The sequence below is a fragment of the Salmo trutta genome, chromosome 27, assembly GCF_901001165.1.
Source record: "Salmo trutta chromosome 27, fSalTru1.1, whole genome shotgun sequence".
In the NCBI taxonomy this organism is placed as follows: domain Eukaryota; kingdom Metazoa; phylum Chordata; class Actinopteri; order Salmoniformes; family Salmonidae; genus Salmo; species Salmo trutta.
The window spans coordinates 10,948,476-11,020,564 of record NC_042983.1 but is presented as its reverse complement, the minus strand read 5'-3'; the positions used below and the strand labels follow the sequence as shown (position 1 = coordinate 11,020,564).

Here is a 72,089-nt window from a genome sequence, read left to right as displayed (position 1 = left end):
GCATACCTTTAATATGTCATAGAATAAAGCAAAGAAGCTGTGAAAAGAGATTAATTATTGCCTATTCAACAAAGATATTCTTAAAGGGCCTGGACACATTTGTTGGTACCCCTTAGAAAATATATTAAATAATTGGATTATAGTAATATTTCCAGCTAATTAGTTTATTTAATTAGTATCACACATGTCTCCAATCTTGTAAATCAGTCATTCAGCCTGTTTAAATGGAGAAAAGTAGTCACTGTGCTGTTTGGTATCATTGTGTGCATCACACTGAACATGGACCAGAGAAAGCAAAGGAGACATTTGTCTGAGGAGATCAGAAAGGAAATAATAGACAAGCATGGTAAAGGTAAAGGCTACAAGACCATCTCCAAGCAGCTTGATGTTCCTGTGACAACAGTTGCAAATATTATTAGGAGGTTTAAGGTTCATGGAACTGTAGCCAACCTCCCTGGGCGCGGCCGCAAGAGGAAAATCGACCCCAGATTGAACAGAAGGAGAGTGTGAATGGTAGAAAAATAACCAATAATAACTGCCAAAGAGATACAAGCTGAACTCCAATGTGAAGGTACGTCAGTTTCTGATCGTACCATCCGTCACTTTTTGAGCGAAAGTGGGCTCCATGGAAGAAGACCCAGGAGGACTCCACGTCGGGTCCAGGAGCCGCTACAGGCTCTCATCCCTGAGACAGATCGCTCCCCTGCTTCCTCCGGCTCGTCAGGCTCTCATGCCTCAGCCGGATCGCCAGGCTCCTCTGCTTCTTCCGGCTCGTCAGGCTCTCATGCCTCAGCCGGATCGCCAGGCTCCTCTGCTTCTTCCGGCTCGTCAGGCTCTCATGCCTCAGCCAGATCGCCAGGCTCCCCTGCATCAGCCGGTCTGTCAGGTTCCCGCGCCCCAGCCGGCGACATGTTCCCGCGCATCAGCAGGGGTGACCAGTCCTCTCCTGATCCCCGGGTTCATCCCTTTGGTTGGCGTCCTGCGGCTGGAGCCGAACGCGCCGTGGAGGGGGTACCATCATCTATGCTCTCTCTCCGGCGCTCAAGGTTGCCATGCGCCCGCGTCTCAGCCGGACTGACAGGTTTCCCGCGCCTCTGCAGAGGTGACCGGTCCGTTCCTGATCCCCGGGATCGTCATTTTGGTTGGCGTCCTCCGGCTGGAGCCGCGCGCTGGGAAGGGGGTACTGTTACATGTGTTCCCTCTAGGTCACCAGGCTGCTCGTTATGGCGCACACCTGTCACCATCGTTACACTCACCTGGACTCTATCACTTCCCTGATTACCTTCCCTATATATGTCACTCCCTTTGGTTCCTTCCCCAGGCGTTTCAGTTTCATGTCTGTGTGCTGTTAGTGTTTCATGTTTTGTATTATGTTCCGTTTTATTTTATTAAAACACTCTCCCTGAACTCTGAGCGCACATCGTTACACTCTCAGTTGCAGGTCATGGGTCCTCCAACAGGATAATGACCCAAAACACACAGCTAAAAGCACCCGAGAATGGATAAGAACAAAACATTGGACTATTCTGAAGTGGCCTTCTATGAGTCATGATCTGAATCCTATCGAACATCTATGGAAAGAGCTGAAACTTGGCACCCGTCAAACCTCAGACAGCTGTAGCAGTTTGCTCAGGAAGAGTGGGCCAAACTACCTGTTAACAGGTGCATAAGTCTCAGTGATTGCCTCTAAAGGTTGTGCAACAAAATATTAGGTTAAGGGTCTCATCATTTTTGACCATGCCATTTTCATTTGTTGTTATTATTTACAATATTATGTTGAATAAAAAATCAAAAGCAAAGTCTGATTTCTATTAAATATGGAATAAACAATGGTGGATGCCAATTACTTTTGTCAGTTTCAAGTTATTTCAGAGAAAATTGTGCATTCTTAGTTTTTTTGTGGAGGGGTACCAACATATTTGAGCACATCTGTATATAATATTGATGGTGATTTTCTCATAGAAACAGACCATTGCACCCTGGTAACAGTGTGATTGGAGAGATCAGAGTTATAGATGACATGTGACTAATAATGTCTTGTCTGTCTGAACCTGACAATCCCCTCACAGGGAAAGAGGGTGGGTGATTGTATGTACGTACATGTATGTGTACATGTGTGTTTGTGTACATGTGTATTTGTATACATATGTGTTTAAGCATTAGACTATAAGGCCATGACATAACACAAACTACACTGAACAAAAATATAAACGCAACATGCAACAATTTCAAAGGTTTTACTTAGTTACAGTTCATATGAGGAAATCAGTCGATTGAAATAAATTCATTAGGCCTTAATCTGTGGATTTCACGACTGGGAATACAGATATGAATCTGTTGGTCACAGATACCATAAAAAAAGGTAGGGGGCGTGGATCAGAAAACCAGGCAGTATCTGGTGTGACCACCATTTGCCTCATGCAGCGTGAGACATCTCCTTCGCATAGAGTTGATTAGGCTGTTGATTGTGGCCTGTGGAATGTGGTCCTAGTCCTCTTCAATGACTATGCGAAGTAGCTGGATATTGACGGGAAGTGGGACACGCTGTCGTACACGTCGATCCAGAGCATCCCAAACATGCTCAATGGGTGACATGTCTGGTGAGTATGCAGTCCATGGAAGAACTGGGACATTTCCAGCTTCCAGGAATTGTGTACAGATCCTTGCGACACAGACCTGTGCGTTATCATGCTGAAACATGTGATGGTGGTGGATGAATGTAACGACAATGGCCTCAGGATCTCGTCACAGTATCTCTGTTGATTTAAATTGCCATTGATAAAATGCAATTGTGTTTTGTCATGACGTTGGCCTGTGGGTAAGGTTTATGACCACCAACCCCCCATAAATACCGTTCTCCCTTCCCCTCTCTGACCCTACTGAAGGACTGCTGTCCTGAAGGACTGCTGTCCTGTTAAATATAGAGAGTCTGGGAACATCAAACAAATGGGGAAAGGAACCATATTTTGGTAATAAAACCAGTTGGAAATATGCTTTGGAACGTAATGAGTATGTAGGTCAGTTCAGTTGTCATCTGAGACATTATGACTGATGACAGGACGACATAAACTGTACCTGGGAAAGTATACACCCTCTAGTTATCAGAGTCACATGGAATTGTTATGCAATTGAAATGTTTGATATTGAAATTGTTTGTTAGGAGATTAAATGTAATTTTAGCTTCCAAATGAGAGAATTGGGTTTTCATAAGGAAAGTGCCCTGCTTGATCAGTGGCCCAACCCTGTGAAGAGACAGGGGTTATAAACGATGAAACACCTCCTTCCCCCTCTCCACTATATAAGCCTTTGATGAAAAGATAACCAGGTTGTTCCAGTACGGGAGGTCTGCAGCCTCTACGTTAGAAGGACACACATGTCAACAAAACCATATCAAGTACAGAACTAAGCCAACCTCGGCGTGAGCTTTGATAGCGAATGGTATGAACTTTGAGCTTATTCACTACAGAAGTGATACTTCCTAGCCGTTGAGTTAGCAGCGGCCGCTGTAGACGTGGGCTAGGAAAGGACGGACGATGGATCCAGTCTAACAGACGGACGAAGATACCACCACGTATCCAATTTACCACCAGAGACATTCTTAAGAGTTTACAGGAAGATCTGTTGGCCAACCCGGCCAGCATCTACGACCAATCTACCGAAGCGCAGCTCAGAGTAAATATTTATTGCATTTTCCTTTTCCAAATGGGCGGTAATTTAGAATGCATAAGATAATGTATTTACGATAGCCTAGCTGCTGTTTCTCTGTTCCTAAATCTTCCCGCTCTTTCATTCAAGCCCAACCCCCTTTCCTTTGTGTAACCAGCTTTCATACAGGTTCCGTCCACCAGGACGTTTTCTGTATGACATCATTTGTATTCTGTGTATATGTAATTCTGTGTGATTAGTTTAGGTATTTAGTAAATAAATAATTAAACCCAATTTTGTATTGCTGATTCAACTTGTTAGCCAGGGTTCGTGAAGATAGCCAAGAATTTACAACTTTCATTATGAGACTGAAAATAAGATAAGGGTTAATATTGACTGCTATCGATGTAAAATATTACTAAGTATTTTAAGAGTTTATTCGGAAGATAACGGCTCTATAAACGTTCTTCCGTGGTGCCCCGACTTTCTAGTTAATTACATTTACATGATTAGCTTAATCAGGTAATATTAATTACAGAGAAATCATTTTATAAGTTAGCATGTCATATCACTTAATCCGGCATAGCCAAAGACACAACAGTTTGTTGTTCGTAGCTTATGCCTGCCCATACCATAACCCCACCACCACCATGGGGCCCTCTGTTCACAACGTTGACATCAGCAAACCGCTCGCCCACATGAAGCCATACACGCTGTCTGCCATCGGTAAAGTTGAAACCGGGATTCATCCGTAAAGAGCACACTTCTCCAGTGAGCCAGTGGCCATCGAAGGTGAGCATTTGCCCACTGAAGTCAGTTTCGACATCGAACTGCAGTCAGGTCAAGATCCTGGTGAGGATGACGAGCACGCAGATGAGCTTCCCTGAGATGGTTTCTCACGGTCTGTGCAGAAATTCTTCGGTTGTGCAAACCTATAGTTTCATCAGCTGTCCGGGTGTCTGGTCTTAGACAATCCTGCACGTTAAGAAGCCCGATGTGGAGGTCCCTGTCTGGCGAGGTTACACGTGGTCTGCGGTTCTGAGACTGGTTAGACGTACTACCAAATTCCTTAAAATGACGTTGGAGGCGGCTTATGGTAGAGAAATGAACATTCAATTATCTGACAACAGCTCTGGTGGACATTCCTGCAGTCAGCATGCCAATTGCACGCTCCCTCAAAACTTGAGACATCTGTGGCATTGTGTTGTGTGTCAAAACTGCATATTTTAGAGTGGCCTTTTATTGTCCCCAGCACAAAGTGCACCTGTGTAATGATGATGCTGTTTAATCAGCTTCTTGATATGCCACACCTGTCAGGTGGATGGATTATCTTGGTAAAGAAGAAATGCTCATGAATAGGCATGTAAACAAATTTGTGCACAACATTTTAGAGAAATAAGCTTTTTGTGCGCATGGACAATTTGTGAGATCTTTTATTTCAGCTCATGAAACATGGGACGAACACTTTACATGATGTGTTTATATTTCTGTTCAGTATATACAGTTGAAGTCGGAAGTTTACATACACTTAGGTTGGAGTCATTAAACCTCGTTTTTCAACCACTCCACAAATTTCTTGTTAACTAACTAGTTTTGGCAAGTCGGTTAGGACATCTAATTTGTGCATGAGACAAGTAATTTTTCCAACAATTGTTTACAGACAGATTATTTCACTTATAATTCACTGTATCCCAATTCCAGTGGGTCAGAAGTTTACATACAATAAGTTGACTGTGCCTTTAAACAGCTTGGAAAATTCCAGAAAATTATGTCATGGCTTTAGAAGCTTCTGATAGGCTAATTGACATAATTTGAGTCAATTGTAGGTGTACCTTTGGATGTATTTCAAGGCCTACCTTCAAACTCAGTGCCTCTTTGCTTGACATCATGGGAAAATCAAAAGAAATCAGCCAAAGAATTGGAGACCTCCACAAGTCTGTTTCATCCTTGGGAGAAATTTCCAAACGCTTGAAGGTACCACGTTCATCTGTACAAACAATAGTACGCAAGTATAAACGCCATGGGACCACACAGCCGTCATACCACTCAGGAAGGAGACACGTTCTGTCTCCTAGAGATTAACTTACTTTGGTGCGAAAAGTGCAAATCAATCCCAGAATAACAGCAAAGGACCTTGTGAAGATGTTGGAGGAAACAGTTACAAAAGTATCTGTATCCAAGGTAAAACGAGTCCTATATCGACATAACCTGAAAGGCCGAACAGCAAGGAAGAAGCCACTGCTCCAAAACTGCCATAAAAATGCCAGACAACGGTTTGCAACTGCACATGGGGACAAAGATTATACTTTTTGGAGAAATGTCCTCTGGTCTGATGAAACAAAAATAGAACTGTTTGGCCATAATGACCATCGTTATGTTTGGAGGAAAAATGTTGATGCTTGCAAGCCGAAGAACACCATCCAACGATGAAGCACAGGGGTGGCAGCATCATGTTGTGGGGGTGCTTTGCTGCAGGAGGGTCTGGTGCACTTCACAAAATAGATGGCATCATGAGATAGGAAAAATATGTGGATATATTGAAGCAACATCTCAAGACATCAGTCAGGAAGTTAAAGCTTGGTCGCAAATGGGTCTTCCAAATGGACAATGACCACAAGCATACTTGCAAAGTTGTGGCAAAATGGCTTAAGGACAACAAAGTCAAGGTATTGGAGTGGCCGTCACAAAGCCCTGACCTCAGTCCCATAAACATTTTCTTGGCAGAACTGAAAAAGCGTGTGCGAGCAAGGAGGCCTACAAACCTGACTCAGTTACACCAGCTCTGTCAGGACAAATGAGCCAAAATTCACCCAACTTATTGTGGGAAGCTTGTGGAAGGCTACCCGAAACGTTTGACCCAAGTTAAACAATTTAAAGGCAATGCTACCGAATACTAATTGAGTGTATGTAAACTTCTGACCCACTGGGAATGTGATGAAATAAACAAAAGCTGAAATAAATAATTCTCTCTACTATTATTGTCACGCCCTGACCTTAGATTGCCATTTATTTTTCCTTTTTTGGGTTAGGTCAGGGTGTGATGGGGTGGGCATTCTATGCCAGTCTATGTTTTCTATTTCTTTGTGTTGAGCCGAGTATGGTTCCTAATCAGAGGCAGCTGTCTATCGTTGTCTCTGATTAGGAATCATACTTAGGCAGCCCTTTTCCCTCCTTCTGTGTGGGATCTTGTTTTTGTATTGCTCAGTGAAGCCTGCAGAACATGATGTTCGTGTTTCTTTGTTTATTGTTTTTGTATAGTGTTCTGAGTTAATAATAAATATTTATCATGAGCACGCTGCACCTTGGTCTACTCCTTATGAAGAGAGTTACAGAAGATCCTACCTCAATATGACCGAGCAGCGTGGGGCGGACCAGTGAACTTTTGAGGAAATTAGGAGGAATATATCGTGGACTTTGGAAGGAATAGTGGCAGGAGAAAAGAGCCAGCCAGGGAAGCTGGCGGAAGCAGTGAAGGACAGCTACGAAGTTGGGAAGGAAGGCTACAGAAACCCCAAGAAATGTTTTTTTGGGGGGGGGGGGGGACATGAAGCAGTCGGCGGAGCCGAGGAGTGAACCAGAGCCAATCCGGGAGAAGAGGGAGAATTTGGAGAAGAGAGAAATGGGAGAGTTGTTGAGTTGGTGGAGGATGCACAAGTTTTTCCCAAATGAACGTGTCGTCAGTTTGGTGCCACCTGAGTCAGCTCCCCGTACTCGTCCTGAGAAGTGTGTGGAAGTTCCAAAACAATTGATACCGGCTATACACACCAGGTCTCCAGAACGTCTCAACAGCCCGGTACGTCCTGTGCCTACTCCTCGCATTCGCCCTGAAATGCGTGTCACCAGTCTGGTGCCACCTGTCCCGGCTCCACGCACTAGGCCTTCAGTGCGCCTGCCCAGTCCAGTGCTTTCGGCGACAGTTCCCAGTCCAGAGCTTTCGGCGACAGTCCCCAGTCCAGAGCTTCCGGCGACAGTTCCCAGTCCGGAACTTCCAGCGACGGTCTGCAGTCCGGAGTCTTCAGCGGCGGTCTGCAGTCCAGAGTCTTCAGCGGCGGTCTGCAGCCCAGAGTCTTCAGCGGCGGTCTGCAGTCCAGAGTCTTCAGCGGCGGTCTGCAGTCCAGAGTCTTCAGCGGCGGTCTGCAGTCCAGAGTCTTCAGCGGCGGTCTGCAGTCCAGAGTCTTCAGCGGCGGTCTGCAGTCCAGAGTCTTCAGCGGCGGTCTGCAGTCCAGAGTCTTCAGCGGCGGTCTGCAGTCCAGTGTCTTCAGCGGCGGTCTGCAGTCCAGAGTCTTCAGCGGCGGTCTGCAGTCCAGAGTCTTCAGCGGCGGTCTGCAGTCCAGAGTCTTCAGCGGCGGTCTGCAGTCCAGAGTCTTCAGCGGCGGTCTGCAGTCCAGAGTCTTCAGCGACGGTCTGCAGTCCAGAACCTCCAGCGGGGGTTTCCAGTTCTGAGCCTCCGGCGAGGATCCACGGTCTGGTTCCTCCGGAGACACAAGAGCGGAGGGATCAGCGGGCGGATTGGGGGCTACGCCCCAAACCAGAGCCGCTGCCAAGAGTAGATGCCCACCTGGACCCTCCCCTATAGGTTCAGGTTTGCGGCCGGGAGTCCGCACCTTTGGGGGGGTACTGTCACGCCCTGACCTTAGCTTGCCGTTTATTTTTCCTTTTTCTGTGTTAGGTCAGGGTGTGATGTGGGGTGGGCATTCTATGCCAGTCTATGTTTTCTATTTCTTTGTGTTGAGCCGAGTATGGTTCCTAATCAGAGGCAGCTGTCTATCGTTGTCTCTGATTAGGAATCATACTTAGGCAGCCCTTTTCCCTCCTTCTGTGTGGGATCTTGTTTTTGTATTGCTCAGTGAAGCCTGCAGAACATGATGTTCGTGTTTCTTTGTTTATTGTTTTTGTATAGTGTTCTGAGTTAATAATAAATATTTATCATGAGCACGCTGCACCTTGGTCTACTCCTTATGAAGAGAGTTACAGAAGATCCTACCTCAATATGACCGAGCAGCGTGGGGCGGACCAGTGAACTTTTGAGGAAATTAGGAGGAATATATCGTGGACTTTGGAAGGAATAGTGGCAGGAGAAAAGAGCCAGCCAGGGAAGCTGGCGGAAGCAGTGAAGGACAGCTACGAAGTTGGGAAGGAAGGCTACAGAAACCCCAAGAAATGTTTTTTTTTTGGGGGGGGGGACATGAAGCAGTCGGCGGAGCCGAGGAGTGAACCAGAGCCAATCCGGGAGAAGAGGGAGAATTTGGAGAAGAGAGAAATGGGAGAGTTGTTGAGTTGGTGGAGGATGCACAAGTTTTTCCCAAAGGAACGTGTCGTCAGTGTGGTGCCACCTGAGTCAGCTCCCCGTACTCGTCCTGAGAAGTGTGTGGAAGTTCCAAAACAATTGATACCGGCTATACACACCAGGTCTCCAGAACGTCTCAACAGCCCGGTACGTCCTGTGCCTACTCCTCGCATTCGCCCTGAAATGCGTGTCACCAGTCTGGTGCCACCTGTCCCGGCTTCACGCACTAGGCCTTCAGTGCGCCTGCCCAGTCCAGTGCTTTCGGCGACAGTTCCCAGTCCAGAGCTTTCGGCGACAGTCCCCAGTCCAGAGCTTCCGGCGACAGTTCCCAGTCCGGAACTTCCAGCGACGGTCTGCAGTCCGGAGTCTTCAGCGGCGGTCTGCAGTCCAGAGTCTTCAGCGGCGGTCTGCAGTCCAGAGTCTTCAGCGGCGGTCTGCAGTCCAGAGTCTTCAGCGGCGGTCTGCAGTCCAGAGTCTTCAGCGGCGGGCTGCAGTCCAGAGTCTTCAGCGGCGGCTGCAGTCCAGAGTCTTCAGCGGCGGTCTGCAGTCCAGAGTCTTCAGCGGCGGTCTGCAGTCCAGAGTCTTCAGCGGCGGTCTGCAGTCCAGAGTCTTCAGCGGCGGTCTGCAGTCCAGAGTCTTCAGCGGCGGTCTGCAGTCCAGAACCTCCAGCGGGGGTTTCCAGTTCTGAGCCTCCGGCGAGGATCCACGGTCTGGTTCCTCCGGAGACACAAGAGCGGAGGGATCAGCGGGCGGATTGGGGGCTACGCCCCAAACCAGAGCCGCTGCCAAGAGTAGATGCCCACCTGGACCCTCCCCTATAGGTTCAGGTTTGCGGCCGGGAGTCCGCACCTTTGGGGGGGTACTGTCACGCCCTGACCTTAGCTTGCCGTTTATTTTTCCTTTTTCTGTGTTAGGTCAGGGTGTGATGTGGGGTGGGCATTCTAAGCCAGTCTATGTTTTCTATTTCTTTGTGTTGAGCCGAGTATGGTTCCTAATCAGAGGCAGCTGTCTATCGTTGTCTCTGATTAGGAATCATACTTAGGCAGCCCTTTTCCCTCCTTCTGTGTGGGATCTTGTTTTTGTAATGCTCAGTGAAGCCTGCAGAACGTGACGTTCGTGTTTCTTTGTTTATTGTTTTTTGTATAGTGTTCTGAGTTAATAATAAATATTTATCATGAGCACGCTGCACCTTGGTCTACTCCTTATGAAGAGAGTTACAGAAGATCCTACCTCAATATGACCGAGCAGCGTGGGGCGGACCAGTGAACTTTTGAGGAAATTAGGAGGAATATATCGTGGACTTTGGAAGGAATAGTGGCAGGAGAAAAGAGCCAGCCAGGGAAGCAGGCGGAAGGGGTGACAGCTACGAAGTCGGGTAGGAAGGCTACAGAAACCCCAAGAAAAGTTTTTTTTTGGGGGGGGGGGCACATGAAGCAGTCGGCGGAGCCTTGGAGTGAACCAGAGCCAATCCGGGAGAAGAGGGAGAATTTGGAGAAGAGAGAAATGGGAGAGTTGTTGAGTTGGTGGAGGATGCACAAGTTTTTCCCAAAGGAACGTGTCGTCAGTTTGGTGCCACCTGAGTCAGCCCTCCGTACTCGTCCTGAGAAGTGTGTGGAAGTTCCAAAACAATTGATACCGGCTATACACACCAGGTCTCCAGAACGTCTCAACAGCCCGGTACGTCCTGTGCCTACTCCTCGCATTCGCCCTGAAATGCGTGTCACCAGTCTGGTGCCACATGTCCCGGCTCCACGCACTAGGCCTTCAGTGCGCCTGCCCAGTCCAGTGCTTTCGGCGACAGTTCCCAGTCCAGAGCTTTCGGCGACAGTCCCCAGTCCAGAGCTTCCGGCTACAGTTCCCAGTCCGGAACTTCCAGCGACGGTCTGCAGTCCGGAGTCTTCAGCGGCGGTCTGCAGTCCAGAGTCTTCAGCGGCGGTCTGCAGTCCAGAGTCTTCAGCGGCGGTCTGCAGTCCAGAGTCTTCAGCGGCGGTCTGCAGTCCAGAGTCTTCAGCGGCGGTCTGCAGTCCAGAGTCTTCAGCGGCGGTCTGCAGTCCAGAGTCTTCAGCGGCGGTCTGCAGTCCAGAACCTCCAGCGGGGGTTCCAGTTCTGAGCCTCTGGCGAGGATCCACGCTCTGGTTCCTCCGGAGACACAAGAGCGGAGGGATCAGCGGGCGGATTGGGGGCTACGCCCCAAACCAGAGCCGCTGCCAAGAGTAGATGCCCACCCGGACCCTCCCCTATAGGTTCAGGTTTGCGGCCGGGAGTCCGCACCTTTGGGGGGGTACTGTCACGCCCTGACCTTAGCTTGCCGTTTATTTTTCCTTTTTCTGTGTTAGGTCAGGGTGTGATGTGGGGTGGGCATTCTATGCCAGTCTATGTTTTCTATTTCTTTGTGTTGAGCCGAGTATGGTTCCTAATCAGAGGCAGCTGTCTATCGTTGTCTCTGATTAAGAATCATACTTAGGCAGCCCTTTTCCCTCCTTCTGTGTGAGATCTTGTTTTTGTATTGCTCAGTGAAGCCTGCAGAACATGATGTTCGTGTTCCGTTGTTTATAGTTTTTTGTATAGTGTTCTGAGTTAATAATAAATATTTATCATGAGCACTCAACACGCTGCACCTTGGTCTACTCCTTACGACAAGCGTTACAATTATTCTGACATTTCACATTCTTAAAATAAAGTGGTGATCCTAACTGACCTAAGACAGGGAATTGTTACTAGGATTAAATGTCAGGAATTGTGAAAAACTGAGTATAAATGTATTTGGATAAGGTGTATGTAAACTTCCGACTTTAACTCTATTTACAGTGTAAGATTGTAATGGTTAGGCCAGCAGTGAGTAGGATAGACAGAGAGAGGAAGCTGTAGCTGTGCTCTTTAGGTGAACTATATTGAGCAGAGGTTGAACATCTCTCTCTCCTCACATCCCCCTCTCCTCTTCTGTCTTCTCTGGCCCCTGTGTGGGTCCACCAACTGTGTCCCCATTGCCTTGGCAACCACATCCCATCATCTCCGTCCATTATTCTCCTCTCCAGACACGAGGTCTGGCCACACATCTCGTGGTGTTTACACCTCTATTGTCTTAGGCATAGGAGGCCAGGCTTATCATTTGGAAGGACGGCCACGCAAGACTAGTATAGCCTATGTACATTACTCTGTCTTTAAAGATGCATATGGTGTTTATATGTCTACTGCCACTTTTGTTTATCCCAAGGCTAAATAACCCAGGTAGGTCATTTAGATAGGACAGGAGGAGAGAACAGGACAAGGACATCACAGGAGAGTAGAGGACAGGAGGGGAGAAGGACAGAACAGGAGAGGACGGAGGGGAGAAGGACAGGAGAGGAGAGGACGGAGGGGAGAAGGACAGGACAGGAGAGTAGAGGACAGGAGGGGAGAAGGACAGGACAGGAGAGTAGAGGACAGGAGGGGAGAAGGACAGGACAGGAGAGTAGAGGACAGGAGAGTAGAGGACAGGAGGGGAGAAGGACAGGACAGGAGAGTAGAGGACAGGAGGGGAGAAGGACAGGACAGGAGAGTAGAGGACAGGAGAGTAGAGGACAGGAGGGGAGAAGGACAGGACAGGAGAGTAGAGGACAGGAGAGTAGAGGACAGGAGGGGAGAAGGACAGGAGAGTAGAGGACAGGACAGGAGAGTAGAGGACAGGAGGGGAGAAGGACAGGACAGTAGAGGACAGGAGGGGAGAAGGACAGGACAGAAGAGGACAGAGGGGACGGGGGTGGGAAGTCAGAGTGTTAGTTAATTAATACTGTTAATAGTGTTGTAATTACAGCCGGCCACCTCTTTCCACTCCTCCCCATACCCTCCTCACTATGAGTTGCTGATTTTTACAACTCATTGTTAAAGGGATTGTAATGAGTCTCCCTCCCCCTGATTCTTGTCCTAATCTAGAGGGGTGTGGGAGTGGGAGTGGGTTGTCACAGGTCTGGGTGAGTGAGGAGAATATTGGAGGGTTGCCGGGTTGGTAGCCCTGGTTACACCAGACTGAACACCACTCATTCTTGCTTCACTTGTTCAGTTTGTTGTAACCAAAGTTGGTAGGGAGGATGATGACGTCCTGGTTACCAGACAATAATCTGTCATTTGTGGGGGTGAGGGAGACTGACATGCAGAGTATGTGGGAATTAGCTGAGATTGAGTTGGGGGGGGGGGGGGTTATTTATACAACAGGATTACAGTAATGTCATTGAGCAGATGGTGTGAGTGAGTGAGTGAGTGAGTGAGTGTGTGTGTGTGTGTGTGTGTGTGTGTGTGTGTGTGTGTGTGTGTGTGTGTGTGTGTGTGTGTGTGTGTGTGTGTGTGTGTGTGTGAGAAAATGGGGAGGGCTGTCTGGGGAGGCCAGGTGCAGCGTAATCAGATCAGTCAGTGCTGAGTATTGAGATGAGTTGGAGATATAGACTACACTACGTAAGGCAGAGTGGTCCACAAACCTCCGGCGTTAGAGTCGCGTGTCCTGAGTCGAGGCTAACGGACTTCATTACAGATATTTGTATCACTCATGTTGGAGGGATAATTTAAGCGTGCCACACAACGGGACCACGGCACTCCGGCAGATACAGGACGTTGCTCGGTCGCCACCCATAACACAAACACGCTGCACAGCTGCTCTTGCTGTACCGCTTACTACAAACACTCCACACACACACACACACACACACACACACACACACACACACTCTGAGTGACGTCAGAGCAGGGAATTTCCACGCCAGCCATATAAGAGGCTGAGGCTCAGACAGGCATCACAAACGCTGTGTCACTGACTGGCTGCTTGTTTTACTACCACTCTCTCAGTCGTTCTCTCTCTCTCTGTCGTTCTCTCTCTCTCTGTCGTTCTCTCTCTCTGTCGTTCTCTCTCTCTCGTTCTCTCTCTGTCGTTCTCTCTCTCTCTGTCGTTCTCTCTCTCTCTGTCGTTCTCTCTCTCTGTCGTTCTCTCTCTCTCTGTCGTTCTCTCTCTCTGTCGTTCTCTCTCTCTCTGTCGTTCTCTCTCTCTCTGTCGTTCTCTCTCTCTGTCGTTCTCTCTCTCTGTCGTTCTCTCTCTCTCTGTCGTTCTCTCTCTCTCTCTGTTGTTCTCTCTCTCTGTCGTTCTCTCTCTCTCTGTCTTCAACATGAACTCGTTCTCTTTATTTTTGTGATTTGTGCTTTTTTCTTTTGACTAAATGGCTGTTTATAATGTTTCTACACTTCTCTCAAAAGAGATTGCCAGTAAACCTGTGTAACTAACAACAATGAATCCAGGTAAGCCCATATACACCGTCGCTACAGTTGCCTGGCACTCTGTGAAGCTTGGAAATTATAACGGCCACTTGTCCCTCTTCACCTAGACTTGAAAGTAGAAGATACTGGTAAACCCCAGATACAAATTTGTTCAGTAGTTGGCTGGCATTGAGGCACATTACTAGAGTCAGTGAAAACTAAACCGAGAGCATATTTTACCTGCGTCTGAGACGGTACTAGCAGATCTCTCTCCCTTTAAACCAACATAAACAAAACACTCCCCCCCAGACCTCCTAAATATGATCGGTATGTTCATCTCGTAGGGTCAGTTTCCTAAAAGAGAACAACTCAGAATGGAGGGGATGTTATTTTATTGTACAACCTTGGGGGGTTATTTAGTCTATCAGAATGATACTCATTAGGCAGTGTGTTTTCTTTCATTTCATTTCAACTTTTGTCAATGACCTGTGCAACGCAGTGTTCACACGGTACAAAAATACGTTTCATATTCTACCTTGTGTTACGTTTTTACAAATGTCCATACATTTGCACAATTCAGAAATGTTTGCTACATTATGTCAGCGTGTGTGAATCTTGAGTCAGCATGTTTAAATGGCTGTGGTGCTGTGTAAGTGTCTGTTCCCCGGTACACAGAGAGAGAGTGTGTGTGTGTGTGTGTGTGAGTGTCCGTGAGTGTGTGTGTGCACTAGTCCAGTCCAGTTATTGCAGGCAACCCTGACACAGATGGTCCTCAGCGATACCACATACCAGAGGCATTGTTTAGGGAAGCCGAGCTCAAGGAGATAATTGACAGCCATAGAGAGGTCCCATCCCCCAGTCCACCTTCCGTCTATCTCTCTCATTCTCTCTCTTTCTCTGTGTTATTCTCACTAACTCGATATAGGACTGCATGTGCAAGCAAGCATACACAGCCACCCCCCCTCCCTCCCTCTCTCCCGCTCTCTCTCTCACTCTCTCTCTCTTTCACCCTAGCAGCAGAGCTCAGGCCGGCTGCTGATTGGTTGCTTGACTCTCTTTGTGTGCGGTGTGTAGCGTGACGTTTGCGCCGGCCGTGTGTGTGCGTGTTCATGCGAGTGTATTGTTGAAGAGCGGGTGGGGGGGTGTATTCACATCACGAGTGCAGTTAGTTTTACTCGATGGAAAGACTGAGAAAGAGAGGAGGGGGGTTTAAAGAAAGGAGAAGGAACGGGGGGAGGTAGTGTGTAGAGCAGCAGTGAAAACGATCACAGAGGCTGGGTTTGAAAAAAAATCCTCACTCGTGCGTGCGTGTGCGGTAGACCTATTAGCATAGGGGAACGAGGGAGGGAGGGAGGGAGGAAGGGAGAGAGAGAGGGAGGGAGGGAGGGAGGGAGGGAGAGAATGTGTGTGTACTAGGGCTAATGTAAAACAGGATTAAAAACACAAGATGGCTTCCTGAATGGGTTGGAGCACAGACTAGAGAGAGCGAGAGAGAGAGAGTGTGATAGTAGAGGTTAGACGAGAGGGAGCTTGAGTCTTCTGATGGGGATACGGCCATCCGACGGAGAGAGAGAGCAGCACACCAAGACAGATTGGCACACTGGGTAAATATGAATTACCAGGCAGAATGCCGGACAGGGACACAGAGAGCCGGGAGAGAGAGAGGGGAGTCTGTGGGGTTTATTTGAGATAGAGGAGAGGGGGGTGGAGAGACCAGGAGGGTTAGCTGGAGACAAAACACTGCCGGCACTCTAAACAGCTAGAAGTGGTTAGAGGGGCATATCCAATGTACACTGCTGCTATTCTGTGTTCATTGTTTCAGGACTTCCATTATTACTGCTGTTACTGTTACAACCCCTTTGTAGTGTATTGGAGTTGATACTTTAAACGTGTTATTATCATCGTATTGACAGTAATCTATACATGAATAATGTATATGAATTATAAAGCCGTTATAATGCATGACCATTTACAGAAATATGGTATATGTATATGTTGTCATGGTGATATTCAAAGGCACATTGCTACAATCGTGAATAGAGGCTATCCTCCTCGTTCATGATGCATTACATAATTCTATCATTAAAATAGAATCCTTGCTCTCTCACTGTCTCTCACACTCGCTCAGAGCAGTGGGGAAGCGCCGGCTTGGCTTGCCATTTGAAGGCAAATAGAAGTGATATGTGTTAGGTTCCTTTCCTGTCAGGAGGAGAGAATATGAGAAGGGGATTATATAGACGGGGTATTCTTTAGGCGCTCATGTTGTCTGGATTGACACGTCTCGTTGGAAAGCTCTTGTCGCATTGTTCGATTGATTGTTATTCTCCCCCCATTTCTCTCTCTCCCTCTCTCCCTCTCTCTCCTTCTCCCTTTCTCACTCTCCTGAATGGCTGGAAAGGTGGGACATATTGAGGACTACAGTAAAGCCTGGTCGGTAAAGCCCAGTCTGGCAACAGAGGTAAGAGGAAGACTCCACCTGGAGCAGATACCGTGGAGACAGAGCTAGTCTGTCAGATGGCGTATTATGTGCTGTATTTCTGGGTTATTAGTGGGATTGGAGGGCTTCAGTCCTTGTGTTACTGCAATGGGGGGGGGGGGGCACTTACAGATACACTGACTGGGCTGTCATCTGTCTGCGATTTCCCCGTGTGTCTGTTCTGTTTGTAGGAGGCTTGCAGACGTTAGAAGGGAGGAAGGGCATATAGTGCTGCAGAAACCGGTGTTTGTGTGTGTGTGTGTGTGTGTGCGCATGCGTGCACTTATATCAGGGAGCTTTAACTAGCCCTTGATCAACAAACAGACAGACCGTAAATAGACATCCACATGTCATCTGTATGTTGGCCACTCACGCCGGTGACCACGTGTGGTTTGTGTTCAGAGTTGTCTGAGCTCCGTCTCACAGGAGAGGAGAGGCCTTTAAAGGCAGGCGTGTGAACAGACTTATACTGTGGCGCGGTGCAGTGTGTAGTTAGTTATCTTCCCCCTGTAGCTGGCTGCATGGCTGCTAGCTCCGAGCGCAGGCTTTATCTGGCGGCTGCGTTTTGTGCTAGGTCGCTGTGATTAAGTGGCAGGCGGCGAGGCTGGGCCGGGTTTAAAGCGTCCCGGGCTGGGCGGAGATTGGCGGCAGAGCCAGGCATGTGATGAGAGAGGCGGCCAGCGAGAGGAGGAGGAGGATGAGGGAAGGAGGAGAGAAGGAGGAGAAGAGGAGGAACCGTACCCACAGGTTCAGGAGCCAGGGAGCGGGCCCTCCTCTCAGAGTTCAGAAGTCAACCGAGGGAGTAAAAGTTAGTGAGTCAGACAGACACGCATGCGCACATGATTATCTGGCAGAGTGTGTTTGTGTGTGTGTGTGTGTGTGTGTGTGTGTGTGTGTGTGTACTATAGTAACCTCTAGCACGTGGCTTCTAAGTGCTGGCGCGCTGCTGTTCTCTGGTCTGCCAAGTCGTGGCACGCTTGTGTGTTTATATACGAGGTAAATCTCTGAGCTATGGGTTCAGACGGAGGATTGCGTCCATGCTGTCGCTGAACTGGCAATCTGTTTATAGAGACTGGCATAGCTAATCAATGTCCAGTATTCTGACGCATGTCTTGTTTTTGAATGGATTCTTTCATTGTAAGATCGGTTGTCAAAGTTGAGTTTTGGCATGTTGATGATCAGTTGAATATGAGGAAGGAGATTCAAATTTAGCCGTAGGCTTTTCTTGTTGTGCTAATGATCTTCGGTTTCAGTTATACATGTTCAGACAGTCAGGGAATTGGTTTTCATGCTACTTTTGAACTCAGTGAACTTCTTAAAGTCCAAGTGCTGACACATACTTCTCATCAGCTAAGGCTGTTGGTCACCATCTGTTGTTGTCATGATTCAAGGATCATTCTGGAAAATAGTCAAGACTGGCTCATACATCCACACAAACAACGCCCTGTTGAAGAAGCACTCTATAAAAATCAAGTTTTCACTCTTTAATTCTCCAGTGTACACATACAATATACAAATATATATGTATATATATACATAGTTGAAGTCAGAAGTTTACATACACTTATGTTGGAGTCATTAAAAATATTTTTTTCAACCATTCCACAAATTTCTTGTTAACAAACTATAGTTTTGGCAAGTCGGTTAGGACATCTTCTTTGTGCATGACACAAATAATTTTTCCAACAATTGTTTACAGATTATTTGACTTATAATTCACTGTATCACAATTCCAGTGGGTCAGAAGTTTACATACACTAAGTTGACTGTGCCTATATCGACATAACCTGAAAGGCCGCTCAGCAAGGAAGAAGCCACTGCTCCAAAACCGCCATAATAAAGCCAGACTTCGGTTTGCAACTGCACATGGGGACAAAGATCGTACTTCTTGGAGAAATGTCCTCTGGTCTGATGAAACAAAAATAAAACTGTTTGGCCATAATGACCATCATTATGTTTGGAGGAAAAATGTTGATGCTTGCAAGCCGAAGAACACCATCCCAACCGTGAAGCACGGGGGTGGCAGCATCATGTTGTAGGGGTGCTTTGCTGCAGGAGGGTCTGGTGCACTTCACAAAATAGATGGCATCATGAGATAGGAAAAATATGTGGATATATTGAAGCAACATCTCAAGACATCAGTCAGGAAATTAAAGCTTGGTCGCAAATGGGTCTTCCAAATGGACATTGACTGCAAGCATACCTCCAAAGTTGTGGCAAAATGGCTTAAGGACAACAAAGTCAAGGTATTGGAATGACCATCACAAAGCCCTGACTTCAATCCCATAGAACATTTGTGGGCAGAACTGAAAAAGCGTGTGCGAGCATGGAGGCCTACAAACCTGACTCAGTTACACCAGCTCTGTCGGGAGGAATGGGCCAAAATTCACCCAACTTATTGTGGGAAGCTTGTGGAAGGCTACCCGAAACGTTTGACCCAAGTTAAACAATTTAAAGGCAATGCTACCAAATACTAATTGAGTGTATGTAAACTTCTGACCTACTGTGAATGTGATGAAAGAAATAAAAGCTGAAATAAGTCATTCTCTCTACTATTATTGTCACGCCCTGACATTTCACATTCTTAAAATAAAGTGGTGATCCCAACTGAGCTAAGACAGGGAATTTTTACTAGGATTAAATGTCAGGAATTGTGAAAAACTGAGTATAAATGTATTTGGCTCAGGTGTATGTAAACTTCCGACTTCAACTGTACATATAATGTATACATTTGAAGTATACACTGCTATTTTCTAACATTTAGTTTCAGCACTAGAAGGGTTACTGGTCTCTGTAGTAGCTCTTCAGGAAACACTAGAGCAACGTGAGAGGTTACAACAGACTGTGCTGGCGTGATTTCTCTTCATATGCACTTATTTCCTTTTCAATCATCAAACGTGCACTTGCACCATGCGCAAATACACGTAGACTGTTTACCGGAAAGGTAGATGGAGCAAAGACATGAATTAGTCATTGTGTTTCTGATTACAAATGGAAAGTACAGCGCTCGCAGGTTTGGTTGAACCGTGCTGTGTCCCAAATGACAACCTGCTCCTATGGGCCCTAGTCAAACACTAGCTATATAAGGAATAAGGTGCCATTTGGAACACAGCCATGTTGTGGAATCCCCACCCTCGATTAGATTAGAAAGGGTTAACCGTGACCTAGTTTATGTGGTAACAGTGAGTGGCAGATGACATCACTGTAATTTGAACTGTGATGAGATGGGTTGTGTGTGTGTGTGTGTGGGGGGGGGGGGGGGGTAGCAGTATCTGTAGGTGTAGTATTTACAGAAAGCTTGTGGTGTTCCAGGTTAGTTACATTCAGCGTCTTTTTTGTTGTTGTTGACCTGTCACTGAATACGGTTGCATGCACACAATAATGCGATTACTGTGGATAGTCAGATTAATATAATAGTTCAATTAAAACATTTACATGCTTTGCAAAAAAATTCAAAATCAATTTCCCCAATAATCCTGTTTACATGGACATATCTGAAATCGGGCTACCCAATGGGACTGCAGAAAATTGCTCGATCGCTCGATCAAAATAAACGTTCCACCTCAGCGACCATGTTGTTTTTGGGAAGCGTATTTGATTCTGAGTTCGGACATATAAAGTTTGTATGTGAAAACTACTTCTAAGACGCATACATTCAGTTGTTCTGAACTCACTTCATACATTCAGTTGTTCTGAACTCACTTCATACATTCAGTTGTTCTGAACTCACTTCATACATTCAGTTGTTCTGAACTCACTTCATACATTCAGTTGTTCTGAACTCACTTCATTCGCGCAAAAGAGGGAGGCTCGCTCGGGCTGGTGCTAACACATAGGCAGATCAAATACACCCCTGGAACACCGATTTAAGTTGTTTACATGTCCTAATAATTCAAAAGATTGCTCAGAAAAGCAGGTGACTATTGCGTTATCTGCCCACTGCCATGCACAGTTTAATGTTGAATTATTACTGTGCATGGAAACGTAGTCATGGTCCTGATGCCTGTTGCCAAATATCTACCTACAGTTTGTTGGATTGAGGAGGTGGGGTTTTCTAGTGCCCACGTGTAGAGGAATTGGACAGAAATGGAGCCGATTGTTTGAATGTGATTGACCGAGTGTCAGTGCTTTCCGTTATGAGTCTCAATGCACTTGGGTCCTATAGATGACAGCTCGCATGCGTCTTAAGAACGAAACTTGTCGAGCACAACGAACAATCATTCCTCATGGTTACGTTTCCATTGGTTACGTCAGATATTCTCTAATTATTACTCAGAAATCATCAAACCGTTATGCAAACCACTTCAAATCAAGTGTCTGTCTCCCCGTATTACTCACCGACCAAGATGTGCAGGAAACATACTGAGCCCCAGTGGGATCCTGAATGACATTTTGATTCATGTTCTGTATTCACCCACTAATTCACCTCCCCTGATGCAGACTCCAGGGACCACTCAAATGTCAAGAAGGGATTGACTGTCATCAACAGCTCTCTTGTAATGTGTCTTTTCTAATTAATGCTCTATAACAGACGCTCGTCCCAGTTCCCAGTCATGTTTCTTCCCCCTCACGGGTCCTGTCTGTGGGGCTGACTGAGTGCCCGTGGCTTGGCTTAAGTCCTGGCATGGATCACTGGCGGTGCCCTGTGTGGTTGAAGTGTTGTGGCTCTCGTCCGTGCCGGATGGCGTCTGGTTTCTCCTGGAGGACAGAATGGCTGAGCGGCCCGAGCACCGCTGCCTGCCACGGTTAATGAAAAATGAATGGAGGGAGGAGTAGGAGGCTGTTGTCTCATGTCTTAAATTCTCACCTCTCTCGGAGACTGGGAACCAGCTCTGTGTGTATAGTACTGTAATGAATCCAGCCAATCCACAGCCTTTCTCCGCCAAACCATGACTGCATGTCAGGATTTACAAGTTATCCCTGTAGCTCTGTTTTGAGTTTTCATGATACAGTATTGGAGTCTGGTGTGAAAACACATGGATCCTATCGGCTAAACACTTAGGGGGAAAAAAGCTTCCAAAAGGGTTCTTCAACTGTCCCCATAGAAGTACCTTTTTTGGTTCCAGGTGGAACACGTCTGGGTTTCAGGTAGAAATCTTTTGGGTTCCATGTTGAACCCTCTGTTGAAAGGGTTATACATGGAACTAAAAAAGGTTCTTCAAAAGGTTCTCTAATGGAGACAGCCGAAGAACCCTTTTAGGTTCTAGATAGCACCTTTTGTTTCTACGAGTGTAGACTACAAACTTATAGGCGATATAGTATGGCCTCAAGTGGCTTGAAAATGTTTGTTTACAACAAACGTCATGGTTATTGGATATGTAGGGTACGTAGTAGGTGATGTAAAGCACGACACAGAGCAAGGCGATTGGTGCTCTAGGTTCTCTGCAGCGCTACAGGCAAGGAGATCGCTGGACCTTATAAAACGGGCTGCACTTGGCTTGAACATATGGGGAGCTAATGTTAGCAACACGCCGCCGTGCAGGGGCTGGGGAAGGTTCTCTCCCTATGCTTTCCCTTTAACCCCCTTTCTAGATATTTCTCTCTCTAGCTCCCTCTCCCTCTCTAGCCCTCTCTCTCTCTCTCGCCTTCTCTTTATCTCTCCCCCCCTCTCTCGCTCTCTCTCTATTTCGCTCACAGTGTAACCCTCCTCCTAGGTGTTATGTTGTTGCACCGTAGTTGTTTCATTCGCTAATATTTTCCCTCCCTGTACTGCTGTACTGTTTGTTGTCTGTCTGTCTGTCTGTCTGTCTGTCTGTCTGTCTGTCTGTCTGTCTGTCTGTCTGTCTGTCTGTCTGTCTGTCTGTCTGTCTGTCTTTGATGGATGGGTCGCAAGTCAGACTCCTCCCCAAAGTGTTCCAACTGAATGTTAGTACTGATTTAAACAGTATAACCTCATCGCACTAGTGACATCATCTGCTATCAATTCTACTGTCTTGTCAACTACAGTATGTAAGGGTATTATTTTCACTACTACTTTAAACCCTTTCACCCATTCCCCCCCTCTCTCCACCCTCTTCCCTCCACCCATTCCCCCCCTCTCTCTCCACCCTCTTCCCTCACCCATTCCCCCCCTCTCTCCACCCTCTTCCCCTCACCCATTCCCCCCCCTCTCTCCACCCTCTTCCCTCCACCCATTCCCCCCCTCTCTCCACCCTCTTCCCCTCACCCATTCCACCCCTCTCTCCACCCTCTTCCCTCCACCCATTCCCCCCCCTCTCTCCACCCATTCCCCCCCTCTCTCCACCCTCTTCCCTCCACCCATTCCCCCCCTCTCTCCACCCATTCCCCCCCCCTCTCTCCACCCTCTTCCCTCCACCCATTCCCCCCCTCTCTCCACCCCTCTTCCCTCCACCCATTCCCCCCCCTCTCTCCACCCATTCCCCCCCTCTCTCCACCCTCTTCCCTCCACCCATTCCCCCCCCCTCTCTCTCCACCCTCTTCCCTCCACCCATTCCCCCCCCTCTCTCCACCCATTCCCCCCCTCTCTCCACCCTCTTCCCTCCACCCATTCCCCCCCTCTCTCCACCCATTCCCCCCCCCTCTCTCCACCCTCTTCCCTCCACCCATTCCCCCCCTCTCTCCACCCATTCCCCCCCCCTCTCTCCACCCTCTTCCCTCCACCCATTCCCCCCCTCTCTCCACCCTCTTCCCCTCACCCATTCCCCCCCCCTCTCTCCACCCTCTTCCCCTCACCCATTCCCCCCCTCTCTCCACCCTCTTCCCTCCACCCATTCCCCCCCCCTCTCTCCACCCTCTTCCCTCCACCCATTCCCCCCCTCTCTCCACCCTCTTCCCCTCACCCATTCCCCCCCCTCTCTCCACCCTCTTCCCTCCACCCATTCCCCCCCCTCTCTCCACCCTCTTCCCCTCACCCATTCCCCCCCTCTCTCCACCCTCTTCCCCCCCCCTCTCTCCACCCATTCCCCCCCTCTCTCCACCCTCTTCCCTCCACCCATTCCCCCCCTCTCTCCACCCATTCCCCCCCTCTCTCCACCCTCTTCCCTCCACCCATTCCCCCCCTCTCTCCACCCTCTTCCCTCCACCCATTCCCCCCCTCTCTCCACCCATTCCCCCCCCTCTCTCCACCCTCTTCCCTCCACCCATTCCCCCCCTCTCTCCACCCATTCCCCCCCCCTCTCTCCACCCTCTTCCCTCCACCATTCCCCCCCCTCTCTCTCCACCCTCTTCCCTCCACCCATTCCCCCCCCTCTCTCCACCCATTCCCCCCCTCTCTCCACCCTCTTCCCTCCACCCATTCCCCCCCTCTCTCCACCCATTCCCCCCCCTCTCTCCACCCTCTTCCCTCCACCCATTCCTTGCCTCCTCATATTTCCCTCTATTTTTCATTCAGTCCAAAGTCTTTCCCACAAAGACCAGTCTTTCAAAAACACTATTCCTCCTTCACTTTCCTCCCCCTCTGCTGGTGCTGGAGTGTTTTTGGTGGCTCCGCCCTGGCCTCCCCCTCCCTTTTCCTCCCTCCTCTCCTCCTTTCTCCCCTTCTCTTTGTGAGGAGTGGTGGAGTGGGGCAGGCAGGCAGACCTCTCCCTCCCAGCTGGGCTGGGTGTGTGTGCGTGCTGACTTGCACGTGCCATGTGTCAGGAAGGGCAGTCAGGAGCTATGACACGGTGGATACCCTACACTGCCACCCTACACTTCCCTGTTCCTCTCTGTCCCTCTCTGTCTATCTGTCTGTACCTCTCAGTCCCCCCTGTCTGTCCATATCTCTGTCCCTCTCTCTCTCTCTGTCCACCTGTCTGTCCCTGCCCAGAGCAGAGGAGGAGCTCACAGGTCAGGGACAACACAGAGGAGAGGACAGGGACAGAGTTAAAGAAAAAAAGAGAGAGAGAAAGAAGAAACGGATGGAGAAAGACAGAGAAATAGTAAAAACTTCGGGTTTCCGTTAACCGGTATTAGCTGGCTTTTGGGCAATTTTTTGTTTGTTTTGAAAAGCAGATAAATAAAATTGCCGCTGGCCAATTGTCAGGGAGAAGAAGAAAAAAAAATCGAATTGCGAAATAATATAGTTTTTTTTCCCTACTCATTGATGGACATACCAGTCGATGGAAATACATTTGACTGGTCATGCTTATCGGTCTATAGGTTAATTTTGCATAATCTGATGGAATTGAATTCGTGGCGTGTAAAGTGTATTTTATTTATCACACGTGTACGGCATACAGATACAGAGCCTTTGAGCAAAACATCTGTCAGACACCGCGAGAGCCACTGCTACAGCATCTCAAACAGCAAATACATAGTCAGCGGAAGGCAGGCTTCATCAGCGCGGCACACAACACTTTGCAATGAGCTGGAAGCAGTATGCATTTTGAAAACATATACTTAATTGTTTGAAACCTGAACATTTTTAGACATATTATGAGGCATGTCTTACCTTGCTACAAAGTAGCCTGGCCAAAATCAGATCATATTTGTGGAGGCAATTATTTTTTATATCAACTTTCTTTCATTGTCCAGTAGCCCAAGGCACAATCCAAGTCATATTAGCAACCCATGCTACTTTTTGCCTATTAGATCTCACCTCTTTCTAAATTTCAAATTGATATTTACCTCTCTGTCACATGAAACCGCTCGCATGTGCCGTGCCCTTTTGACAACTGTGTTTTCCTGCTAATTGCATTATGGAACGAACATTCCCGCGTAGACTGCTGCCTTGTGTGCATTGTTGCGCTTATAATGCGAAGAAATAATAGTCTATCAACATTTTAAGCTAAAAGTTCTGATCTGTTGCCTCTGACTCATTCCTTTTAACGTTTTTTGAAAATGTAGCCTAGTTGTATGAATTTGGGATCTATCGTCCCACAACTGTCCCAGAGTCGGTTTGGAATAGGCTTTTTCTTGACAAGCTGACCAATACAATAGGTACACTTTTCTGCCATGGGTGATAGTAGATTGACATAGGCTAGTGATTCTGCTGTTCGTTACTCATCTTGTTGGTTGAGGAAAAGTAAATGTGGACAGTTATTCTAACATGTTCAAAGTGCCCATCAGAATTCGGTAAGAAGGGCGGCACATCCTTTCATCCTCAATTTGCATGTTCTGTTAATATGAATTACCATCATCAAAATGTGATTCCTGTCATTCTGAGCAACGTGGGTGGACGTCCTAATCAGGTTACGCACCCAATGCATGTGGGTCCGGTAAATTTCTCAAATGTCCGGTAAATTAAAATGCTGCCTGTCAAATGTCTGGCGCCACACAACTGAAACCCTGTTAAAAAAACGTAACTGTTTTTTCTAAGAGTGTAGAGTGAGAGATAAAATAAGACAAAGGAAGGAAAAACAGAGAGAAAGAGTGAGCAGAAAGATGAGGATAGATTCTCAGATATTTGTATTCTATGCTACACTTTCAGTTCCACTCACCATACCCAATGACCCTTGTTTACATTTGAGTCATTTAGCAGAAGCTCCTATCCAGAGCATACATTTTCATACTTTTTTTTCTTTCTTCATACTGGTCCACCGTGGGAATTGGACCCACAACCCTGGCGTTGCAGGCACCATTCTCCACTAACTGAGCCACTTGGGACCACCTTCAGTCATTTTATGCGTGTGAGTGAGAGCACAATCAATCAATCAAATATATTTATAAAGCCCTTCTTACATCAGCTGATGTCACAAAGGGCTGTACAGAAACCCAGCCTAAAACCCCAAACTGCAAGCAATGCAGGTGTAGCAGCACAGTGGCTAGGAAAAACTCCCTAGAAAGGCCAGAACCTAGGAAGGATCCTAGAGAGGAACAAGGCTATGAGGGGTGGCCAGTCCTCTTCTGGCTGTGCCGGGTTGGAGATTATAACAGAACATGGCCAAGATGTTCAAATGTTCATAGATGACCAGCAGGGTCAAATAATAATAATCACAGTAGTTGTAGAGGGTGCAACAGTGTGTTACACAAGCCAGCCAGCCTGTACTCCGCAGAGAGCCTTTGCGTGTGCTCCCCAGTTTGCGTGTGCTCCCCAGTTTGCGTGTTCTCCCCAGTTTGCGTGTGCTCCCCAGTATGCGTGTGCTCCCCAGTTTGCGTGTGCTCCCCAGTTTGCGTGTGCTCCCCAGTTTGCGTGTGCTCCCCAGTATGCGTGTTCTCCCCAGTTTGCGTGTTCTCCCCGGTTTGCGTGTTCTCTCTCTCTCTCTCTCTCTCTCTCTCTCTCTCTCTCTCTCTCTCTCTCTCTCTCTCTCTCTCTCTCTCTCTCTCTCTCTGTGTGTGTCACATGAAGTGTGTATCAGAACAGATGACCTTGATGGCATGAGGCTGGAAGGGAGTAGGGTGTGTAACGTGGGTCGGGGGATGGAGGGATGGGGTCAGGGGACTGACAGGAAAACATTAGGTTGGGGGTTGGTCTCTGCTCTGTCAGGAACCTAGAGCAATGATCTAATTTGGGTGGCTGGACCGTCTAATCTATTGATGGTATTTGGCCTAGGCTATGTTACTCCTTAGAAGACTTGTACTGTACACTCCCTAGACCTCTCTGTTGTTTTAGAAGATGTGACATATGGTATGTTCTGACACAAGCCTCCCTACAAATAAGGTGAGATCAGGTTGAGCGTATAAGGCTGAGCGTGGTTGCATCAGCCACTAGACTTACATGCTGTCTTATATTTGCTGTTTCCTCAACACTGAGAGCTGGTTTCCTCTGTACCCTGTAGAAATAAATGATACATTCTGTTTGTCATGTATAATCTTTTTCATCTTCGAGTTTCACCCACCACCTGTGCCTTCTTGATACAGTAAACGCGTACATGTGTTGATTTGTGTGTGAGGGGGTGTGTGTTTTCTTTGTCAGTGTGTGTGGGTGATTGTTTGAAGGAAAAGATGAGTCAGTCCGTCTTAGTCATGGTAGAAAGAGGTGAACACAACACACGGCCCCAGCTGCACTCACACTATTCTGTCATCACTCCTACAAGGCCAATACAATGCTTTGTGAGAGAGAGAGAGAGAAAGAGAGAGGACTTGAGATGTGGAATCACATCTACTGATAAATCTGAGAACTAGTCAGATAATTATTTCATTTCTGTTACCACATACCACGCACCTCATGCTCAAATAGAGTACTCCTACTTGAATTGCCCTTCTGTTTTTTTTAAATCATCACATTCTCCTTCTTTAGGCCCCCTCATTAAACCAGCACTGTCTTGTTATTATTCACTAGTACATCAGCTGACCACTTGTTGCTATGGAGCGACCCACTGACCACAGACGTCAGTTCAACGACTAGTTTTGATTTACATTTGGTTGAGTTGTCAACTAATGTGAATTCAACGTAAAATCAACAAAACATTTCACCATGTCATTGGATTTAGCTAAAGTTGGGTGAAAGAAAAGACTAAATTCCCTTACGCTGATGACTTTCCATATCCAATTATTTTTCCACGTTAATTCAACATCATCACATTATATTTTATGGTTGAAATGACGTGGAAACAATGTTTATTCGACCAGTTTTTGCAGAGTGGGTACCCTGCAGTGTTTCGAGTGCAGAGTGCTCACTTTGCTAATTTCCACTCTTAAAGGGAGTGTTCCTAATCTCAGTTTGTTACCTGTATAAAAGACACCTGTCCACAGAAGCAATCAATCAATCAGATTCCAAACTCTCCACCATGGCCAAGCCCAAAGAGCTCTCCAAGGATGTCAGGGACAAGATTGTAGACCTACACAAGGCTGGAATGGGCTACAAGACCATCGCCAAGCAGCTTGGTGAGAAGGTGACAACAGTTGGTGCGATTATTCGCAAATGGAAGAAACACAAAAGAACTGTCAATCTCCCTCAGCCTGGGGCTCCATGCAAGATCTCACCTCGTGGAGTTGCAATGATCATGAGAACGGTGAGGAATCAGCCCAGAACTACACGGGAGGATCTTGTCAATGATCTCAAGGCAGCTGGGACCATAGTCACCAAGAAAACAATTGGTAACACACTATGCCGTGAAGGACTGAAATCCTGCAGCGCCCGCAAGGTCCCCCTGCTCAAGAATACATATACATGCCCATCTGAAGTTTGTCAATGAACATCTGAATGATTCAGAGGACAACTGGGTGAAAGTGTTGTGGTCAGATGAAACCAAAATGGAGCTCTTTGGCATCAACTCAACTCGCCGTGTTTGGAGGAGGAGGAATGCTGCCTATGACCCCAAGAACACCATCCCCACCGTCAAACATAGAGGTGGAAACATTATGCTTTGGGTGTGTTTTTCTGCTAAGGGGACAGGACAACTTCACCGCATCAAAGGGACGCTGGACGGGGCCATGTACAGTCAAATCTTGGGTGAGAACCTCCTTCCCTCAGCCAGGGCATTGAAAATGGGTCATGGATTGGTATTCTAGCACGACAATGACCCAAAACACACGGCCAAGGCAACAAAGGAGTGGCTCAAGAAGAAGCACATTAAGGTCCTGGAGTGGCCTAGCCAGTCTCCAGACCTTAATCCCATAGAAAATCTGTGGAGGGAGCTGAAGGTTCGAGTTGCCAAACGTCAGCCTCGAAACCTTAATGACTTGGAGAAGATCTGCAAAGAGGAGTGGGACAAAATCCCTCCTGAGATGTGTGCAAACCTGGTGGCCAACTATAAGAAACGTCTGACCTCTGTGATTGCCAACAAAGGTTTTGCCACCAAGTACTAAGTCATGTTTTGCAGAGGGGTCAAATACTTATTTCCCTCATTACAATGCAAATCATTTTATAACATTTTTGACATGCGATTTTCTGGATTTCTTTGTTGTTATTCTGTCTCTCACTGTTCAAGTAAACCTACCGTTAAAATTATAGACTGATCATTTCTTTGTAAGTGGGCAAACGTACAAAATCAGCAGGGGATCAAATACTTTTTTCCCTCACTGTATGTCTGTCAGGGCTTTGGCAGTACTTCAATTGTTGTGACTGTCTGTGGCGGTTTGGGTCTAGGGAACACAAGGTAGTCAGGGGTTTGCCTGAAGGAGTTCAAAGTACACATGACAGTTGTGTCTGCAGGTGGTTGAGACATAGGGAACGTTCTCTCTGGTGTATTGTTGAGGAGATCACAGAACAATAGTTTCTGCCATTTGGGAGTAAAATAGACTCCTTTTGTTTTGATGAGTCTGATGGAACATATGGTTAAAATAAATGGCTAATGTGTGTATAGATTTATATCATCGTGGGTAGATTTAAGTTAAAATCATTTTTCACTTTTAACTTTGACAAGAGTGGTTGTTAGTTTATCCCGTCCTATACATAAAAGGCCAGTTTACTGGGCACAGATTAAGCCTAGTCCTGGACTAGAAACAAACTCAATGGGAGATTTTATATAAAATTATTTTAGTGTCCAGGACTAGGCTTAATCTGTGTCCGGTAAACTGGCCCTTTATGAGTCCACACATGGACAGGCCCGTCAACTTTGGTGTGGCTCTGACGTACTGAGGTGAAGACTACAAGGGTTTATAGGGCTCGTTAGGGAGGTGGTGGTCTTGACACACTAGATAAGTGAGTCTGTTGTCTGAGCTGTGATGGCTGCTGGTCTGCTCATCCCAGGTGGTGTATCACATAACCGTAGCACTAACCTAAAACTCCCCCAGTGTTAACATAATATAGCTTTTTTCTGGGAAGATATTATTTGTGTGAAAATTGACTATTTTAGCTTCAAAAAATGTGAGAGAAAATGTATAAAGAAAAAAACAGTATAGTTCTGACAAGAGTATTGAAGTGTAGTCTACTGCTAGCAGAATGCATCTATATATTGGCCAGTGGAGGCTGCTGAGGGGAGGACGGCTCATAATAATGGCTGGAACGGAGTAAATGAAATGGCATCAAACACATGGAATCAATGTGTTTGATGTATTTGATACCATTCCACTTCTACTGCTCCAGCCGTTACCACCAGCCCGTCTTCCCCAATTAAGGTGCCGCCAACCTCCTGTGATTGGCCCGCTAGTTGCTTAAAAGCATTTGGATTATCCTACGCTGTTTGAACTGTCTATATGACAAGGCCAGAACAGCCTTTTAGAAATCGGTTGGGGCTAATCCAATTCATATCGGGAATTCATATTCATGTCGTATTCAGGTTCTTAAAACAGGGGTGGGGGTTTGCGTCTTTCTTTGTTGTACATGCACTCTCTTGTTGGCGTTGAGCAGATGAGTGTGTTACGCTGAACGGAGACGGTTAAGTTTGCTCTAAGAGCGAGAAATGCTGTGTCACTGCACTGCGGGAGAGAGCGAGCGCTAGTCAGGAGGGTGAATGAATGAGAGTGTGTGTGTGTATTGGGGTAAGGGGGGGGGGTCTACACACGGTGTCATATGAGACTTAAGTCCAGCCTGTGCGAGGCGGGGCAGCCGGGCGGGTTCTGATGATGTAACAGTTATGTCATAACTACATGCTTTCACTAGCTCTCTCGCTCACCCCTCTCGCTCTCTCTCTCTCTCTCTCTCTCTCTCTCTCTCTCTCTCTCTCTCTCTCATTGGTGCTTCCTGGACATGTGACACAACACACTTCCCTTTACTACTAGGCAGCAGCTTGGGTTGTGCCGTGTTTGTCTTTGGGTTACGCCTGCGCACGTGCGGTGTGTGTGAATGCCAGGCAGCGCTGGTGGAGGACTGTGTGAGTCACAGGGCCAGACAACGAAAGCCTCCGACAGGGTTGGAGTGACACTGTCTGCCATGAACCTGGAGCGATGGAAAGGAATGGGCAGAAACCAAACACGAGAGAGAAAGTGTGAGCGGAAAAAGAGAGAGTGAAAGAGAGATAGAGGGAGAGGTTACTCCAATAAATCCAGCCAATGCGCAGTGTCCACATGCTCATTCATAATAATAAAACAATACTGTGCAGGAGCTGACAAGGATCTCATCTGCATGGAGGAGAGACGAGACGTCGGCCATGTTTTTTCCCCCTTCTTCTTTGATAAGTCTGATTCCAGATAGAGAGAGGGGACAGAGAGAAGAGAAGGAGCAGAGAAGGGCGGTCAGAGGGGTAGCATGTGGAGTAAGCTAGCGATGGTGGTGCTAAAGCTGAAGCAATGGTGAGGGGATAGCGTTGGGAGAACATTGGTGGGACAGAGTGACCGGCCGGCCGGATGGTAGGAGAGGGAAAGCAGGCACGCCATGGAGAAGGAGAGACAGCGGAATCATTTCTGTCCTCTTAGACGTCGGTGCAAATGATGTTGCCGTTCGTCGACGTCTCTAGTAGCACCATGCCGCTGCGGACGGTCTCTGTCAAGCGACAAGCCGCTCCATCGCTGTTCCTCTGCTCCCTCGTCCTTCTCTTGCTAGAGCCGAAGTCACATGAATAAGACAACTTACTAGGTTGTTATGTGTGTGTGTGAATGTTGCATTTCTGTAGCTCAATATCTCTCCTTACTCTCCCCTCGATGTTCCTCTCCTCTCTACTGTCCCTCTGGCTTCCTTTATCCCTGTGGTCTGTATGTTACCAGACTGCCATCGACTGCTGCTTGTCCAGTTCCCCAGACTCCAGTCCTGTAGTCTTTATCCCCCTCTCTCAATCACATTCAATCCATTTGCTCCCTCTTTCGCGTATGTATTAATCAGGAGATTATAGGCTTTAGAAACGATTGAGTGTGAAACGTATTGGCACCTTTTAAAGTCCTCTCAAGCCATCGCCATCCTCTGGTATGTGGGAGACTCGCTATGCTTCGTCTCGCCTTTACAAGTCCTAGGCTGCTCTTCTTCCCCCGGCATCACCTCGCATTGAGCGACACATCAGCGGCCGGGGAAGGTAACAGACCTGCAAAGAAGTAGCTACTATTAACATTTCTGTGGTAGACGACAGAGAAACGACCAGAGAGATCGTCAGCGGCTTTGCAACGACCAGCGGACTATGACAGAAACAGAAAGATAGACGTACAGCTTGTCTCGCAGGAGAAAGTCTGAGTCTGAATCGGTCGAATTCAAACCACATATATAGATATATATGGACATTTTAATGTTGTTGTTTTTTTTCTCATTTTCTTGTTGATGTTCCAGCAAGTGCTGCTGAGATTGGCGTTCGCCTACATCTAGTGGTTTCCACCGCGTCCACATGCTCAAAAACCGCTCCACTCTTAGATAACCCAAATGACTAGACATGACTAGATACACATAACATAATGTTATCCGAAACACACTGTTATGTATTCAAGGTGTTCCTATTCAATAAGGGATTGTGCTGGTGGAGAGAGAGAGGGAGCTTTGCCTGGTAACAGCTCTCGCTCTGCTGCAATGTGTTGCTGTTTCTAGCGCTGCCGCTAGCGTCCATCCCCGAGCTCTCTCTTTCTCTCTCTGCTCACTGCACACTCCTCCATTCCCTCGTACGTGCCCACTGTGCCTCAGATAATGGCCTCTCGCTCTGCACACACAGAAGAGAGAGGGGGAGGGAGAGTGAGCGAGAGAGAGAGAGAGTGGCGAAGGTGGGGGCTGCAAGAAGAACCAGACTGTGAGTGTAAGAGAAAGAAAAAGGATATTGAAAAGGGAAGGGAGGAGCAGAGAGAGGTAATGAGAAAGGAAAAAGGACAAAACAGAAAGTGACGGCTGTAAGAAGAGACAGAGAGCGGGCGTGCGTGCGTTCCATGGGGGGAGGTGTGTGCGTGTGTGTGTGTGTGCGTGCGTGTCGGTGCTTGTGTGCCGCAACAACAAAAAAAAGCCTCCACCAGATTGCTAGTGGCTCCCCTCATAGCACCACTATTGCATGCTCCCCTCCTCTCCCTGCTGTGTCTCTCCACTTCCACTGGCAGGACGTCTAGACCCATGTAAGTACTGAAGCTGTGTGGGGCTCTCTACTCTTTTCTGGGTTTTATTCTCATGGTTCCTCCTTCATGTTTTCTCGACGACAGACACGGCAGGAAAGGAAAGCCAGGGGAGGGGGGATAGAAGGAAGGAGAGAGGGAGGGTGTCGTGTGTCTAACTGTTTGGATTTATGTCTACTCCCAGGCTTTATGCCCCCCCCCCACCCCCTTTGTCTCTCCACCCTCCTTCCTTTTTGACTTTGTGCTGTCAACCTTGAAGGCATCTGTTCTGGTCTGGTGGAGGTGGGGACGTGAGGTGGGGACAAACGCGTAGTGGTCCAGTTGTAGGACAGACCAGCTTGACTGTTTAGCCGGCAACGTACAGCCTGTGTGTCGTTTAAAGGGACTAGTCTCAGAGTTTAGGGTGTCTAACAGGTTAGGCAGTCTCTTCTGGTTGGGCGTGTTGATGTTTTCAATTGGAAGCTTTGTGCGGTGCGTGCCGTTTGTGTGTGTGTGTGTGTGTGTGTGTCCTGGCAGGAAAGAGTAAGCTCTCACACGGCGTCAATAGTTGTCCGAGCACGTGGTCTGCTCTGTCAGAAGCACCGTGGTAGGTGCCCGCAGGTGTAAGCGTGCCGCGGTGTGTATAACACAGTGTGCATGAAGAGAGAGAAGGTATTTGTGACAGTCTCATTTGGCTAAGTACATCTGTGAAATCCCAGTTGACCGGGTATGAGAACTGTCATTATGATGGTGTTGTTAAAGTGTTTGGGTTTAAGCCGGGCGTGTGGAACCGGCGATTCAATTGGTGTTGTACGTGTTAGAGAGAGTTAGAGGAAGTGTGTCAGTTTATCGACTGTGAGAAACAGAGATGAACAACAACAATGTGACTGGTTGGGGGGGGGTTGTTGGGTTGTACAGTTTTGTGACCACGCTGTTTCAATATATTGCAATTCTCTTACTCATTCTGTCTCCCCCCCCCAATCCCCAGTCTGATGATCAGTTTGTTATGGGGCAACGTGCATGGAGGCTTCTCACGTATCGCCGGCCGGCTGTTCACCCCCCCCCCTACCCCCCCCCAGGGACCCCCACCAGACACCCGGCACAGAAGGTGAATTCAAAGGGCCTGAGCAAGCGGCCCGTCCAATAATTAGACACTTCAAAAGGCTCATTTCAATATATTTAAATTACGGGAAGCAGGGTGTCTGGTCCACTTCAGCTGTCAACCAACTGTAGGAGCTACAAACGAGAGCTGTGTTCTCACTGTGAATATAGATGTGATGAAGCCTGCATTATACACAGACCTGTTGGGTCATAACTCAAAACAACAAACCAGCCTAGTTCCTCTTCTAGGTATAGGCAGTCTTTTGACATGGTGTAGTCTACCTTTATGTGTATCTGTCTGTGCTGTAAACGGTGTGTGCGCAATGGCGGTGTAGTTATACAGTACGTACGTGTGTACAACATAGTGTACGGATATGATTATGACTGTGTGCAATCCTCATGGAGCTCAGTCTGTCTGAGCTCACAGGACTTCAAGCGTTATCAACGTGTGTCTGTCTGGGGCATAGAGCAGGGCTTGCCTTTCACCTGCTGTAGCCTCAATGCCACTGCACTCCCTGTTCTGACATGTCCACAGTGCCATGTTGAAGACTTCCTTATTTAGTTTAGGCTGTTGTAGAATAGGACTTGAAGATGTTTCCGAGGAAAAGTCAAAATATGATATGTGTTATTTGGATACTCAGCGTGTCATGGATTTGTCTCGGTGTAGAAGTGGTTGAACTTACAGTCGTGGCCAAAAGTTTTGAGAATGACAAATATTAATTTCCACAAAGTTTGCTGCTTCAGTGTCTTTAGATATTTTTGTCAGATGTTACTATGGAATACTGAAGTATAATTACAAGCATTTCATAAGTGTCAAAGGCTTTTATTGACAATTACATGAAGTTGATGCAAAGAGTCAATATTTGCAGTGTTGACCCTTCTTTTTCAAGACCTCTGCAATCCGCCCTGGCATGCTGTCAATTAACTTCTGGGCCACATCCTGACTGATGGCAGCCCATTCTTGCATAATCAATGCTTGGAGTTTGTTAGAATTTGTGGGTTTTGTTTGTCCACCCGCCTCTTGGGGATTGACCACAAGTTCTCAATGGGATTAAGGTCTGGGGAGTTTCCTGGCCATGGACCCAAAATATTGATGTTTTGTTCCCCGAGCCACTTAGTTATCACTTTTGCCTTATGGCAAGGTGCTCCATCATGCTGGAAAAGGCATTGTTCATCACCAAACTGTTCCTGGATGGTTGGGAGAAGTTGCTCTCGGGGGATGTGTTGGTACCATTCTTTATTCATGGCTGTGTTTTTAGGCAAAATTGTGAGTGAGCCCACTCCCTTGGCTGAGAAGCAACTCCACACATGAATGGTCTCAGGATGCTTTACTGTTGGCATGACACAGGACTGATGGTAGCGCTCACCTTGTCTTCTCCGGACAAGATTTTTTCCAGATTCCCCAAACAATCGGAAAGGGGATTTATCAGAGAAAATGACTTTATCCCAGTCCTCAGCAGTCCAATCCCTGTACCTTTTGCAGAATATCAGTCTGTCCCTGATGTTTTTCCTGGAGAGAAGTGGCTTCTTTGCTGCCCTTCTTGACACCAGGTCATCCTCCAAAAGTCTTCGCCTAACTGTGCATGAAGATGCACTCACACCTGCCTGCTGCCATTCCTGAGCAAACTCTGTACTGGTGGTGCCCCGATTCCGCAGCTGAATCAACTTTAGAAGACGGTCCTGGCGCTTTCTGGACTTTCTTGGGCGCCCTGAAGCCTTCTTCACAACAATTGAACCGCTCTCCTTGAAGTTCTTGATGATCCGATAAATGGTTGGTTTAGGTGCAATCTTACTGGCAGCAATATCCTTGCCTGTGAAGCCCTTTTTGTGCAAAGCAATGATGACGGCACGTGTTTCCTTGCAGGTAACCATGTTTGAGAGAGGATGAACAATTATTCCAAGCACCACCCTCCTTTTGAAGCTTCCAGTCTGTTATTCGAACTCAGTCAGCATGACAGAGTGATCACCAGCCTTGTCCTCATCAACACTCACATCTGTGTTAACAAGAGAATCACTGACATGATGTCAGCTGGTCCTTTTGTGGCAGGGCTGAAATGCAGTGGAAATATTTGGGGGGGGGGATTCAGTTCATTTGCATGGCAAAGAGGGACTTTGCAATTAATTGCAATTCATCTGATCACTCTTCATAACATTCTGGAGTATATGCAAATTGCCATCATACAAACTGAGGCAGCAGACTTTGTGAAAATTAATATTTGTGTCATTCTCTAAACTTTTGGCCACGACTGTACACTACATTTCAAAAGTTTGGGGTCACTTAGAAATGTCCTTGTATTTGAAAGCAAAGCGCATTATTTGTCCATTAAAATAACCTCAAATTGATCAGAAATGCAATGTAGCCATTGTTAGTTGTAAATGACTATTGTAGCTGGAAACGGCAGATTTTTAATGAGATATCTACGTACATAGGCGTACAGAGGCCCATTATCAGCAACCATCACTCCTGTGTTCCAATGGCACGTTGTGTTAGCTAATCCAAGTTTATCATTTTAAAAGGCTAATTGATCATTGGAAAAGACTTTTGCAATTATGTTAGCATAGCTGAAAACTGTTGTTCTGATGAAAGAATAATTAAAACTGGCCTTCTTTAGACTAGGTGAATATCTGGAGCATCAGCATTTGTGAGTTCGATTACAGGCTCAAAATGGCCAGAAACAAAGAACTTTCTTCTGAAACTCATCAGTCTATTCTTGTTCTGAGAAATGAAGGCTATTCCATGCGGGAAATTGCCAAGGAACTGAAGATCTCGTACAACGCTGTGTACTACTCCCTTCACAGAACAGCGCCAACTGGCTCTAACCAGAATAGAAAGAGGAGTGGGAGGCCCGCACAACTGAGCAAGAAGACAAGTGTCTAGTTTGAGAAACAAATGCCAACAGTGAAGAGGCGACTCTGGGATGCTGGCCTTCTAGGTAGAGTTACAAAGGAAAAGCCATATCTCAGACTGGCCAATGAAAAGAAAAGATTACGATGGGAAAAAGAACACAGACACTGGACAGAGGAACTCTGCCTAGATGGCCAGGATCCCGGAGTCGCCTCTTCACTGTTGACTGTTCACTGTTCACTGAGACTGGTGTTTTGCAGGTACTATTTAATGAAGCTGCCAGTTGAGGACTTGTGAGGCGTCTGTTTCTCAAACAGACGCCTCACAAGTCCTAATGTACTTGTCTTCCTACTCCTCTTTCTATTCTGGTAAGCCGAGTTTGTGCTGTTCTGTGAAGGGAGTAGTACACAGCATTGTACGAGATTGTACGAGATCTTCAGTTTCTTGGCAATTTCTCGCATGGAATAGCCTTCATTTCTCAGAACAAGAATATACTGACGAGTTTCAGAAGAAAGTTATTTGTTTCTGGTCATTTTGAGCCTGTAATCAAACCCACAAATGCTGATGCTCCAGATACTCACCTAGTCTAAAGAAGGCCAGTTTGAATTATTCTTTCATCAGAACAACAGTTTTCAGCTGTGCTAACATAATTGCAAAATGGTTTTCTAATGATCAATTAGGCTTTTAAAATGATAAACTTGGATTAGCTAACACAACGTGCCATTGGAACACAGGAGTGATGGTTGCTGATAATGGGCCTATGTAGATATTCCATTAAAAATCAGCCGTTTCCAGCTACAAGAATCATTTACAACATTAACAATGTCTACACTGTATTTCTGATCAATTTGGTGTTATTTTAATGGACAATTTTTTTTGTTGCTTTTCTTTCAAAAATAAGGAAATTGCTAAGTGACCCCAAACTTTTGAACTGTGGTGTATATTCATTACCCGTACTCTGTGTTTGTACTTGGATTATCTTTGTTTGCTATGCCTCCTCAAACACAGTAGATCATAATGAATCGTCTTCAGACCTGTGTTCTCCCTGTTTTATACACACCACTGACAGACAGTGTCATATTACTCTAAAGAGGAAGTAGCATAAGACTGCGTAGAATAGATCCCCTTCCCTGTTTGTATGTCTGATGCTTGTCAATTTGTAAACAGTTTGTAGACACACAGAAAATGTGGACACAGTTTTACTCATAGGAAACAACTCATCTTAGTATGGGCTCCATTTTGACAAAGCAAAACAGCAGACCCAGTCCTTCCGATACTTGTATGATGTCCATTTAAGGGGTGCCACTGCAGATACATGATTCAAGCACAGATCGGTTGCATTTCCAACTTGTTTTGAAGTCAGTGTCGTGTTGAGAAGGCTGTTTGAAGCAATATAGTGTGTTTTGACAACAGCACTGCTTTTAGTTTTCCCCTCCAAAACCAGGAGCCAGGAGACCAGATCCTTCCCTATAGTCTGTCACCTTGCAGCCTTTATTCTGCAGGTCCATTAAACAGTGATGTCATCACAGCTAATGTATTGGATGAGCAGCTTCAACAATCAGATGAGATCATCGTGCTCTATCTCTAATGGACTCTAATGGAAGTGAGAGTCATGCAAGGCTCTACTATCGTCTTTCGAAGCACACTTGTGAAATGGCATCAGGAATGTCACCGTAGACTATCAATGCACATGATTTGGGATTATAAACTGGGTGGCTGGAGCCCTGAATGCTGATTGTCTGTGGTATATCAGACCGTATACCACGGGTATCAAATCAAATCAAAGTTTATTTGTCACGTGCGCCGAATACAACATTTCACCTTACAGTGATATGCTTACTTACAGGCCCTTAACCAATAGTACCATTTTTAAGTAAAAATAAAAGGTATTAGGTGAACAATAGATAAGTAAGGAAATAAAAAATGACAGTAAAAACATGTATTTTTACTGCTCTAATTACGTTGGTAACCAGTTTATAATAGCAATAAGGCACCTCGGGGGTTTGTGATATATGGCCAATAAACCACGGCTAAGGGCTGTGTCCAGGCACTCTTCGTTGCGTCGTGCTTAAGAACAGCCCTTAGCCGTGGTATATTGTCCATATACCACACCCCTTCAGACCTTATTGCTTAATTACCACACCACTCTTTGCTACATCTTTGCTCTCTAGATCCTTGACACATTCTTATTGCGTTTGTTGATCCATCATGCATTTATTGAGTGTGTCTAGTCTTACCCCATGGTGATATGACAGGTGTTGAATGCAGCAGTGTAGAGATAGATAGATACTCCCCAGTCATAAAGGCCTAAGGGAGGGAGAGGTTCAGGACCACAGGATCAGGAACCAGGAACCCCGCTTGGCTAATAGACAGTCATTGACAACGTAGAGCTAATATATACACTGGTAATATGTTGACATTTAAATAGGGAAGTTGAGTTGCAAGTTTATTACCTGTAACTATTGAAGTGAATGGTAGAGATGCAGTAATGCTGCCCGTAGGTTCACAGCATTCTACTCTTTCTTCCTTGAGTAAAACAGATATGTGGGGGTAATTGCCATGCGTTTGTGTATATTTGATTGCTTTTTAAATGATCCTTTGTGCCTTTGGGGGGGATGGTAAACCTTTACATGGGCTGACTGCTGTGTGTAGTAAGTAGCGTGAGCATTACTGCACAATGATGTCACATGGTCTGTGACTTCAACACTCTGATCATTGTGGAAACACTGTTGAAGCAACAGTTAATTCATTTCCCCAACTGGCCTGACCGAGTGTGTGTGTGTGTGTGTGTGTGTGTGTGTGTGTGGGTGTGGGTGTGGGTGTGGGTGTGAGTGAGTGAGTGAGTGAGGAACCCAAACCGAGACCTCTGAAATGAGGAATGGATTCTAGCCAGTGCCCTGTCATAATCATTATGATATGTTGATTTGTCCCTTCTCTGTGAATGCTTTGTTTGAGTATGATGTTAAGCTAAGATCATCGACTGAATAAAAACTTGTTGTTAACATGTTAAAACAATATACTTTTGTATATTGATTAAGGTATTGCTTATTCCAACTTGATGCACAGTTCCTATTTATTTTTTTCTGGTCTCTAACCTCTTTCATCTGTGTCCTCCCTCTCTCTCTCTCTCTCAGACTGTTTCGGACACTGGTTCAGTGGATGGCCCCAGAAGAGGAGGCCAGATGGAAACTGGGTCACATGACCGCCTCGAAGAAGGCGGTTCGTTGAGCCTGGAACCGACCAATGGGGTGAGCCGGCAACCCAGTGACACCCATGAGGAGGGTGGAGCCGGCCTGGACACCCAGAGGGAGCCCCATCGGTCAGGGAGTGTTCCCCCAGGACAGGGTTGGGTACCTGGGCAGGGCAAAGCCCCCCAACCCCAGAAGCAGCTGCCCTGCAGTGGCTGGGGCAGTTTTGGTAGGACTCCTGGGAAGCCCGTCCACGAGGCAGACATGGAGGACGCACGCAATCTGGTAGCCTTCTCAGCCAGTGTTAATGTGGGCTCTCTGGCCCCCATCCCCGAGGCCCAGTCCTACACCGCCCAGCTGTATGAGAAGTTCAACCAGGAGATGGGCACTGCTAAGGGGGCCGCGGCTCAAGCCAGGCTCCAAGCCCCAGAGGGAGGGGATCAGGCTAGCCCCCCAGAGGACTTGAACACCTTGCAGACCACCCTGAAGACTGCCCTGAAGACTGCCCTGAGCCAAGCGAGGCACGGCCACAAGCCCCCAAACTGTGACTGTGATGGGCCAGACTGCCCAGACTACTTGGAGTGGCTGGAAAAGAGGATCAAACAGGCGGGGGAGGAGCAGGACAACAACACACCCTGTTCCAAGATGGCCGCCGACACGCCACCTCATCAACAGCCACCACACTCACAACAGCCCCCTCACCCCCACCACCATCCTCACCCCCATGTCAATGGAGGTAACCCGCCCTCCTGTCCACCCCTTCACCCACACCAACTGGGCCAACGCCCAGGCTCTGTCCCCTGCTCCCCTCAGGTTCTCTCCATCGCCAAGGAGAAGAACGTCAGTCTGCAGACGGCCATAGCCATCGAGGCCCTGACCCAGCTGTCTGCCACCACCCCCCAGACTGTGGTCCCTCCTGCCCAGGCCTCCTCTACCAGCCACCAACAACCCCCTCTACAGCCCCAGCACGGCAACCGCTTGCTCCCCCCCTCCCCCGGCTCCATGTCCTCTTTGTCCTCCTCGCGGTCACAATCTGTCCCCCCTGGACTGTACCCCCAGCAGAGGTCCTCGTCGTGGGAGCAGCAGCACAGACCCCAGTCCCAGGGTCATCCGGCCCACGCCTCCCCTCTCCCGTCCTCCACTTTGCTTTTCCCCGGGCAGACCCAGGCAGGCAGCCCCCACCCTCACCCTCAGCAGTGGCATCAGCAGCAGGCCCCTGGAGGAATCCAAGAGCAGAGGAACCAGTGGATGATGATGAACTCAGATTCCCAGCAGTCTCACTTCGCCCCTCCATCCGGTGGCCACTGCGTTGGCGATCCCATGTCCAAGCTCAAACAGCTACTGGGGGACTCCAGCGGAAAGTATATAAATGACCCCTTCAAGCTGCCTATCCCACATCACCACATCAAGCAGGAACCAGGGATGCCTCAGGTCAAGCAGGAGGTAAACTCTGGAGAGTACCAGAGCTCTGCCTGTGCCTACATGGGCAGTCGCTACGGCCTGATGAACGGCCAGCAGCAGCCTGGGTACCCTGGTCCACCTCTCTCCGCGGGCAGCACAGCCATCCACTACTCCACCCAGACAGCCCTGCAGCAGCACCTTCACCACAAGAGGAACCTCTTCTCTAATCCTCCCGGCCCCCCAGGCCTCTGCCCTCCACGGCCCACCCAGGCCTGCCAGAACCTCCGCAAGTGGTGGCCCCAACAGATGGGCCCCGAGGGCCACCTCATCCCTGTGGCCATCAAGCAGGAGCCCAAGGAGCCCAAGAGGAGGAAGAGCACGGCGGGGACATCGCCGCTCCTCAAGCAGCAACCGGGGATGCTGCTCTATCCAGGTCCAAAACCCAAGACGATAGTCATCAAGAAAACCAAGCGGAAAGCCTCCCTGCCAACCTTCCTGCCTCACAGCCAGATCTCCATACAGAAACCGTCTCCACTCACCATGATCGGAGCCCTGCCTCTGGCCAGCGCCCATTCAGGTTCTCTCCCTTTCCCTACCTTCCCCCTCCTCGGTAACCCCACTCAGGCTGCCGCAGGCCTCCCAACCCCGGCCCAATCTCAGGTATCCATTTTAAACTCTTCTATTGCACGCTCTGTCACTGCTCCTGCCTTCTCTGTAAACAGTCCAGCCGTCTCAACCCCTCTGCCTCTCCCTGCAGCCCCGGACGCCCCGGCTAGCTCAGGGGAGGCCGGCGCCACACAGACCTCCACCACCTCTCAGTCCATACCAGGCCTCAGCTCCCTGGACCCCAAGTTTGAGGAGCTGATCCTCCAGTTCGAGGCAGAGTTCGGGGACAGTTCATCCTCGGCCCCAGTGCCCTGCCCTCCTCAGATCCAGCCTCAGGACCAGTCCCCCTCAGCCTCAGCCCAGCCCGTGGTGATAGAGTCTCAGCCCAACATTACCTCAGGACAAGCCAGGCCCGCGTCACCGTCCAGCACCACCAACACCCAGTCCTGCAGCCCTACTCCCTTAGCTTCTACCACAGCCCCACCAGCAGACCAGGACATGGAGGTGGACAAGGAGAATGTGACAGGGGGTGTGAGTGAAGCATCCTACACCTCCGCCACACAGCCCTCCACTGAGAGCCCCATGGAGGAGCAGCCCGAGGGGGCCCAGTTGCCGCTCTCGCTGCGCCAAGAGGTCCATCTGGAGCAGCAGCAGCACCGCGTCCTTGAAGACCCCTTCACCGTGCCTCTCTCCCCCTCCGCGTCCCCGCTGCCCAAACGTATGAAGATCGAGACGAATGGGAACGTGGCTGTCCTCTCTACCACTGGATCGTTCTCTGAGGGGGGCGAGGACGACACCCCCAATAAGGACGGCTTCCCCCTCAACCCCTCCCTAAAAGGCTTCCTGGAGTCGCCACTACGCTACCTGGACACGCCCACTAAAAGCCTGCTAGACATGCCCGCCAAGGACCTCCAGGCTGAGTTCCCCACCTGCGACTGTGTCGGTGAGTAGGGGTGTCTGTGTTGAACTACACAGTTTTAATGTAGCTACATTTCGACCACTGCTGGGCCCCAGAGTTACTTTGCTTTACACTCCCAGTAAGTGGGCTGCACACAAGTGTTTTGGCGTACATAATAAAACCAGAAAACGATCTAGTATCTAGTATAGAAACAAACAAACACCTATAGAAGACATGTATGCTATCTTGAAATCCTCTTACTCCATACATTTAGGATTACTAGAAAACAAGAAATATACTGTACAGCAGTGGCTGATGCTATACAGCGGGCAGCAGCAGCTGATGCTATACAGCGGGCAGCAGCAGGTATATTTAAGCGATAAGGCCCGAGGGGGTGTGGAATATGGACAATATACCACGTCTAAGGGCTGTTCTTAAGCACGACGCAACGCGGAGTGCCTGGACACAGCCCCTTAGCCTTATTGCCATTATTAACTGGTTACCAACGTAATTAGAGCAGTAAAAATAAACGTTTTGTCATACCCGGGGTATACGGTCTGATATACCACGGCTGTCAGCAAATCAGCATTCAGGGCACCAACCACCCAGTTTATCAAGAGGTATACATCAAGTGGCCCAGTCACTTCTGCTCCAGCTCCTCTCTCTGAACATCACATGAGTGTGTCTGAGAATGTGTGTGTTGCCAGCCGGAGTGTTTGTGTTGCCGGATTGTGTGTTGCCGAGGTGAGTGTGTTGCAGGCTTGTGTGTCCCGCGCCTCTACTCTCCAGTCAGCTACAGTGCAAGGTTCAGAGGGAAACGGTGAGAGTGATACAACACGAGAAGGAGTCCATTGTGTTGGTCTGGCTGGCAGACAGCACAGAGCAGGCCACTCTGTCTACGTCTGGCAAAGTGGCACACGGCCTCTCGGCCCGCTTCCCAAATGTGCACTATTATTTGCGTACCCTATTTAGTGCACTACTTTTGACCAGGGATCACAGGGAGGGAGAGAAGGAAGACATAGAGAGAGAGAGAGAGCAGCTGCAGGGAACACTTGCTATGCCGTGTGCTGTAAGGCTGTTACTAAGAGAAAAGGCCACCAGACAACGGGTCTCCAAAGTGAAGCCTATTTACACACTTCCCTGTCAACACCACACGGAAACACCCCATGTGTAACCCGACTCCCTCACACACCCACACATTGACTCATTCATTCCTCTCGTTCACCGAACCTCTCTCTGTCTTTCTCTCACTCTCAGAGAAGCAAGCATAGTTTTACAAATCCCTCTACTCTGCTGATTCCAAACATGGAACCACTACTCCCCCTCACACAACTATTTTCTCACACACTATTTAGGCCAGTAGTCCTGTGTAGTATTTCCTGCTTCTCTCTGACCACGCCTTGCCTTGGTTCCTCCCTGCACTGTCACAGGAATGTGACCTCAGATACACTCTCTCATACTCTAGCTTTCCTTCTTACACACACACACGCACGCACGCACACACACACACACACACACTGACTCATTCGCTCTCTCAAACACTCTTGTTTCTACTTTAGTGTCCCCACCCAGACTCTCCCTGTATTCAGAAGCTCACTACTATTCCCCTGTCATAGTCAGTCACAGGATACAGGAAGTGTGTGTGGTTTTACATCTGGCTTCAGTCACACCAATCTATGGTTACACGTTGTTTCCATGGCTATTTAGATCTGAATAATTGGGCACTACTGCTTCTGATACCTGCAATGTCACAGAACTGTCCTGCACTCATCCAAATCATCCAAATACTATTGTGTGGAAGTAAAAATGGTGGTTGAATTTGGACTGCATTGTGAACTCTGTCTGTAACACTCACTCTCTCTCTCTCTCTCTCTCTCTCTCTCTCTCTCTCTCTCCTTACAGAGCAAATCCTAGAGAAGGATGAGGGTCCGTACTACAATCACTTGGGCTCTGGGCCCACTGTGGCCTCCATACGAGACCTGATGGAGACCAGGTGAGACTTCTGGAGCATACTTGATACCTGTTAGAGAAGAGACTGACATAGACTGAAATAACTCAGAAACCATAGGAGTATGATGCATACTAGTATTTCCCTCTAGATAAGGCAGGGAGCATGGAGCATGGACTGAAATTGATGGGTGGGTGGAGGAAACACTACAAAATACTGTTGTAGCTAGTGTGCTTGTCCAGGGATTTTTTTTGCCCCCTAGATTACAGCCACGCAACTCGCAATGGCAGTCTCCTGATTCACCTAGAGCAGAGCTAGCTGTCCTCTTTTCAGTCTCTCTCTCCCTCTCTCATTCTCCCTTTCCCTCTTCCTCCTTCTCTCCTATCCCCTCTTCCTCTCTCTCCCCCTCTCGCTCTCTCTCCCTGTCTCGCCCCTTCTCCCTCTCTCTCCCTGTCTTGCCCCTTCTCCCTCTCCTCTCCCTTTCTCCTTCTCTGTCTCCCTTTCCCCTTCTCTCTCTCCCACTCCCTCCCTTTCTCTCTCCTTCTCCTTCTCTCTCTCTCTCCCCCTCTCTCCCCATCTCCCTCTCTCTTCCTTTCACTCCTCTTCTCCCTCTCTCGCTCCCTCTCTCTCCCCTTCTCGCTCCCTCTCGTTCTCGCTCGCTCCCTTTCTCTCCCCTTCTCCTTCTCCCTCTCGCTCCCCATCTCCCTCTCTCTCCCTTTCTCTCCCCTTCGCCCCCTCCCTTCCCCCCTCTCCATTCCTTCTCTCCTCTCCTCTGCCTATGAACAAGAGTATTGGCATCAAACTCTCTCACAGCTGTGAGCTAGCATCACTGTCTTTTCTTCCCTCTCTCTCTCCATGCCTCCCTCTATTTTGCTCTCTCTCCCCAGTGCTTCTGTCCTCCTACTCTCCCTCTCCCCTCCCCTTAACACTCCTGTGATCCTGTCCCCAGGGAATCCCTGACCCAGAATCCAATAGGAGGAACAGGAAATAACCGCATCAGCAGATCAGACCAAACAGAGAAGAGGGCTAGGCATAGAGAGAGGATAGGAGAGAGGTAGGGAGAGATGAGAGGAAGAGACAGAGAGGAGAGGTAGGGAGAGATAAGAGGAAGAGACAGAGAGAGGAGAGGTAGGGAGAGATGAGGGGAAGAGACAGAGAGAGGAGAGGTAGGGAGAGATGAGGGGAAGAGACAAAGAAAGGAGAGGTAGGGAGAGATGGGTGGAGGAGACAGAGAGGGAGGGAGGGAGTGAGACAGAGAAAGAGAGGTATGTATGTATGTATGTATGTATGTATGTATGTATGTATGTATATATATATATATGAGAGAGAATGAGAATCAAACCGAGTACCTTTGCATTAGGGAATGGATAGATTCAGTTTCAGAATTCCTCTTGGGAGAATGGTAACGTGAAACTAGGGAATGGATAGATTCAGTTTCAGAATTCCTCTTGGGAGAATGGTAACGTGAAACTAGGGAATGGATAGATTCAGTTTCAGAATTCCTCTTGGGAGAATGGTAACGTGAAACTAGGGAATGGAAACAATCACATTTACCATGTATCCTAATACTTACGCAAATCTCAACTGAGTTTTCATTGACTAAACATGGGGGGCTGCTTAGGTTGGGTCCCACACATTGTTGTATAGGGGACCGGGGCCGAGAGTGACTGGCCATTATATTGACAGAGGACTGTTTCTATAGACCAGAGACTCATCAGGATGGATGGGGGGGGGGGGGGGAATAGGTGAGGAGAGGAGGGAGAGCCTTCTTTGTTTGAGAGATGACGTAAGAACTAAAGCCCTCCATAGTCTCCTCCTGACCCCTGACCCACCTCTGACCCCATTGGCCCACCCCTGTGGAGGCCGAGCCAACACACTTTGACCGGCTGATGATTGGTGAATGAGTTCCCATTAAGGACAAAGCCACGTGTCCCACCACGATAGACCCGGTCAGAGGTGACGTTATCAACATGACAGGTATGATACACAGGGAAGAAGGAACATCTGAGTTATGCTGGTAGCTTACCCAACCACATCTCTCTACACATTGTGCAGCGAGAGACACACGCGCCAGAACCTAACCAGGCACATACACATATACCAAGCCAAGGCACACTGATGCGGTTACACTTTATTTGGATAGTTCCCTATAGATGATCAACAGATTAGGTCATACTATCCACAAATTATCAACTGCACATGTTGATATGCAACCGCTTGCTAGGGTTATGGTTTAAGGTTGGAGTAAGGGTTAGGTTTAAGGTTGGAGTAAGGGTTAGGTTTAAGGTTAGAGTAAGGGTTAGGTTTAAGGTTGGAGTAAGGGTTAGGTATAAGGTTGGAGTAAGGGCCATCTACAACATGACGATAACTACAATGATGAATTACACGTAACTATAAACGTTGACGAGCATCCTCACCAGCGGACAGTTTATCGTTCTGTAGTACACCTGTCAATCAACTGATCAAAGCATCCTAGTGCAGGCTGTAGGCCAGCGATCATCAACTAGATTCAGCCGCGGGATGATTGTTTTCTTCAGCAAATGGTCAGGGGGCCAAAACGTATTTAAATAAATAATTTGTCGTTTGCAAATTGACCGCAAGAAGCTCAAACAGGTAATGATTAAAACATAATCATTTCGGGGCCTCCCGAGTGGCGCAGTGGTTTAAGGAACTACATCGCAGTGCTAGAGGCTTCACTATAGACCTGGTTTCGATCCCAGGCTGAGTCACAACCAGCCGTGATCGGGAGTCCCATAGGGCGGCGCGCAATTGGCCCAGCGTCGTCAGGGTTAGGGGAGGGTTTTGGCCGGGTGGGCCTTAATTAGTTAATCGCGCTCTAGCGACTCCTAGTGGCGAGCCTGGCCATTGGTGTGGCTGGCTTCCGGGTTATGCGGGTGGGTGTTAAGAAGCCGGGTCATGTTTTGGAGGACACATGACTCAACCTTCGCCTCCCGAGCCTGCTGGGGAGTTGCAACGATGAGACAAGATCGAAATTGGGGGGAAAAATAATAATTATCATTTCAAACCTTGCTTACGTTTGTATACGATCACGTACCTCTATTATGCAGGGGAATACTTGGCAACAGATTTTTTTTAAGTAAAATCACTTGGCGCTGAATTCCGGGAGTTTTTACATTCTTTTATGTCCTCCCCCCCAAAATATATATATATATATACACTACAATTCAAAAGTTTGGGGTCACATAGAAATTTCCTTGTTTTTGAAAGAAAAGCTATTTTTTTGTCCATTAAAATAACATAAATTTGATCAGAAATACAGTGTAGACTTTGTTAATGTTGTAAATGACTATTGTAGCTGGAAACGGCAGATTTTTTATGGAATATCTACATAGGCGTACAAAGGCCCATTATCAGCAACCATCACTCCTGTGTTCCAATGGCACGTTGTGTTAGCTAATCCAAGTTTATCATTTTAAAAGGCCAATTTATCATTAGAAAACCCTTTTGCAATTATACGAGCACAGCTGAAAACTGATGTTCTGATTAAAGAAGCAATAAAGCGTCAGCATTTCTATTCTTGTTCTGAGAAATGAAGGCTTTTCCTTGCGAGAAATTGCCAAGAAACTGAAAATCTGGTACAACGCTGTGTACTAGTCCCTTCACAGAACAGCGCAAACTCGGCTAACCAGAATAGAAAGAGGAGTGGGAGGCCCCGGTGCACAACTGAGCAAGAGGACAAGTACATTAGAGTGTCTAGTTTGAGAAACAGATGCTTCACAAGTCCTCAACTGGCAGCTTCATTAAATAGTACCTGCAAAACATCAGTCTCAGTGAACAGTGAACAGTCAACAGTGAAGAGGCGACTCCGGGATCCTGGCCATCTAGGCAGAGTTCCTCTGTCCAGTGTCTGTGTTCTTTTTCCCATCGTAATCTTTTCTTTTCATTGGCCAGTCTGAGATATGGCTTTTTCTTTGCAACTCTGCCTAGAAGGCCAGCATCCCAGAGTCGCCTCTTCACTGTTTACGTTGAGACTGGTGTTTTGCGGGTACTATTTAAACTATTACTTAAATGAAAAATTATATTGAAACTTGTATATTAATGTAGCAATTCTACAACAAACGCTGTTTAGCCTGCACGTCTTTTACATGACATTGCTTGCCTCGTTGCTCAAGTCGTTTGCAAGTGATTTCCATTTTTTTATGGTTGTCAATTCGCTTGGATCTTTTTTTCCACTATGCTCATCTTTCTGTATGTCCTGTGCAACCATTTGCAATGCACCAGTGCAACCATAGTATCATAACCGGCCAAAGTGATCACACCAACGTTCTCTCTCTCCTTAACTTTTCCTGACAGTTCATTTACCCTAGGCCTATTTTACATTTTAGCAAGAGCAAGCCTGCTTCTCTCCACAAAAGGATATTAGGCCTCGTATAAAAAAGTGCTAAAGAAATGTCCTATAGCTTTTCCTGCGATTTCACGAGAAGGGGAATAGTGGAGAGGCTCGCGTCCGTAGCCATATAGCCTATTGCGCACTGGAACAGCTGGAAGAGAAAGGCTAGAGTTCTGTAGCTGAAGTAAGAAGCTAAATATTAGGCCATTCATTATCTAAATAGTAGGGCTATACATATTTACCTGTCAAAGTGCAAGACAAATAAATAAATCTGTGCATTCCTCCAGGCTGCGCTCTGCAAGTCCCCTCTGGCACACAGAGCTCCACTATTGATTACTTCTACATTTTTAAACAAGAACATTATTCTACCTGGGATACAACAACACAGTGCAATGAGGACTGTATTATTGTATCAAGTGAGTACACAATTATTCTGTAGGACTGTAAACTGCAGTGATGCATGTGCTAATTTGAGTAACTGCTCAAACGTCCTGTTTTGAATGATTCATGCCGAAACAACTGCATAAAGCCTTGGCCTGATTATGTAACCATTTGGATCAGTAGGCTAATGGGACTTTTCTTTGCAGTTTACAAGGTCCAGAAAGGCACAGTAGCAGGCTCGTCATAGTGTGTATTTTGTCAGGTTGTATCTCCGTTAACAGATACCATCGGAGAATATGGCCTTCTCGTACAGATATGCGCTGTTTGACGTTGATCATTCTCCCAAGTCGTCCTGTAATTAATGTGGCCACCAATATGCTCACACATGCCCAGTTATTCAGGCAACGTTACTGTGCACTTTGCCTTCTCTCCTGTTCCAAGCAGCCGCGCACACCTAGAACCAATAACAAACTCTTCAGCAGAACACGTTTCTCGATTGGTTGTCAACGTTTTATCATCTGAGGGACGGGGACAAACTGTAGCTCTCGTTAGCGCTCGCCACTCTATTTGTGGTTATCATTGAAGCGCCAATGCCCCTGTTCACTTGAATTAGAACGATAAAAACAAAAAAGGACATGGTTATAATTACCGTTATCGTTATCGCACTTGGTGTGGACGGCCCTGAAGGGTTCGGGGGGTTTCATTCTCTTTCTCCATCAGACACACTGACTAACAATGTTCTGGTCAGATTACGTTGGACTTTGGCTGCTACTGTCACGCCTCTGTGAATATCGACGGCGTCCTGTAAACACTCCTCTTGGCCAGCCAGCTTGTGGTTTTTGTGTTTGACAAGACACCTTCAACTCTCAAACATTTGCATTATGGTCATGCAGAAGCACATGGGCTACTTGCTTACTAACCAATAAAATGCCAGAGGAGGGGTGGTATATTTAGTTAATATACCACAGCTAACGGGTGTTTTAAGGCACGATGTGAACGTTTTATACTGAATACAATACAGTTGAACCGTTGTGTTCAGGAAGACATACAGTATACACTCACACTGTGCTGTCTGTCTCGGTGCAGGTATGGAGAGAAGGGAGATGCTATCCGTATTGAAAAGGTAGTCTACACCGGCCGGGAAGGCAAGAGCTCTCAGGGATGTCCCATCGCCAAGTGGGTGAGTACATAAAACACTGAACCTACCTCTCACAGAACAAACAAAGCCTAACCCTCCACAACACCTGGTCCCAGATCTGTGTGTCAACACCTGGTCCCAGATCTGTGTGGCAACACCTGGTCCCAGATCTGTGTGGCAACACCTGGTCCCAGATCTGTGTGTGCTCTAACCAACTCCATTGGTCTCATTACCAAGCCAAACATGACAATGAGTGACAGGGGGTTGGCACGGTAGCAGAAACAGACTGGCCCTTGGGCTGACACAACACACTAGTGTAGGTTAACCACAAACAATTTCTTAGCAACACACCAGACATTGTAAAACCAAACAGACACTTCACACGTGTGTTTTTTTTCTCTCATCTATATACTAATAGACATTAGTGAAAATGAGAGGGAGTAGAGCAGAGGAGATGGTAGCAGACAAACACCACAGCCTCACCCTCAGACAGAAAAGCAGTAGGGGGTCTCCCTGATCCCTCTCCTTCCCCGTTAGAGGTCTCTACCTCTTGTCACTCTCTTTGACACCCTGCTAATGGTTTCATGGCTTCTCAACAGACACTATTGATAGAGTAGAGGAGAATACAGGTGTCAATCTTAGCCTCTCTCTCTCTCGCTCGCTCTCTCTCTCTCTCGCGCTCGCTCTCTCTCCCTCTCCCTTTCTCTCTCTCGCCATCTCCCCCCCCCCCCCCCCTTTCTGTCTTTCCCCCTCTCCTATCAGGTGATTCGTCGGGGCAGTGAGACAGAGAAGTTGCTGTGTCTGGTGCGTCCCCGGATGGGTCACCACTGTCCCAACGCCTTCATCATCATCCTCATCATGGCGTGGGAGGGCGTGCCCCGGGCGCTAGGCGACAAGCTCTATCGAGAGCTCTCCGCCACCCTCACACAGTTCGGCAACCCCACTAGCCGCCGCTGTGGACTCAACGACGAGTGAGTGACAGGAAACATTCACAGAACCCCGAATGAGTCTGCTGAATATGCTTACATTCTTCTTAAATTAGCAGTAAACTCTGCAGTGCAAAGATGTTTAGATGGCCCACTGAGGGAGGCTTTCAGACAAAACGTCTGTGCGCGAAAATAAATGAGTAAGTTAGTCTACTTATGGACTGCAGACTACTTCATTATCATTTTCAATAGACGTTCTACGCACTGAGGCGTTCTCTTTCTGAACGATGAACATTACCTTGTGAGTGTCTGATCGGGTTGTGAGTGGTGCCGACCGTGTTGGTGCTCTCTGTCTCCCCCTGCCTGCCTGCAGTCGTACGTGCGCGTGCCAAGGCAAGGACCCCGACAGCTGTGGAGCTTCCTTCTCCTTCGGCTGTTCCTGGAGCATGTACTTCAACGGCTGCAAGTACGCCCGCAGCAAAACACCCCGCAAGTTCAGACTAACAGGAGACCACCCCCAAGAGGTAAGGGACTATGTGTAGTACCATATCTGTACGACTGAGACTTGAAAAAGGTTGTGCAGCCTCCCCAGACAAGAGAGGCCTCCCTTCCTTGCTTTTATGTCCAGTTACTACCTACCACCTGTGTAGAATGATTGTTATTGACCACACCACACTAAGCTAACACTGGGATTGAGCTACCAGGGTATCTGTCTTTGTGTGTATGTTAGGAGGATCAACTCAGGGATAACTTCCAGGATCTGGCCACTGAGGTGGCTCCCCTGTACAAGCAGCTGGCCCCACAGGCCTACAGTAACCAGGTAACATCTGCCTTTTCACCCACCATCACCTACCTGCACTTACACTCTTAGGGGAAAAAAGGTGCCTTCTCGAGCCTAAAAGGGTTCGTCGGCTGTCCCCATAGGAGAACCCTTTGAAGAACCCTTTTTTGGTTCCATGTAGAACCCGTTCGGGTTCATTGTAGGACCCTTCCCACAGAGGCTTCTACATGGAACCCAAAACGGTTCGCCTATGGGAACAGCTGACGAACCCTTTTTTCTAAGAGTGTACACCTAACTGAGAACAGCACCAGAACTCTAAATAGTAGACGGTTCCTCTGAAAGTTAACAAAACAAGCTGAAGTGTTAGATATGTTGTGTACAGTAACAGGTTGCTCCTGGACATGCCATCCTATTCCCTGTGTCTCTCAGTGATTTTACACTCTGCTGGAGAAGTACTTTGTAGACTTCCCTCCAAAAAGTGCACAATGAAAAGTCACGTCTGTAGAGTAAAACCACGCTAACCCAACTTGTGTCCCCTCTCCTGTCCCTCAGTGCCAGAATGAGACGAAAGCCACAGACTGCAGGTTGGGTCTGAAGGAAGGCCGGCCGTTCTCCGGCGTCACCGCCTGCATGGACTTCTGTGCCCATGCCCACAAGGACCAGCACAACCTCTACAACGGCTGCACTGTGGTACGACACACAGCCCTACCTCTACCTCTGTCTCGTTCTCTCTTTTTGTCGCTCTCTCTGTCACTCTCTCGTCAATCTCCTTTCTCGCTCTTTCCCTCTCTTTGTGTGGACATTGTATGTATCCACTGTGTGTAGGTGTGTAGGGGCATATGGTGGGTGGTATAGAGTCTGTGTCTGGTCTACATGAGGATAGAACAGACAGTGAGTCTGTGTCTGGTCTCCCACCCTAACCCTTCCTCCATTCCTACCACCCCCCCCCCCCCCCCCCCCGTACGGTTCAGGTGCACTTGCCCCCCAATCCCCCCTTCCACAAAGCATGTGTAAATACTGGACTATAAATTGTGACTTCCTGTATTATACTTATGCTAAAATGTTTATTCTATTCTACTGAGCCATTTACTTTATGTTCATATTGTAATCTTTTATTATTTCTTATTGTTTGTTGCATTGTCGAGAAGGAACCTGCAAGTAAGCGTTTTGTTGGCCAGTGTATCACCGTACATAAAACTTGAAAGTTGTGCAGGACGACTGTACGACACACAGCAGTTACCCTGTCTCTCTCGCTACGCTAACACCCCTCTGTTCACCCCCAGGTGTGCACTCTGACTAAAGAGGACAACCGTAAGGTGGGGGAGATCCCAGAGGACGAGCAGCTCCATGTACTTCCCCTCTACAAGGCCGACCTCACAGACGAGTTCGGCAGCGAGGAGGGCCAGCGTCAAAAGATGCGTACAGGCGCCATTCAGGTGCTCAACAACTTCCGCCGTGAGGTCCGCAAGCTGCCCGAGCGTGCCAAGTCCTGCCGTCAGCGCCGCCTGGACGCTAAGAACCGTGCCTCTGAGAAGAAGAAGGGCAAGCAGCAGCCGCCAACGCCCACAGAGACGCCGGAGAAACCCGGGATCAAGATGGAGGTCCGGCATTCTGGCTCCCCTGTCAGACAGAATGGCAATAAAGGTGAGATGACCTCTGAACTCTGCTATAAACATGTAGGAGAGTGGCTTTATGAGTGCTGTGAGGTTTATGATAACAATAAACCCATCACTGTAGTATTGTGAGCAAAACTCCAACCAGCTTTACAGTATGATGATAATAGTGTGGTCATAGAGCAGATCACGGATCATTTTTCTAGAACGGACGGTCAGGGGGCCGGAACATATGGTCTACCAGTTGGGGAGCCCGAGAGTAGATGCTTTAATCCAAACTGACCTAGAGTTAACACCTATAGCTAGTCAGCTTACAGTATGCAGCCCATGCAGGAATCAAACCCATCAATCCCAAAAGTCCAACTAAGTGAACCATTAAAACCGCTTGATCTTACCAGTCTTATCACCCCTCTATGTTCCCTCCTCCACAGCCATCCCTAAGCAGGAGGTGAAGCCCACCATAAAGAAGGAGCCAGTGGACCAGCGCTTCCAGCCCTTCCATGGTCAGCTGGAGGGCTACCCTGCCCAAACCGCTGACCCCTACCACGTCTACCCCTCCCACCCTGGCTACTACGCACGGGGAGGCCTCTCTTCCAATGGCCAGCCCCCTGCACTTCCACCTCCACCAGGCCCAGTCAATGGCTACCGCCCTAATCTACCGGCAGCACTGCCCTATGGCTACTACAACTACCCCCCCAACCCTAGCACACTTTTCCCACATGAGCTCACTTACGAGGGCTGCAACGGCTCCTGGCACCACATGGGTCCCAAGTTTTCCCCCAGTCCTGTGGACAAGAAGCCAGACGTTCAGAGCCTCCAGGCCAGGCTAGCTCACTCCTACTCCAGCCCAGGACACCTGGAGCAGCAGCAGCACGGAGACCCAGCCAACCAACACCAACGCAGCGCTTACCCTCACCCTCACCAGACTGACTACAACCAATCACGTCCCTCCTCAGTGTCCTCAGAGCCCTCCCACAGAGGGACCCCCGTCATCAAGCAGGAGCCCATAGATATGCCAGTTTATAAGGGGGTCAATGCCCAGAGCTGTCCCAGCACGCCCAGCACCACCCCACAGCCTGGCGCTGCTGGAGGGCCCTGGCATGGGCACAAGCCCAACGGCATTAGGGTGCCCAGCAGTTGGGAAGGCAACCTCCAACCACCAGGCCCCCCGGAGGCTCCCTTCACTTCAGACAAGCAGCAGTTCCACCAGCAGGGACCTCACCAGACTTTCCAGTCCCCATACCCTCAAGAGCAGCATCAGCATCCCCCACAACAGCCCTCCCCATACTCCCAGCAGTGGAACTCTTACCATGGCCCAAACACACCCATGGCCTCCCCTGCTCCCTCCCTGTCCCCCTCCATAAAGATACCCCCGTCCCCCTTTGCCTCCTCACACCCCGGCACCCCCCGCCACTGGGACAGCCCTGATTCCAGCCCTCAGCCTAAGGCTTGGCCCATGGGCATGGTTCCTGCTGGTTACAGCCCCAGTCCCGCCGGAGGCTTCCCCGACAAGATGTGGTCCAAGGCGGGCGAGAGTTGGGGCTCGACCCCCTTGGGGCTCCAGGAGAAGGCCTGGAAGTCTTCCGGAGGCTCTATGGCAGGTACACCGTCCCCGGCCCCAGAGGGACGCTTGTTCCCCGATGCCCTACAGCAGTCGGATGGACAGTCCCAGGCTGAGACTCCTCACAACCTCGAGGAGGAAGAGCGGTGGTCGGACAGCGAGCATAACTTCTTGGACCCCAGCATCGGAGGGGTGGCGGTGGCGCCCGCCCACGGGTCCATCCTGATTGAGTGCGCCCGGCGCGAGCTGCACGCCACCACACCGCTCAAGAGGCCCGACCGCTCTCACCCCACCCGCATCTCCCTAGTGTTCTACCAGCACAAGAACATGAACCAGCCGTGCCACGGCCAGTGGATCTGGGAGGCCAAGATGAAGATGCTGGCGGAGCGGGCTAGAGAGAGGCAGCAGGAGGCAGCACTACTGGGGCTGCCCTACGACGACATCAAACCTGGGAAGAAACGCAAATTGGGGGCCACGGCAGCAGGGGCCAGCCCGGGGCCTGGCCAGACCACGGACAAGAGAGAGGGGCCGGTGACGCGGCTGGCCCCCACGCGACACACCACCTCTACCATCACTGTATCCCCCTACGCCTTTACCACCCTCACCGGGCCCTACAGCCACTTTGTGTGAGGATGGATGGACACACAGACACAGACTGGTGGAGGGAGAGAGGGCTGAGCAGGCCAGGGAGGAGTGTCTCAGCCCTTCCTTCTCTTCCTGCTCTGTTTCCTCTGGGCTGGAAAGAGGGGGACTACTGGTTTAACTCCTCTTTTTGTTTTGTTTGTTTTTTTACCTCATGTCAGGCAGCAGTTTGGACCAGACCCTGGGCCATACAGACACACTGCCTGTGGTGCTCGTCCTCTTTCCTCCGCGGGGGGACTCCATCGCTTCTGCTTCTTCATAGAATTTTAATGATCCTCCTAATTATTACTATTATTATCAATATTATTATGATTGCTATTGTTACTATCAATGTTGTTATTACAGGTATTGTTATTTTTATGATGCTGAGTTGATTTGTTTTTTTGTTGTTGATATGGTTGTTTTGTCATTAATGTTATTAATGATGTGATTGGTTTTGGTTTTGTCTTTCACCGAGGGGTTCTGTCTCTCAGTCCATCTTTATTTTTTCCCATATTTCTGGAAATCTGCCCATTTCTTTGTTGTTTTTCCTTTGGTCTTTGACATTCTTGTGACTGTACTTGGAGAATGGCCTTTCTCAGCACTGCAAGGCTCCTCGAGACAGTCTTTCCAGCACAGAATTCTAAACATTTGAATCACTAATCATTACCAAAAGAGTGAAGAGAAACGCCACCACCCACAGAAACTTCTCTGAACCATCCGGTTTTGAGCAACGTCCCCTAACTCATGCCTTTTTTAAACTCCTGTCTTGTCTGCCTTGCTGTGAAGAGAAGGGTTCTTCTCTCTTCATTGTTACTCTCACCCTACCAATCCACCTCACTCTATTGGTGCTTCATGTTGATCTTCCTCCTTTCCACAGGGAGGATGTCAGTCACTCCATTTCTCTACTCTTCATGGCACTAGATGCTGAATATAAGGAAGGGTGATTTTATGGCATAGACGTAGAGTGAGTAGAACAACAGCCAGTAGAAGTCCTCATCATCCTTCAGGTGTTGGTTGAGAGATCTATCCCTCCAGTTCTATGACTCCCCTGTAAGCCCCTGTAAAATGGTGCACTGATACACACAGACACACGCACGCACACAAAGCTCTTGTCATCCAGCCAGCACAGAGCAATGCCTTACTGCTTTAAACCACCGAAGCATGGCCGCTAAAGTCTGGTCCTTCCAATGACCGCAGGCAGCACGGGCCACGCAAGGCCTTTACCCTGAAACCGGAGACATTGATGGGAATAGTGTGTGGACAGAAATGCACTCCTAAACACACACTGGTGCTTTCTCTACACATGTCGACACACAAAGGGCTCAGTCAGTCAGTCCTGCTTCTGCATGGTGCTGTTTGTTGTCTTGAAGCAGAGCTAGGTTTGTCTCTATGCATACATTGTCACAACAGAGCCAGTAAAAACGTATTCACCAATCCTGGCTGCCTCTGCATTTGGCCCTAAGTCATCAAGTGTTGCAGTCAGTGGGTTGAACCCCAGCTGACTCTATCTAATGTGCACCACAGTGGACTGGGCTATAAGAGGTTGTGAATCTTTTTTCCACATTGCACTAAGATCCTCCTCAGCCTGTTAGAGGCCTCACTCAGTGCAGCGCTGCATGTTGTATCCAGCTCTGAGCTCTGTGTGTGTGTGTGTGTGTGTGCGTGCGTGCGTGTGTGTGTGTGTGTGTGTGTGTGTGCGTGTGTGTGTGTGCGTGCGTGCGTGCGTGCGTGCGTGTAAGTGTGTGCGTGCGTGCGTGCGTGCGTGCGTGTAAGTGTGTGTGTGCGTACGTGTAAGTGCGTGTGTGTAAGTAAGTGCAAGAACCAGAGTCTGCTTGGTGCTCACTTCTGAGATGAAAAACCCTGGTGCTTATGAAGTTGTCGATATAGAGCTCTCTATACCTCAACGTTGCAGAGACACTGGTCATGGTTGCAAAAAGCTAGAAACACACACACACACACAGGCACCACAGAGGACAGAGAAACAAGATAAACATTAGTCCACAGCTTCCCTGTGTGCTCTCTTATCTAAACTCATTTTAATCCACTTTTTTATTCTTATTTATTACATGATAATGATGATTGTTTTTTGTTTTTTTTATAGGTAATACAAATTGTACATACAGAAGAAAAGATTTTATAAAAGCACTTTTAATCTTGAAAAAATAACAGATTATTGACAACTTGAAGCTTCGTTTTTTTGTTTTTTTTGGGGGGGGGAGAGATAAAAAAAATGTAAATATTTAAAATATTTAGGTAAGATTATTTAACTGGTGAGGGATAATGACTAAATCATGAATGATTCCAGGCTTTTAAGTCCAGTCAGTTTGTCAGACAGCCTTCAGCAGCAGAAAGCAACACAGTGATTTCCAATGTGTTGTTGTGTCTGTAGATGTATACTCAATACTGCTGTCCGGATTTCATTAGTACTGTACTACACGATACCTCTGACAGCAACCAACCAGTCCCCCTTCGTGAGAAGAGATAGACCTAATCAGTAATCAGGCTGCTTATAAACCTGAGTATGATATCTAGCTATCCGTTCTGAGAACCAATGCTAAACGAAGGGCTCTGTAATCAATCCGTATCGCAGAAATTCAGTGGTAAAGCCCAATTGAAATTTAAACGCAACGGTTCGGTGTTGGAAGAGACGGCACTCACGCTAAATGCATCACGTGTCGGCTCAAATCGGAAATGACTACATTTCTATCACGAAATCTGTAACGCTTCAACAATACGGATTGAATAGAGCTCAAAATAGTTTTTTTTTGTTTTGTTTTTTAACACGAGATTCAAACAGGTGCAGAATCAAACTCATCAGAAATGTGTGAGAGAACTCTAGTGAGGTGTAGCCCCAGCAATCTATCTGGTTCATTGTATTAGACTATGAGGTGAGAGGTTGCCATCACCGTAACTCATTTTTTAATGTGGTTGTTGGTTATTATTATCAATGATAGTGATTATAACAGTAGTAAAGGATGTAACCGTAATGAAAAACCATGACAACTTAACACTTGTAGTACCAGACGGAAGGTACAGTGCATTACTGGAAGACACCAGATAATACCTGGTAGTATAGTTTGTAATATTGTCTTTTGTTCATTGTCATAGATTGTCACAGACATGACCAACAGGACTTTGACTAATTTAGGGACTGGGGGGGGGGGGGGGGGGGAAATATGCCTGTTCCTTTGTCTCACAACTACTCATGATCCTGTTTCAATTGTATTCTATTCTCACTGTTAGAACAAAGTCCCCCTTTAATAACGACAATGCATGATTCACACACAGTTAGAATGATTCATTCATATGTATGACCTGTATGTAATAAGGGGTGCTGATCATTATATTCTTCAGATGAATTTTGTACATTTCTATTCAAGACGTGATGGAAATAACAGAAAAATGCTCAAAGGAGGCTGGTGCTATGGTGCGCACCCCCCCTCCCCCGTGGAATAGTGTGTGTGTGTTGAGGGGAGGGGGGGTTATATCACTGATATTATTTAGAGCTCTTAGAATGATGAGAGGAACTATTATTTGAAATATGTCAGTTTCAGTGGATGGGGAACTGCTCCGGTGCTGATCTTATGGGAATTTCCCATTCATGTTCAAGGCAGTGAAAAAAAAAAAGACAACTGTTGAATTGAAGCACTCACACATTTCATACATACACTTTTATTAATCCTTGTCCCCATAAAGTACTTTTAACTGGTATGGGGATTGAATGATCATATTATATTGAAGTGAACAGACTGTTATCTTAATTGAAAACTTGTTGCAGTGTATGTGCGAAAGCTATTCTATTAAACATTACTGTTTTGGGTATGTTGTACATTTTAATGGTGAGGGGAGAATGTTAAAATATTGGAACAATATTGGAACAATTGTGTACTCCCACGCTATTTTTCTCCCTCATGCACTTATTTTCTTACGTACTTATACACTCACTAACTGCTTACACATCTCTCATATTTCCTCACATACTTTCCATCTCTCTCTCTATCCTTTTCTCCTTCTCCCTTCTCCCCCCCTGTCTCTTCCTCCCCCCCTCTCTGTCCCCTTTTCTATTTCTCACAAACACAGACAAATATTACCACAATTTATACCCCGCACTCAGTTCTCAAGCTGGGCTCAAGCTTAAATCCTGTCCCAAATAAACAGAAAACAAACAAAACACCACAACTGGCAGCTACATTCCTTTTTGAGTTCAAAGATTGTTCTTGGTTCTATTTTTTCATGTCAAGTACGCAGTATGTAAAAAAGTTGTTTTGTTTTTGTTCAGTCTCTCTTTGTAGCTGTATGGTGTATTATGTGAATACATAGTGTATGTGGTACAACCCACAATATTGTTTTATGTTGCGCGATAAATAAAAAGCTAAAAATGAAAATCATTTGTGGTATGATCAACATTTTTTTACATTTTTTTTGTCAATTTTACTTATAGCATGTTAGTTTGGAACTAGAATAACGATCACTCAAAGCACAGTTCAGTTACCTCTTCATGTCCACGTGATGGCAGCACAGCAATATTATGTTCTGTCTGTCTGTCTGTCTCTCACTCCCTCTGTCTGTCTGTCTGTCTGTCTATAGGTCTGTCGGTCGGTCTGACTGTCTCTGTCTGTCTGTCAGTCTGACTGTCTCTGTCTGTCTGTCGGTCTGACTGTCTCTCACTGTCTCTCAATGTCTGTCTGCCTCTGTCTGACTGTCTGTCTGCACATGTGTGCCCTTGCAGTAAGAGCCCAGCAACAGGAGAAAAAGCACGATGATATGCAAAATATGATGATTTCATTCACAGAGATCAGCTGCCATTCAAATTGGAAGTTTAGCATAGAATAAATCAAACAAATAGACACATTCCCATTTGGAGGGCACTCAGGACAGATTAGCTCTGAATAAAATGTATTTTGCACCTCATCGTGCCTTGCCTCTATCACGACTTCTGGACATGACCCAGTACTTTGTCATTTCTGTCTCGCCCTCCATTACCCATCTGTACACTGTCCCAATCAAATAACCAATGACCAGGTCAACAAATAACATATGTTGGACTGAATCAAACATCCTGCAACATCCAATCCAACATCGTTCAACCTCATCACCCAAATCAAATGAGTCGCCAATCAGTTGCAGGGTGTACTTTGATGCAATTACGCTATTTTCTCTCATAATGGGATGATGGCTTTCCTGCAAGGATTCCTCGGAGGTCTGAGGTTAAAGCATGACTGAAGAATAAGAAGAAGAAGATGCGTCTCGTTTAATCTATAAAATGTCTTGCACAACTCATTTAATTAGCTTAATTAAAAAAAAAAAAATTACACATTTATTTTGGCATACACCACTGTAAACGTAATTTGCCGGATGACACGCAAGAGGAATAGGAGAGTCTCATTTCATCAGAGAGGAAGAGGCAAAGTGAGAGGGTTTACGCAGCCCAAAATCTGTACACGAAAATATGACCGCGAAGTGAGGAATTTTTGTATGGAGGTCAATGAGAGAGAATCAAATTTGGTCAACAAAAAATGTAATTGCTAATTGGCTACGTGAGGCTAATTTGATCAAATATAAGTATTGGAACACTTAGGTTGTTACGAATGCGCTGATATAGGTGGACTCATGTAATTTCAGCAACTTTGAAAATAATTCTATAATAATCAGTCCCTCTCTTTCCTTTTCTCCTTCTCCCTTCTCCCCCCCTCTCTCTTCCTCCCCACCTCTCTGTCCCCCTTTCTCTTTCTCATAAACACATTCACAAATATTGTCACCATTTATACCCCCCTCTCAGTTCTCAAGCTGGGCTCAAGCTTAAATCCTGCCCCAAATAAACAGAAAACAAACAAAACACCACAACTGGCAGCTACATTCCTTTTTGAGTTCAAAGATTGTTCTTGGTTCTATTTTTTCATGTCAAGTACGCAGTATGTAAAAAAGTTGTTTTGTTTTTGTTCAGTCTCTCTTTGTAGCTGTATGGTGTATTATGTGAATACATAGTGTATGTGGTACAACCCACAATATTGTTTTATGTTGCGCGATAAATAAAAAGTGAAATGAAAATCATTTGTGGTATGATCAACATTTTTGACGGTTTGTCAATTTGATTTATAGCATGTTAGTTTGGAACTAGAATAACGATCACTCAAAGCACAGTTCAGTTATCTCTTCATGGCCACGCGATCGCAGCACAGCAATATTGTGTTCTATAGATGTCTGTGTGTGCGCCCGTGCTGCAAAAACCCAGAAGCAGGAGAAAAAACACAATGATATGTAAAATATGATGATTTCATCCACAGAGCTCAGCTGCCATTCAAATTGGAAGGATAGCATAGAATAAATCAAAGAAATAGACACATTCACATTTGCAGGGAACTCAGGGCAGATTAGCACTGAATAAAATGTGTTCCTGTTGTTCACACACGGATCTGCCCTCTCATTGGCTAGAATGGTCCCATCTCGCCTCCTCTCAGCTGCCTGCCTTCCACCTTTGAGAACATGTATTCCCATTGTTAGAGCGGTCGCTCGACTATCTTGTCAATATAATTGTCATGCCCTGATCTGTTTCACCTGTCCTTGTGCTTGTCTCCACACCCTCCAGGTGTCGCCCGTCTTCCCCACTTATCCTCTGGGTATTTATACCTGTGTTTTCTGTCTGCCTGTGCCAGTTCGTCTTGTTTGTTCAAGTCAACCAGCGGTTTTTCTCAGCGCCTGTTTTTTCCCCCCCCCAGTCTCGCGCGCTCGTCCTCCTGGTTTTTGACCCTTGCCTGTCCTGACCCTGTACCCACCCGCCTGACCATGAGCCTGTCTGCCGTCCTGTACCTTGGCCTCTACTCTGGATTATCGACCCCTGCCTGCCTTGACCTGTCGTTTGCCTGCCCCTGTTACAATAAACATTGTTACTTCACACAGTCTGCACTTGGGTCTTACCTTGATTCCTGATAATATAAAATTTGATTTCATACAAACACATTTTCGTCCACGTTCCCTTTCCTCGCCGCCAATCTTCAATAACCTTTGACCTTTTTCAAAAGGATCCGAGAGGACGCAGGAGTTGAGGAAATCCAATTGAGAAAAGGTCAAGGTCTATGTCTACGCCAGCATTAGGTTTTATTTTTCTGGTGGAAGACTTCAATTTCACATCTTCAATCATTTCTTCAATGGGAAATAATTGTGCCAAAGCATTGTTGCCAAGAAGCACTTTATGGCGAAAATCAATAGGAACTGAAGACTTGTCCTTTGTTCAATGTCATTGACTGAGTGTCCCTCCATTTTTGGTACAGTTAGCATGTCAAAGCCCTGCAGGAAGTAATGACGGTGACCAGGAGCAGTCGTTTCTAAGCAAATCTATTTAAGTGTCAAAAGCAAGACCACTATAATGCAAGAGTCATTTAACAATGCTGCCAAAATGTTCTAATGCACCACAAGAACAAAAAAAATTGCTCACATAAGTGCCAAATCTGTTGTTCTGTCATTGAAATAGGTGATGGCTGGACTTAACTTAGTGTTATATTACTGCAAGATACATTTCATTGCTCTTTACACCTACAGTATGGTTCCCACCTGTTCTTTTATACAGTACAAGCACTTCCCAACCAGCCAACCTGGAGAATATCTTTAAATTAATCTTTACAATTCTTGAAGACACTGAAAATGTCAGTACCAGGGCATTTCCCTCAGAAACCATTTCATATATTTCTCATCAATCCACCATTACTTTGGTCTCAAAATATAATTATTTTCCACATACGAGCCTCAGAGCTATCCTAATATCATTTCAGCATTTATTGGAAAGTTAGACTACAGCTCTGAAATACAAATGAAATACACAGGGGTGCAACTTTGGTTTTAGAAGAGGGGGGCATAACTTGGCAGGGGTCTGGGGGGTCCTCCCTTCTTTGGGGGCATCTAAAGCGTTCTACACAATCTAATATGACCCATGGCCCTTCTAGCGGTCTCTATTTAGAACAACAAAGTAAGCAAAAATGCCCACAGTTATCAAGCTAGGTATTAAATATGTTTAAGTGATTGATAAGCCTGAACTAGATCAAAAGTAATTCAATAGTCAATATTGTGTTGCACCTTTAAACAATAGCCTAACAAATGAACAACTCTTTCAAATAAAGTACAAAGACTTTTGAATGTCTTAAGACATCCTCTATATCAAATTTCAGCCATGTGTTAACACAAATTTCTGTGTGTTAACACATTAACACACAGAAACAGCAGACCCTCCATATAATTCATATCGTAGGCATAATAGTACTGTTGACCTCTTTTTACTTGAACACAATATTGCTGGGTCAACCCGTCAGGCCCCTAGGGGTCCACGGCCCTGCAGCGCCCCAACCCAACACACCCCACTCACCTTTAGGATCTTAGTGAAACATTCATTATTGGTTTCAGGTGTGTTAGGCCAAGGCCAGAGTGACAACCAACAGTACGGCAGACCCCCAGGGCCAGGACTGAGCAGATAGGGATTGCTTTAATAGGTATCTCCCCTGACGTGGGCATGTTTTCAATACAGACTGCTTTTGTCGTACAGTATTCCATATAAGGCATCCAGACCTTGTGAAAGTTGCAGTGTACCCTTAATCTTGTAATAAATCAAGTCTAGTGATACATAACTTGACATTTCTTCCATCCATTGTGGGAGGATAAACAACCTTCCAATGAATGGCAATGCATTTCGTAGCCGCTATCAAGGCACAAGGCGAGACACAAATGCAGACACAGGTGGCAGATGGTTGGAGTCTTACAATGTTTATTAATCTAAAGCGGTAGACAAGAGAATGGACGTGGACAGGCAAAAAGGTCAAAACCAGATCAGAGTCCAGGAGGTACAGAGTGGCAGACAGGCTCGTGGTCAAGGCAGGCAGAATGGTCAGGCAGGCGGTTTCAAAGTCCAGAAACAGGCAAGGGTCAAAACCCGGGAGGACTAGAAAAAGGAGAATGCAAAAAGCAGGAGAACGGGAAAACCGCTGGTTGACTTTGAAACATACAAGACGAACTGGCACAGAGAGACAGGAAACACAGGGATAAATACACTGGGGAAAATAAGTGACACCTGGAGGGGGTGGAGACAATCACAAGGACAGGTGAAACAGATCAGGGCGTGACAGCCGCTATAAATGCTAGGTTACATAGTTTCTTCTGATATCAGTCTCCAGTATCAACATTTCCAAGTAAACAAAAACAGGGAGAAGGGAGAATCTGTAGACATGCTGAGATAAAAGAACATACTCTTTGCCAGCATTCAGCCAGCCTTCACAAGACCATAACATATGCAAATATGTCCCCTTCAGTGTTTTATACCTCCAGCAGAGGAATAACATTTCTGAGTGCATGATATTCAGTTTCACTGGCATATAGTATAGTATGTTCTATGGATGATCTTAAACTGCTGTAATTTATGTCTGAGATTATATGAACATAACTGGGCATTCAAATATATCTCTATCCATTCATCATCAATAGCTTCTACCAGGTCTTCTTCACATTTTTGTTTTATATGCTTTGTGTCATCGGGAAAAGCCTATCAACCCTTGATGCAGTTTGGAAATCAATTTTAGAGGTTAGTCAGACTGCCTTGTCAATCTTCGAAGCTTCTTGCTTGTCCAGTGTTTGCTGCACAGAGAAAATAAATTGTATCTGCAAAAGTTCACCTCTGCACTGTCACAGACTGGTCTTCCCTGGCTGTCTGACCCTGCAGGGACACCTGTCACCATCTGATCCTGCTAAGACATGATGAGCATAGTGTTGTGTTCTGACTGTGCACCATGACAGTGAAGCCTGTAGAGCTGTTTATACTGTGTCAGTGTGAAAAGTAGGGAATTAGCTGGGGAAACGGACAGTTCAATAACGTTACATTGCTATACTGACTAATAAAAACTCATATTGAGCTGAATAAACGTCAGAATATCTTCAATCGTTTGGCCGCTGGTTTCATCATTTGATTCAGGTTGTTAGGTTGTTATTCTTCAGAGTAAATAACTCTGAATAACTCTCGGACACTAGAGAAGCTTTAACCAAGTTTATCTACTGTAAGTCGCTCTGGATAAGAGCGTCTGCTAAATGACTGAAATGTAATGAAATGTAATTCTTCCCAAAGGTTATGTACAGCTGTAATTCAGACAACCCAACATTTCTCCCATATCAGGTATATATATCCCCCTTACGACACTCCTCCTTCTCTCCAATCCTTACATCTTATGGTTCCACAGGAAAGGGGTAGTAAACCTTTATTACTCGCTTCAGTGGATATAGCAATCCTTTGAGCTCCTCCCGTCCACCCAGCACATTCCACAGCCACTGTCTTTCTACAGATCTCACTCCTTAATATACTATGCGTCTGATCTATCATGTCTTTAATATCTCAATGTTCAAAATGTCGAATCCAACAGTCCCTCATCTTGAACAATAGCATATAAACTTGGAAATTACTAATAAATGTATAAACAATGATAATAAAACATGAATAAAAAAAACGAACAAATTATTACAAAACATGAATTAAACAAACTAACAAATGGAACAAACAATGAACAAACATTCACAGCGAAGTTTACACATTCAGAGACTTATGGCCTCTGTACTATGATCATACAATTTTATTTCCATCCATCATCACACAACAAAAAGCCATTCCAGCTGAATCTGCTGTCTCCTTCTATGGCTTTAAGTTTCTCCACTTCCCCCTTCTGGTTCCTAAGAGAGTAATAGCACAAGACTTGGAAAGCAACAAAAAGACACACAAAACAAAACAGTATTAATGATGTGATAAACTATGCATAATTATATATGCATGAAGTCTGAGACCATGGCAACTCCCACTCTCTCTTCACCTGACTCTATTCCTCCAGGATACTTTCCTGCTGGGTTCCACAAAAATGAAAGCTATTAAAAAGCTTCCTCATGCTTTCGCCCAGTCTTCCCCTTTAGGCCCCAGGTTCCGAGAGGTGTTCCCAAAGTCATGTAATTTTCACTTTGTTCCCCATCTCCTCCATTTCACCTGATAGGCACGTCACCTGATATGCAAGTGCGTATCCCTAATCCACGTTACATCCTCTTGAGGTATAATTACCCCTCTGTCCTCTATCATATGATGCATTAACCAATAAAGCAGGTAACCCCAAACCAACTATGATGTTTACAGTAGCTCCCAGACCCCACCCATCTGTATGTCTTAGTGGAATCTAGTCTCTCTCTCTCTCTCTCTCTCTCTCTCTCTCTCTCTCTTCTCTCTCTCTCTCTTCTCTCTCTCTCTCTCTCTCTCTCTCTCTCTCTCTCTTCTCTCTCTCTCTCTCTCTCTCTCTCTCTCTCTCTCTCTCTCTCTCTCTCTCTCTCTCGCTCCGCTTCGCTTCACTCACCCATTATGCAGCCGGATCTCACTTCACGTGAGAACTATGCACCCCCCAAGGAGAGACATGACAATCTTTACCGCTGCAGGTACTGTACTGGGTAGTGTGTGTCCCAAACCAACTCTGTCCCAACACCCCCGCCTGGTGTCTCTTGATGTACACTCAATCTCCAGAATTCAGCCCGTGCCCTTGGTTATATCTCTGCTTTCACCTGAGGATATACACACTGCAACACATGGGTCATTTCCTGACAACATCATTTGTGACATTTGAATAACCGCATCCTCTGTCCTCCCATCGGTCCCAATCCATGTGACATGAGTCGTCATAAACTGATATCCCAACAATGCTACTAAAGTAACCACTGCTACTTCCAACATGACCCATGACTATAGTCTCATAATACCCCTCATTTGCGCAATAGTCCAGTTCCATGCTATCAATATGGCATCCTTCGCTACTAGTACTGCTCCTTCAGTTACTGTCCCTACTGTGACTACCGTGAGAATACCTCCTGCATGTAATCTGTCAAATGTTCGCCGGCTGTTAGAAATTGGAGAAAAATGTATGAATTGGGAATAACAAAACGCTGAGTCACAGGTGTCCTGAAGGTTTACCATAATGTCTGACATGCCACCACTATCTCTTCTACTCTCACCATGATCTAGGTATGTGTAATGTTCAACTAAATCCCCATATTGTGTACAGTTAGGTGTCCTCCCTCTTCTATGAGCTATCTCCTGTAACAATATACAGTCTCTGGGAATGATACTCCTCTATCATTACATCTAACCCATAACACACGGTACTCCTCTATCATTACATCTAACCCAGAACACACGGTACTCCTCTATCATTACATCTAACCCAGAACACACGGTACTCCTCTATCATTACATCTAACCCATAACACACGGTACTCCTCTATCATTACATCTAACCCAGAACACACGGTACTCCTGTATCATTACATCTAACCCATAACACACGGTACTCCTCTATCATTACATCTAACCCATAACACACGGTACTCCTCTATCATTACATCTAACCCAGAACACACGGTACTCCTCTATCATTACATCTAACCCAGAACACACGGTACTCCTCTATCATTACATCTAACCCAGAACACACGGTACTCCTCTATCATTACATCTAACCCAGAACACACGGTACTCCTCTATCATTACATCTAACCCAGAACACACGGTACTCCTCTATCATTACATCTAACCCAGAACACACACGTTACTCCTCTATCATTACATCTAACCCAGAACACACGGTACTCCTCTATCATTACATCTAACCCAGAACACACACGTTACTCCTCTATCATTACATCTAACCCAGAACACACACGGTACTCCTCTATCATTACATCTAACCCATAACACACGTTACTCCTCTATCATTACATCTAACCCAGAACACACGGTACTCCTCTATCATTACATCTAACCCAGAACACACGGTACTCCTCTATCATTACATCTAACCCAGAACACACGGTACTCCTCTATCATTACATCTAACCCAGAACACACGGTACTCCTCTATCATTACATCTAACCCAGAACACACGGTACTCCTCTATCATTACATCTAACCCAGAACACACACGTTACTCCTCTATCATTACATCTAACCCAGAACACACGGTACTCCTCTATCATTACATCTAACCCAGAACACACACGTTACTCCTCTATCATTACATCTAACCCAGAACACACACGGTACTCCTCTATCATTACATCTAACCCAGAACACACGGTACTCCTCTATCATTACATCTAACCCAGAACACACGGTACTCCTCTATCATTACATCTAACCCAGAACACACACGTTACTCCTCTATCATTACATCTAACCCAGAACACACGGTACTCCTCTATCATTACATCTAACCCAGAACACACACGTTACTCCTCTATCATTACATCTAACCCAGAACACACACGGTACTCCTGTATCATTACATCTAACCCATAACACACGGTACTCCTCTATCATTACATCTAACCCAGAACACACGGTACTCCTCTATCATTACATCTAACCCAGAACACACGGTACTCCTCTATCATTACATCTAACCCAGAACACACGGTACTCCTCTATCATTACATCTAACCCATAACACACGGTACTCCTCTATCATTACATCTAACCCAGAACACACACGTTACTACTCCTAATGCATTTTCTACATTTATAAACATACTAACATTCTCAAATCAGTTAGTCAATATACATCATTCCCGCCTCTGGAACAATGAACAACCTCATGTTCCACAAAACCTAAAAACAAATTGAAAAGAAAAGAGAAACAAAGTCCATGTTTAATAACTTAGCACCACTCATTGATGCGATGTAACATAAACATTCTGAATACAGGGTAAAACAAAAGAGAACAAAAAACTTTCATGGTTGTCCCAAGCTAACATCCAGTGATACCCCTAACAAACCAGCTCCTTTCAGGATGACGCTTAGAGATAGGTTTCTGGAGACTCTCTCGGCCAAATAAATGTTAGCAGCGCCCCCACCCCTCATCGTGCTTTAGCAATTCTCTCTCGCTGTATCCCAATCACAACTAAATTGAAAAGACCCCATCCAATAAATCCCACAACACGGCGACATTATCTCTCCACCTGTCACGTCCTGACCATAGAGAGCTCTTATTTTCTATGGTAGAGTAGGTCAGAGCGTGACTGGGGGGGTTTATCTAGTGTATTTAGTTCTATGTTGTTTGGGTCTAGTTTCTGTTTTTCTATGTTGGGTTTTTTGGATGATCCCCAATTAGAGGCAGCTGGTCATCATTGTCTCTAATTGGGGATCATATTTAAGTAGTTGTTTTTCCCACCTTTGTTTGTGGGAGATTATTTTTGAGTTAGTGCATGTTGCACCTCTGTCATCACGGTTTGTGTTTTGTTTTATAGTTTATTGTTTGTTAGGCTAAGTTTCACTATATAATAAAGATGTGGAACGATACGCACGCTGCACCTTGGTCCGTTCCTACACACAATCGTGACACCACCGAGTCTAACGATTCATTAGTCTCCTTTTCTCCATGATTCTCCATAACCACCACACCACATAAAAAAATTAAAAGTACATTTTAGGTTAGGTAACCCCTATACTAATTCCTCGTGACCCCTCCATCCTTTCGTCCATTCTAGAATTCCATTCCAGAATAAGACGACATAAAACGTACATTTATTTAAAAATAAAACCACATAAAATGTCTAATGATTTAAACAAACCTAAGGCCTTCTGCATTTGCAAGGAGTGTTTGGCCATATCATTTAAATGTTTTACCTTTAGAATCCATTCCCTTGGCATTTCGCCTAGAATCTACAACCCAAAATACGTTTTCCTGTGGCAAATTTAGCCAATTTCTCATTGTAAGGAATCCGCAATATTTACATGTGGTTCTCTAACCCTTTCTCTCACCAAGGCAGCTGCCTTAGCCATTTCGTCTGCTTTACGATTACCTCTGGCGATTTTATTTGTACGACTAGTATGAGGTTCACATTTCACCACTGCTAATTTACTGGGTAACTAACAAAATGTAAAACTCCTAAAGTTTTCCTGAGCGTGCGAGGAGCGTTTGGCCGTGCCAAAGAACGCATGGTTTCTACCCAATCCCGGGTAATTGTTTATCTTGCCCTTAGAATTCGAAACACCCAAATATGTTACCTCTTGCTTTGCTAGTTGTGCTTTGTCATACGATGCTTTATGACCCTGTTCCGCCAAATTGTCTACCAATGTGGTGCGGTCTCGCATATGAGTTTCTTCGTCTTTTGACGCTAATAACAAATCATCCACGTATTGTACTAACACAGAACCTACAAATTGACACCCTTTTAACGATTGTTTCAATGCAAAATGATACCAAGTGGAACTATTTTTAAATCCCATCGGTACTCTACTAAAAGTTAGTCTTCCATCACATAGAAACTGTAATCTCTATGAACCACTTATCGATCGAACAGAAACTATACAACGCTAGGTGAAAGTTCCATTCTTGCAAATGTCAAAATGATTAGTTGTTGC

At 46.8% G+C, this 72,089-nt stretch overlaps 1 protein-coding gene across 2 annotated transcripts; it reads left to right on the top strand.

Moving 5' to 3' along the window:
* Positions 1-15,548: 15,548 nt before the first annotated feature.
* Positions 15,549-58,113, top strand: LOC115164298 (methylcytosine dioxygenase tet3). 2 transcript variants are annotated; one of them, XM_029716625.1, is made up of 11 exons: positions 15,549-15,753; positions 16,548-16,607; positions 40,398-43,401; positions 45,259-45,349; positions 51,123-51,216; positions 51,937-52,145; positions 52,474-52,624; positions 52,831-52,920; positions 53,434-53,571; positions 54,165-54,525; positions 54,926-58,113. In XM_029716625.1, exons 3-11 carry the CDS (start codon positions 40,446-40,448, stop codon positions 56,683-56,685), a joined length of 5,850 nt encoding a protein of 1,949 aa, XP_029572485.1. In that variant the 5' UTR covers positions 15,549-15,753; positions 16,548-16,607; positions 40,398-40,445; the 3' UTR covers positions 56,686-58,113. The 2 variants fall into 2 exon arrangements, with proteins under 2 accessions (XP_029572485.1, XP_029572486.1); XM_029716626.1 differs by lacking the exons at positions 15,549-15,753; positions 16,548-16,607 and adding an exon at positions 32,712-33,341.
* Positions 58,114-72,089: the final 13,976 nt, after the last annotated feature.

Coding starts and splice junctions, on each gene's coding strand:
- LOC115164298 (XM_029716625.1), top strand. CDS start 40,446: ATGGAAACTGGGTCACATGACCGCCTCGAAGAAGGCGGTTCGTTGAGC. Junction 52,146..52,473: donor CGCTGTGGACTCAACGACGA/GTGAGTGACAGG, acceptor GCCTGCCTGCAG/TCGTACGTGCGCGTGCCAAG. Junction 52,921..53,433: donor CACAGGCCTACAGTAACCAG/GTAACATCTGCC, acceptor CCTGTCCCTCAG/TGCCAGAATGAGACGAAAGC.